This window comes from Hibiscus syriacus, unplaced genomic scaffold (genome assembly GCF_006381635.1).
Source record: "Hibiscus syriacus cultivar Baekdansim isolate YM2019G1 unplaced genomic scaffold, ASM638163v2 tig00110271_pilon, whole genome shotgun sequence".
NCBI classification, from domain to species: domain Eukaryota; kingdom Viridiplantae; phylum Streptophyta; class Magnoliopsida; order Malvales; family Malvaceae; genus Hibiscus; species Hibiscus syriacus.
Window position 1 is genome coordinate 214,722 of NW_024062657.1, and position 72,089 is coordinate 286,810.

Genomic DNA, 72,089 nt, shown 5'->3' on the forward strand with positions numbered 1-72,089 from the left:
TTTGTCTTTATTTTGAACAATCTTAACTTATTGTTTCTATATGTTGTTTGTGTGTTGTATTATTCAAATAGGCATTAGGGTTTTATTTATTTTCTTAAAAAATTTATGTTGGCAATTAGGCAGAGGTGTTTTCATGATAATCTTGTTGAAGAGAGCATTGTTATCTAGACTTTTATAAGTCAGTTATTACTTTCGTATGTATTATAATTTGATAAACGATTTTTAAGCTAGGAGGAGTTATTTATATGTTTGTATATATAATTGACAGATGGTGAAGTCGAGATATCTTAATTAATTTGGATGGAGTTTTCTCTAGGATCGTATGTATTCCAAGCGAAAGAGTCTCTACTCTTCGTTGGGATGTTTAAATTCAACATGGTTAAAGTGGGAAGAGTTATCTCCAAGCCAGTGTGCCTTCCGTGCGGAGAATTCTATTTATGAGATGATTTTTAAGCCATACTCTAAAATCTTTTTTGAGCTGGAACTGCTGGCGATGATAATGTTCCTCGGTTCATCCTCTAAGAACATGTACATGGAAGCACATTTTGAACGTTGAGTTTACGAGTTTAGTGTCTCACTAATAATTATATCATACTACATGCATTCACAAAATGTGTATGCTAGTGGCACATTTATAAAGACACATAATTTTTTATCTAACATGTTGATGTAGGCATCATGGTTCGGTTGAAGGTCTATCTACATCTCGGAGCTCACGTACCCCTCTAACCTTTATAAAATACCCTTGGTATTTGGTGAGATCAATAGCTACATCGGAACCGATTTACTCCATTGAGTTTTGGGGCATCTACTCCCAGTCGGCAACAGAATTGCCTTGGCACTGATTGGATATTTAAAATGTATGATCGTATATGCTAAAGTAACTCGGGTGTCCTGACTGTGTCCCAAACGTCAAACAAGGCTAGTTTTATGTCATCTTAGTTGTTATTGTTTCTATTTGTTATGAGTTATTATTATTCTTTGTAGTTTTATTTCATGGCATTCTGGTGTAATTGGGTCCCTCAATTTTATCCCTTAAAGTTCTTGGTTTTCTTACCCAAAACTGTTCGTGAGTACCGATACAAAGCTCCTCAGTATTGATACTAACCCCTGGGTATCGATACTGCTGACTTATTAAAGGCTAATAACAAAGGGATGGTATTAATACTTCTTCTTGAGTATCATTATTTCTGGTATGTGGTATTGATACTTTCCTAAGTATCGATACCAAATTTAGCTTCGATGTTTTGGAAAATACCTAAGTATTAATACCCTTATTGGGGAGTATCGTTACTCTACCCTTGGTATCGATACTTCCATGAGTATCGATACAAATTTGGCTACTAGAATATGCTAAGTGAACTCAGTATCGATACCACCCTGCGAGTATCGATACCTCACCTACAGTATCAATACCCATTGAATAAGTATCAATACTCATGACCAGAAATACTTAGTTTTAGGCATGAAAATGCATCCACAATACTCCCAAACATCCTACTGAGGTCCCCAAACATTATTAAAGAGTTATGTATGAATATAGTGGGTCATTAAAAGTCCATAAACATGCTAGAAAACACTTATTTCTGAATTCTACCATGAACATGCATCATAACTCATGAGACCTGCATGTAGTAGAGTTGACTTAGAAGAGAGTTACCCAGGATTCTTAAGCTGCTAGAAACATCCAATGTTCGACCAAGAGTGAGATTCTTCTTTCCCTAGCTTTGGAGCTTTCTCAAACTTCTATCACTAGACAAAAATCAATCATAAGTGTTACTAACATTTATGGAGAGTTTAGAAAGGAGTTTAAAATGTTTCTAGATGTCTGAATCTCTAAAAAATGAGTTGAATTCACTTAGGTTTCTAAAACCTCCACTAAACTCATATTTGCTAACTATGGCCAAAACTTGCCATTAAGAGCTTGAATGAAAGCTTATGAGATATATATTTATTTCTTACCTTGAAATCTCAAAAATGGATTAGTTTCGATGCAAAGTTGGAACCTTTGATGGATTGAAAGCGTGAGAGAAAAAATGATGAAGGAATGAGAAGAAAAGACAAAGAATAGTTGGGAAAAAGAGAAATATCTAAGCATAAGATCATCTCCCTTAATGGGTGATCAACCTTTGAAAATGAACATGGTGAGACTACTCCTTTAGTCATCCTAGTTTTGATTATAAATCCAAAAACCCTTTTTATCATCCATTGGGCAAAAGTCAATCCCAAACCACATAAACATGGGTCAAGGTTTCCTACAAGCTAATGGGTTTATTCTAAGGCCTACTCGGGTCAACCAGAAACTACTAACCCGAAATTTGGAGCGTTACAACTCTCCCCTCCTAGAAAGAAATTATGTCTTCAAGATTTACTTGTATAGAAGATGTGAGGGTATTGAAGCTACACTTCCTACTGGTTTGTTTCTAGGACGAACTCATCACCAGTGTCGGCTGCTAATGAGGCATGACTCTCATTTTCTCCATTGGTTTCTCTGAAATTAGAACGAAACGAAGGCTATTAGTCTTGAAAGTACTTTAGACTCTCTAGATGCATGTACACTTACAGATGTTGATTGACTCTAACCCCGCGGGTCCTAGGATCGACTAAACCTTATGTTCTGATACCGCTAAATATAACACCCTAATCCAATCCGACCCGAAGATCATTAGATCATGATGTCACATGAGACCACCGAAGTGGGTAACCCAAAACTTTTCTTTTAAAACATTGTAAACCATTATATAAAATGTCATTCATAGGAATGTAAATAAAACATAATAAATTTGTTTAACAAGTACAAGCTCCTAAAACATCAAAAAATAATACATTGGGTTTAAAACAAAATAGAGTTATGACTGAATACAAAATGGTCTACAATATTATATGTTATCTAATAATAATAAAGACATACTCTGAAATCTTTGTTGAGTTAGAACTGCTGGCGATCATAATTCTCATTAGTACTCACTAATTAACTGTATTATGCTACATGCATTCATTAAATGCGTATGTTAGTTGCACGTGTATAAAGACATAGAATTTTTATCTAACATATTGATGTAGGCATGCATCATGGTGTGACTGAGGGTTATGCATCTCGGAGCTCACACACCCCTCTAGCCTTTCTAAAATACCCTTGGGTATTGGGTGAAATTCGGAGTTGCATCAAAACTGTACACCTAATCGAATTACACTATCGAGTCTTGGGGCATATGCTCCGAGTTCGCAACTGAAGTGCCTTGGCACTGACTGGATATTCAAACTATACAATCGTATCTGCTAAAGTAATTGAGTGTCTTGATTATGTCCCGAGTGTCAAACAATGCTAGTTTTATGTCATCATAGTTGTTACTATTTCTAGTTATTTTGAGTTATTACTATTCTCACTTGCAGTTTTATTTCATGATATTCTGGTGTAATTCAATTCTATCCCTTAAAGCTCTTAGGTTTCTTACCCAAAATTGTTCGTGGGTACCGATACTAAGCTCCTCATTATCAATACTAGTCTTTGGATTTCGACACTAATCCTTGGGTATCGATATTACTGACTTATTACAGGCTAATAAAAAAGATGTGATATCGATACTCCTTGAATATCAATACTTCTAGTCTGTGGTATAGATATTTTCCTAATTATTGATACCAAAGTTGGGTTCGATGTTTTGAAAAATAACTAATTATCAATACCCCTATTGGGGAGTATTATAACTCTACTCATGGTATCGATACTCCTATGAGTATCGATACAAATTTGTCTACTAGAATCTACTAAGTGAACTTGGTATTGATATCACCCTGTGAGTATCAATACCTTACCTACAATATCAAAACCCATTGCATGAGTATCGATACTCTTAACCCAACACTCTTTTGTTTTTAACACTTGAAGAACAATATCGGTACTGTTCTTCCAGTACCGATACTCACACCCATAAATACTCTATTTTAGTCATGAAAATGCCTCCCCAATACTCCTAGACATCCTACTAAGGTCCCCAAACATTATTAAAGAGTTATGTATGAATTTAGGGGGTCATAAAGATTCCATAAACATGATGGAAAACATTGATTTTTGAATTCTACCATGAACATGTTTCATAACTCATGTGACCTACCAAAACACATTTAATGACCTACATGTGGTAAATTTGAGTTAGATCCTAAGCGCTGGAAACACCCAAGGTTGAACAAAGAGTGAGATTCACCTTTCCCCTAGCTTTGGAGATTTCTCAAACTTCTCTCACTAGACAAGAATCAATCATAAGCTTTACTAACATTGATGGAGAGTTTAGAAAGGAGTTTAAAAAGTTTCTAGAGGTCTAAATCTCTAAAAAATGAGATGAATTCACTTAGGTTTCTAAAACCTTCACTAAACTCATTTTTGCTAACCATGGCCAAAACTTGCGACTAAGAGCTTGAATGAAAGCTTAGAAGATTGAGGTTTTATTCCTTACTTTGAAATCTAAAAAATGGACTGATTTTCTAGCAAAGTTGGCACCTTTGTTGCATTGAAAGAGTGGGAGAAAAAAGGATGAAGGAAGCAGAAGAAAAGAAAAAAAAGAGTTGGGAAAAAGAGAGAAAAAGTTAGGCGTAAGATCATCTGCCTTAATGGATGATCAACCTTTGAAAATGAAAATGGTAAAACTGCTCTTTTGATGCTCATTTTGATTATTACTCCAAAACCCTTTTTTACCATCCACTGAGCCAAAGCCAAGTCCAAACCACTCAAACTTGGGTCAAGGTTTCCTACAAGCTAATGGGTTTATTCTAAGGCCCACTCAGGTCAACCTGAAACTACTACCCAAAATTCGGGGCGTTACAACTCTGCTTACAAATGATACTTTACACTTCTAAAGGAACTCAATTAATTCGAGCAGAATTGTCTCTAGGCTTAAATGCATTCCTTGTGAAGGATTCTCGATGTTTTGAAAATGTTCTCTATGCTCTACTGAGGTCAAGGACAATTATTTCTTTGACCTTGGTAGAGATGTCTTTGCTTTCTTTGTATAGTAGAAAGGTTACATTATAATTAATCTATAGAGGTATCTTTTGTTATAAGTATAATAATCTGAGTCGATAACAATACCAGAGATGGTAAAACAAACGAAATTAAACTTCTCAGATAATAAAAAGTGGTATATAAAGAAATACTTGGTATCTAAAGGATTAACCGATTGGAAACGAGTTGAGTCCTAAGCTACATATTTTTTACATGTATTATGTACAAACAGAAGTAAACCCTCTATAGATGAATTAAATATGCAGTTCTAAATATGTAAAAGATGATTATATATTTTAATTTTATAACATTAGATTTTTATATTATATTATATTTAAAAATTTTGGTTTCTCTCGTCTCCACTAACTTCTTGTCAAGATTATTTTAATTATTGACTAAAAATTATAAAAACAAAAAAATTCTTTATTTGTTTATATTTATATTTTTTTTATCAATTTTACCTCTTTAAATTTGTAAAAGTGGAAATTTAAAAGATTATATTATTCAATTAACGATGATTTTTTAATATACTTTTAAATATTACGAGTTAAATTGATTAAAAAATACTATAAACATAAGGAATTCAAAAATTGTTTAACTTGAGGATCATAATTTTAAAATGTTAAAAATACATAAAAATTAATGTTGTACAACAAGCATGGCGATTAAACTTTAACATAATACAGAAATTAAAAAAAGTGCATAAAAGCCCTTCATGAGCATGGATCATGGGAGGCTTGGGCACATGGAGGGACATTAAAATCATAGATACCTAACCCATAAGTTTAAACCTAAAAATGTATGTTTGACTCTGGTCTATAGACTATGCATGCTAAAATAGCCATACAAGCTAAGAAAGATGTTTAATAGAAGCATTTTTACATTTATGAAAAATTAAATTCATTAATTCCTTATAATTACCTTACAAAAAAGTAGCATTTCCTTTAAACCTGGAAAGCTTGCCTATATTAAAACTAGCTTTGCTTTTAACGTTGAAAAAGTAATTCCACACGGATCTATGGTGGGGTGGAAAAGTGCCCCAAAAGTAGCATGAAAACACCAGTTTCACCTTAATCAAGGAAATTTTCAAGAAATCTGACAGTTTCCTTTCTATTTTATTTTTATAAAATAACTTATATTTAATCCGTTATTTATCTAATCTATATTACGATGATGACCTTTCTAATTTAATTTATTCCGGAATTAAAATTCAAGCTAAGAACAGTATTTAGGAGGGTGAATTTATAAAATTGGGTAAAATATGTATTTAGTATCTCAATTATTACTTTTTCCATTTTGGTCACCCAACTATTTTTTTGTTTCAAAATTATATTAGCATTACGTTTTGATTTCATTTTGGTTACCCGCCATTAAAAAATTAACGATAAAACTGACGTGTCATCATAAGATAATGTCATGTCATCATTGAAAAAATTTAAAAAATATCTCATCACTAGTTTTGTTACTTTTTTAACATTAGGTGGCCAAAATAAATTAAAACACAATGTTAGGTATGATTTTAAAAACAATTAATAATTAGATGACTAAAACAAAACAAAAGTGATAGTTGAGATACTAAACATGTGTTTTACCCTATAAAATTTGAGGAGACAGAAAACATATTATCGTAAATAAAAGAATATTTAAAATTTATTAAAAATTGAAATTTTTACCCGCTACTTTTCTATCCATCCCTGAATCTAACATTTCGTCCGAATATATCACTTTTTATTTGATTCCTTTGTAAACCTTTTTTTATAAGGGTAAATTATAAATTTAATAATTGAACTTTCATGCAAATTCTATTTTATTTATCGTATTTTCAAAATTTTCAATTTACTCACTTGATTTTATAGATTAAGTTTTTTTTGGGTCACTATGCCGTTACATTACTAACAGCTCGTTGACGTGACTTATTTAATATTAAAACACAGCCACATAAGATTTTTATTTAATAAAATAAAAATTAATTAGGCAAAAAAATCCTATACAGAACTCTAACACCAAATCCCAACAGATAAACATGAAAATTGAAAATTGCAAATGGGAATGGAAATGGAAATTGGGTTTCATTCATGAAATTTGGAAATGGAAATGAAAATGAAAATGGAGTTCATTCATGAAATTTAGCTATGTTATCCCAGCAGATAAACATGAAAATTGAAAACCCAAGGATAAACAGTAAACAAATTAAAATCAAGGGAATATAAAATAATTCAAAAATCATAATCAAAGATTAGAAGATAACCTTTTAGGCATGGAGAATGGAAAGATTAGAAGGTGACGTTTCAAGCATGGAGAATGGAGATTGATAAAGAGAAAGCTGTGAAATCAAAATTATAAAAAGGAAAGTGAGGGGGTGAGGGCGAATTTGAAAGATGGCTAAAAGGATAAGAAAAATGGACCCAAAAAATTAAGAAAAATAAAGAGGGGATCCGCGAAGTTGAAGGTGGCTCCTCAGCAAATGGAAATGAGAGGATGAAGAAGAAGAATAAAGAGGGAAAACAGAAAGGATGAAGGAAAAAAAGAAATATAATTTTTATTTAGCACAACAATATCGTTTTGGTCAAAATTAATTTTTTTAGAGATCCAAAACTATTTCGTTTTGATATAAGTTTCTACGCCATAACCTCATTAATTATTTAACGACAGAGTGACAAAAAAAGTTCAATGTATAAAGTTTGGTAATTAAATTGAAAATTTTGAAAGTACGGTGAGTTAAATAAGAATCAAATGAAAGTTTAATTGTCAAATTTGTAATTTACCCTTTTCATAAATCGTTCAATAATGAAGCCCCGTATTCATATATTCCCCACCAACCTCCTCTCAAACATAAGCACCTTCCTTGAGTTAAAACTTGGTGCTTAAAGGCCTTTTTGATATCCTGTTTTTTTAGAGCCATTTCTAAGCTCTCCTCTTCTTTTTGTCTCTATTTTTCAACTATCTAAAGGGTGTTTTATTTTGGGTTATTTTTGTTTGTAAAAAATCCGCGTTGAAAGTGAGTAAAAAAAACCCTTGGCTCATCGTGATTGTCGTGTTGACACACAAGAGATTTACCAAGGTGGCTAAATTCACTATATATAACCTAGTTTTAACACCCCATATCTCCCATCTTCTTAGCCAACGTTTTTCATGTTCAAAGGAGAAAAAAAAACAGACAAAATCTTCCAGATTTCTTGCTTGCCTTGCATCTTACATCTGTGTTTTTTTTCTCCGTAATTTAAATGAATTTGCCTTCTTCTACCATAACCTTCTTACATTTCAAGCTTCTGCCAACAATTCAGTAGCAAAACTGTTTCTTGTTCCCTTCTTGTAATTTCAATTCAAAGAAGAGCCCTTGACCAAACATGTTGCAAGACATGATTCATCCACCAGAGCAACAGCTTCCCATTGTAATTCTCTCATCTCATCTCTCCTCTTTGAATTTAATTTTCTTGAATATATTGATAATTCACCATTTTCGTTTCTCTTTTGTTTCATGCGTTCATATGTATACAAAAAATGATAACAAAGATTCTTTTCGTTGATGGCTAGGTTTTCAGTCTTACTATTACAAGGTTTACGTGAGTTTCTGTCTAATACTTTCGTGATATATAATTTCACAAATTTATATGATATATATATATATATCTGTGTTCCTTTCATATCATTTTAAGTTCAATCATTTCATGCCTTACTTTATTTCCTTTTTCAGTTTCCGTTGGTTCTTATTTCATGTGAAATATTACACGTTTATCTTTGACCAAAATAATGCCACTGCGTTAGTTTTAGGCTTCCCTTCATTTCAGCCATTACCCTTTTTAAACAAATTTGAACCAATAATATTATTATTTTTTTTTTTTTGAAAATGACATTAAATTTCAGGCTAAACTACACGTTTAGTACCTCAATTATAACTTTTGTTCCGTTTTGGTCACCCAACTATTATTTTCTTTTCAAAATCATACTTAATGCTATGTTTTAGTTTTTTTTTGTCATCCATCGTTAAAAAAACAGCAGAACAACTGACTTAACATTTTTTAAATTCTTTTACTGATGACGTGACATTGCCTTATGATGACACATCAATATCACCGCTAATTTTTTAACTGCAGGTGATCAAAATATAATGATATGCATAATTTTGAAACAAAAAACAATTGAGAGATAAAAAATGAAAAACTATAATTAGGATAATAAACGTGTAATTTACCCTAAAATTTAAAATTCTTTTTTATAACCATGAACTTTGAACGAATTATATTAAATTTTCCACAACATTTTTTTCTAGATGATATGCATATATGTTAACTTTTGAACATATATATAAGAAGAAGACATTCCCAATTTAAAAAATGTCTCTTTCTTGAGGGTAGCATCATCTTCCTAATCTAATCATGATATTTTCCTCCCCTCCATTTTTGTTCCAACTTTTCTTTTTGATCACTATGGAATCAGTAACTTTCCATGCTTGTTGTTTAAGCTTTTGTAATTGTGATTCTTTCTCTCCTTTTTCTCCTATTAGATTGGGTGAAAGACCCTAAAGACAACATTTCACATGGAAAACATAAATAGGGTATTGGAATTTATATTTTTCTTTTCTTAAATTCCAGTTGTTTGTTTGAATTTGGATTTTTCTTTATTTTCTATAATCTAAATAAATATAATGTAGCATTAACTTCTGGATTCTTTTGGAAAACAAAGGGGATGCTTTGAGTTCATATACAGGTCACATGGAGCAGAAATCCTTTTCTTTGTATGAAATTATATCTCTATCAGATTTTCTTCCTTCATTGCTATTCGAATTTGGTACAGGTTCCAGGTTTTTTATATATATATATTGAGATTATATCTTAATATTCATGTCAAAAATATATCAGATTCGGATATCCATACATTAGAATACATTGTTAGATATCTATATGATCATAATTCTATAAAATTGATATCTTCCATGCATGCATGGTTTTTTCTTTTGTCTGATTTCATTGATCTGAACATGTATTTTTAATTATATTTTCAGGAGGATATACCAAGCCCGATCAGTGGTCCAAATTTTTATTTGTCAGATAATGATCTTTTTTCGGACGCCCTGCAGAACTCTGAGGTCACTGATGAAAACTCTTCCTACGGAAACAATCTCAACATACCACCAGACATTGAACAACTCAACGGCCACAACAACAGGGATACGAATTCCGCCGCCGCTGTCACCGCCACCAACGCCGCCACAAGCTCCACTGTAGCCGCCACCGCCAACAACAACAATCTGTCCATAATCTTTGATTCACCGGATGACATTTCAGCTTCCATAGACTTCTCTGAAACCCCATCTTTCACAGTCCCACAATTTCTAACACAACAAAACCAATTCGACCTTTCCTTGGTGCAATCTCAAATCCAATTACCCGATGTCTCAGCCGAGGGGCTGTCGCAGTATGCCACCGCCGACACGGTCGGACCGCTTTTAGGGCCACCATTGTCGTCTGTTTTCGACGAAGATTGCTTGTCCTCGGTGCCTTCTTATGTACCTTTAAACCCTTCGTCTCCTTCTTGCTCTTTCTTTGGCCCTCCAATGTCCACTTTCATGCCTGCTGGTAGTTCTGGGATTTTTACCGACAGAATTCTTTTGAACTCTGAACTTCAACCACAAGACTTGGAATTCCAGGGTGATGATGCTGGAATCTTTTGCCATGATTCTGTCCAACGAGTTTTCAAACCTGGAGACTTACAGGTACTTGTTTAATCTTCATCATTCAATGAAGAAACCGTCACTTTATAAATTTGTAATCGTTTTTTTATTGTTTCGAAAAGGGTCTGAGCAGTGAGAATCAACAACTGGTTGGAGTAGCAACAACTAGCTCTACTCCTTTAGCTTCAGAGAATTCGATTTTGGAAGATTCATGTTTCAACAAGGTTGGGAAACTTTCTGTGGAACAAAGGAAGGAGAAGATTCATAGGTACATGAAGAAAAGGAATGAGAGGAACTTCAGCAAGAAAATCAAGGTCCCTATACTTAATCCCTCTCATATATATTTTGATTCTTTTAAGAATTGAAGTAGTGATGCTTGTAAATCAATACGCAGTATGCATGCCGCAAGACATTAGCCGATGGCAGGCCCCGAGTAAGAGGAAGGTTTGCCAAAAATGATGAATTTGGAGACACCAATAGGCAAGCTTGCAGCAATCATGATGAAGAATATGATGATGAAGTAAGGGTCTTCTTTCTTCTTCTTTCTTTTCTTCATAAAATTCCCATTTTCATTGATGATACTTGTTGCTAGAAACAAGTTTATTGCGTCGGCGGTTGTCAATTCATCATTTTTGTTTAAGCGAAGAACTGTGACCGGTGCAAGGACAACCGTTAGCTGTAAGAATAAAAGAAAGAAAAAATATAACATAGGAGAGAATAATTCAGACACAAAAAAAACTTCTTTCTCAATCTTTCCTTGAGATATAAATACCGCAATTATAAGATGATTGATATAAATCTCGAGTCATTATGAAGACTTTTATTAACGGAAATTTAATAGATTCTTAAAAATATTTGTGAAGGTACAACACTAAGTATTGAGTATAATATTTTGGTTTGATTTTTAAGCAGGTTGTTGTGAAAGAAGAGGAAGACATGGTTGATTCACCTGATATTTTTGCACACATTAGTGGCGTCAACTCTTTCAAATGCAACTACCCAATCCAATCCTGGATTTAAATAGTTCTAAATCCACTACAATTTTGCAGGGACCCCTGTTTCAAACTGGGTTTTCTCCAAGTTTGATCTTTAAAAAAATAAAAAATAAAAAGAGGGGAAAATAATAAGGTCCTACTTCATACAAAATAAGTCAGGATTACTAATAGATGGTAAATAAAACTGTAATTATTGTAGATATATGTATGTATATGGTAATTCCACTTGTATCAAGTTCAATTGTATGTGATCAGCACATTATTACAATGATATTATGGCATTACTTAATTGCCGCTTTCACTTGTTGAAGGAATTGAATTTGATGGTAGTTTGTGAGTGTAAACAAATAGTTTTGTTTGCTTGAATGGCTTGACTCGCCTCTAGTATAAATTTATATATTGAAATAGAAGTTAAATGTACACAAATTGTCCTTAAATTATACCATTTTTCTCGCACATGTTTAAGGGCTCTTCTAGGAGTGAGAAAGACAGTAAAGTAAAAATCAATCTGAAGTCTGAACCATAATGTTTAGACTAATATAATCCAAGGTAATGAGAACCAAGATTCCTTCAATGTCTCCTTTTCCATCTCTCTCATCCACATGTCTTTGGGAATAAAATCCACAAAAAGACCAACAAAAAAGCTTAAAATAAATACAAATTAAAACAAGAAAATCCATCCGCAGGCGTTTGCCTTTTCTTTTTTGCCATAGTGGATTCTATGCTGCGTTCCAGCTCACTTCTTTTACTTTTGTGTATTTTTTAATGGTTTCTATAAAAAGATTTCCTGTCCTCTGTAGTATATTTCATTTGCCCTGTGAAATAAATGCAAATACACAAATGGTCTCTATTATAATGTATTATTTTAATAGTTTTATTATTAAAAATTATAAATAGATTTTTATTATAAAATTTTGTTTTACTTATTATTAAAAGTTATAAAATAAACATCTGATTATTTATAGGTTATAAACTTATTTTTTCTATTAAAAACTTAACAGTCATCTAAATTAGATGCATGATTTATCTTAACTATTTTTTACTCGAGGCAAAATTAAAAATTAGACTCCTAATTCATTTTTTTAAGAAATATGTACTACAAAAAAAATTTTTTGGATAAGTGAAGTTTATTCATCCAAAGAAAGCAGCACAGCTGCTACAAGAAACATTATATTAGCCCCCAATTTTGGCACATACGCCTATTTACATCATCGACTCGATTAATGTAACCCCCATACAATTTAATACGAACCACCTCTCTAATACTATTTCAATAGAATCAGCTGAACGAAACACTCCTCTAAAACTCCTGTGATTTCGTTCCTCCCAAATAGAGTAAACAAACCCGGTCCAAGCAAGCTTGAGTATATGAACTAAGAGGGATTTTCCCTTAAAGTGTATAATCATCCAACGAATCTCATCATCCCAGCACCTGATGCTTCAATTCACAATCAAGCAAAACAACACACCATATCTCAGACGCAAAGGGGCATTCAAGGAATAGATGGTTGCGAGATTTTTGACCTACCCCATACAACACACATAAACTGTTGTTAACCACAATTCCAAACCTGCCTAATCTGTCCTTAGTAGGAAGCTTATCGAGCAGAACCATCCAAGCCATAAGAGAAAACTTGGGGATATGAGCAGGAAACCAGATGAGTCTATGTCATGCAACCTTGTCACTTCTTTCGCGGACACTATCCCATATCCACCTGTCATTGACCTGAGATAAGCTAGCCAAAGGCCTAAATAAACGCCCAGCCTCCTCCCTCAGCTTAATCAACTTGCTGAGAATCCAGCTGAAATGAGGTTTACTAACCACAGACCAATAATCAACATACTTAAAACAGTAGCTCTTAATCCACACAATCCACAGTGACCCTTCCCCCGCAAGGATACACTTAATAAGCATTAGACAACATGCTTTACTCCAGTCAACAAGCTTCCTTAAGCCCAATCCTCCCTCAGATTTAGGTGAGCACACCTGGTTCCAGCTCACTCTAGCACCACTAGTAGAGGTGTCGCTGCCTCTCTAAAAGAACTTCATACAAAGCTTCTCAATATCCCTAATGACACCCTTAGGCAGTATTAATTGTCTACTCTAATAACCAAACAAGTTGAACAAGACAGATTTTACAAACTGAAGTCTACCCCCATAACTGAGTTTTCTGCTGGACCACTTATCAATTTTGTCCTTAATTTTCACCAGCAATGCCGAGCAGTCCTTGCTAGTGAGCTTACGTGTGACCAAGGGCACCCCAAGATATCTAACAGGAAGCTGACCAATCCTAAAACCAGTGGCTCTATGAATCAGCTCAAATTTATCTTCTGATATCCCACAAGTAAATAATTCAGTCTTTGTAGCATTCAATCTAAGGCCAGAAATCTCATAGAACTTGTCCAAGAAACTAACCACCCCCACCACAGAATCCAGTGATCCATGATAGAACAAAAGGAGGTCATCAGCAAAACAGAGGTGAGTGAGGGGAATTTTTTTGCATTTTGGGTGGAATCTAAACACATTAATCCTGGAAGCAACATCTAGCAGTGAGGAAAGTACATTCATCACAATCACAAAATGATAAGGGGAAAGGGGATCGCCCTGTCTAACCCCCTAGCCCCTTTAAAATACCCCACCAAACTACCATTCAAAGAAATAGAGAATCTGGGGGTAGTAATACAAGCTTTTATTCAACCACAAAACACCTCAGGCAGCCCCGAAACTTCAAGAACATTCATCAAGAAGTCCCAACAGATTGAATCAAAAGCCTTCTGCAAGTCAATCTTAATTGTGCATCTAGGAGAAATGTTCTTCCTAGAATATCCCCTAACTACTTCCTAGAATATCCCCTAACTACTTCCTGAGCCAATAAGGTATTGTCAACAATATTCCCACCCTTAACAAATGTTGATTGATTAGGGGAAATCATACCAGGAAATAACAAAGCTAATCTAGTGACCAGGATCCTAGTGATTGTCTTATAAATCACAGAACAACAAGAAATGGGACTAAATTCCTTGTCCATACATGCATTAGGGGATTTAGGCACTAAGACAATGGATGTGGCATTAAAAGCAGGTAAAAGAGAGGAAGATTGGAAGAAGTACCTTACAGCCCCAATAAAATCATTGCCAACTATATCCCAAGTGACCTTGAAGAACCATGAGGTATAACCATCAGGCCCAGGGCTCTTATTTTCCCCCTTCCTGAATAGTGCATCTTTGATTTCAGCATCAGTAATCACTCCACCTAGGATATCCTCAGCCCCAACAGGTAAAGAGTAATTTAGAACAAACTTTAACCAGTCAGGAGGACAACTCTTCACTATGGGATCAGCAGTACCTATAAGGCTTTTGAAAAAATTGTCCAACTCAGCTGCCATATCCTCAAAAGTTTCATGATATCCTAAAAAATATGTACTACAAAATTTTTATTAGAATTTATTTTATTAAATTAAACAAATAGTAATTTATTATATTATCAAAAATGTTTAAAAATGTATTTAAATATACAAATACTTGTAAACAAAACATTGTTTTCGAGTATTTTTTTGATGGTAAATCATTGATTATAGCATCAACATCAATACTTTCAACATATTTTTCTCAATACACAACATAACATTTGAAAATAAAAAAAACGATCTTATTTAGAATTTAGAAATATATAAAAAGCAAAAGAAATAATTTGAAAAATATGATCTTACCTAGAATTTTAAGAACAATCTTTAATATGATTCAAGCACCATAATCGATGATAAAAAATTATAACTTTTTGTTTGTGAGAAATTAAAAAGTGAGTGTAATAATTTTCAGATGAATCGTGAAACATAGAAGAGAAAAAAAGGAGATTAATTATATTTAAATTTTTTCTCCCATTGAGTTTTGAAGAGAAGTAATACTGTTAATAAAACTTTTCATTGATATGAAAAATCGGAAAAATGATTTAGTGTATTGATAGTGAGAATTTAGAAAGAACAAAATTAAAGAAATTCATTGGTTTTTTTATTTTAAGAAATAAAAATTGAATCAGAGTTATAAAAGAAGTATAAGTTTATTATTGTTAACATAAAAATTTAATAATGACAATAATATCTTATTAAATTTATGGGCCCATTATTTTATTATATAATTTTTATTAAAGTTTATTATAATATATATACATAATTTTTTAATTTATAAGTCCTGAGCAGACGTCCCTCTTGCCTTGGTCCAGGGCAGGCCCTGGTTGAATGTTAATCTGTTAAATGAATTATAATAAAATTTGATCTCAAAATCGTTTGAGCTATATTTTGTGGGTCGACTTTTTGTTTATATTATATCATTCAGCCAATGCTTAAATGCAACATCGATATCAGTAGATATTATTAAAATATAATTTTATCATATCTAGATTAATAAGTTAACATCTAATTTAGACGTCGATCGTTTTTAACGAAAAATAATAATTTTAGAATATATTAATAGTAAAAAGGTCATTTCACAATTTTTAATAAAAAAATTTAACAAAATAACTTCTTATAATCTAGATATTATTATATAATTTTAAAAAATTAATGATTTGATAAAATAATATCATATAATGTACCATTTATGTACTTTACCAGTGAAATAATTGATTAAAAATATGTGGGTGGCTCTTCAAAGTTGAAAGGAGAAACCATGGAATCCAAATTCCTCGACTTTTGCTACAGTTTTGGCCTTTGGGGTGCTTAGGAAAAAAATGTGCTTGGGATTCTAGAATGGTTTGCTTCTTTCCTTCTTTCTTTTTTCTCTCTTTCCCACCAGCACCAGCACCAGCACCAGCACTATTTTTTAGTTTATTCACAAAAAGCTGCTGCTTCTGTTTTTCTTTTTTGCTTGTCTATTGAATTGGATTGGGGTGCTTCATTTGTATCTTGGATCCATTTCTATGCGGTAAGACGAAAAAAAAAAGAGAGAGCTTTTCTTCTTACTTATTCCCTTCAGAAAAGTTTGCAACTTTCTTCTGCATTTTATTTCTGGTTTTTTGTGCTTTATATATTTATTCTTCTCTGATATAAATAATAGCAAGTAGTTCCCATTTTCGCTCTTATAGAGTTTTATATCTGAGTTGCTTGCATTGGTGGAAGCTGATTTATTGTCATAGAGTTCCATGTTTGACAGTGTTCAACAACTCCATGTCAGTGTTCTTTACCATGTTAGTTTCTGAATATTTTTTTTGGGATTTTTTCTGATATATTTATGCTTCTTTATTCCATCTTTTCCCTGCTTTATAATGCTGTTGTAATCAAGCTTTTAAAGTTAACTGTCATAATTGTGATTCAAAAAAGGGGAAAAAGTTTATGCCATGATTTGGATTGCTAACCACTAATTTACAGTTTATATCTCATTTAGATTCCTTGAGAATAAATGAAGAAAAAAGACAACGCAAAGTGGAAGGATATTTGTTCTCGTCTTTCTAGTTCATAACTCGGCATAGTTAGATTACATATATGAAAAATTAAAGATTCATCGTTACTTGATTAAGTTATTCGATTTTGACACATTCTGTTTTATTTCTCATTGCTGAAAATGCAGTCTCCGTTGTCATTTGTCTTATACGTTATTGTTTCTAGTTGAGGTAACAGAACGGTGGCTAACGGGTGATTGCGTTCTTTCTGTTTGTTGATGTAATTCATCTTCTGTTCAGATTTCTAATGAAGTACAGATGGGGCAGTTTGGAGGATTATCGACCGTTTTGAGACCGAAAATGGTGACGAGGTGTGTCTGTTATTGATGCGTTATACTTGATTCGATGCATCCAATGGACAACACATTAGTTAGTGATCTGAAAGATGACAGGGGAAACGGAGATTCATTGCGCATTTTGGAGGACAAGAAGGATACATCAGTAGACTATGGAATGAATTGTTCTGGACTAAAACCAAAAAGGTTGGCTAGTCTGGTGAACCCACAGCATGCTCTGATATTAAATGTTGGAAGAATACAGGCAGGGAAAAGTCTTATAAATGGTTCATTGATTTGGGCTATTTTTGGCAGAGGGAATACGATTCCAAGGCATGTGGTCACTCTACATGAGAAATATCTTCGTTGTTGCCTGGAGTTGATTCATATCAATGCAGCAAAAGTTGCTCAATGCAGTATCTCTGTGAACTTCAGCTCTGTAGACATTGGCATTGTATCTGATGGACTGAATTCAGCTAAAATTGGGGCTGAAAGTACGTGTGATTTCGGCAGCTTTGGTTTTGAATGTCTACCGGATATTGGGACTGGTAGTTTAGTCACTGGTTCTGCAGAACTGTGGATAGTAGGTTCGATAATGGGCTGCAGGAGCATGAAAAATATATTGGGAAGTCCATTGTTTCAGAAGTTGGGTGCATTCCATGTCAATCCAAGTTTGAATGATGCTAAAGGACTAATAAGTTATGACTTAATGAGCTCTCCGGGTGATTTCAGTAATAAAACCTTGTACGACCTACGAAGTGAGACGCCAATATCGGATAATCATAAGTATGGATCTGAGACTGTTTGTAAAAGGCTTGTTTCCATGTCAAGTACAGACTCAACATGCTCGGATCAGTCGTTTTCTTCTCCTTGTACAACAATTTCTGAGGGAGTGCTTCAATGCATGTGGAATGGTGGGACTCCATACTTTGTTTTCTCCCTAGATAACCAGAGGGAGGTGTATTTAGCCAATTTGTCAAAACAAGGAGCTGCTCGAAATAAGGGTTTGGACAATGTGTACTTGTTCCATTCGAGCAAGAGTAGCCATAAGGAACATCGGATTAGTGATAACGAATCAAACCTTGTTGGTAAGATGACGATGTCTACTTCTTTCTCAATCTGTTCCCAAGATTCTAAAATCATGGAGACAGAGTTTGTTTTGTTCAGTGGCATGCAAACATCAAGGGATAATCACTGGACAAATAAGGGTCTATCGAAAAAGGTAGTGGAAGCATTCAAGGGTAGTCATTCATTGAAGCAAATAACGGTGTCAAGATTTCATCGATCGAGTTCCATGATGGAAGATTCTTCTTTGGGTCCTTGCAGAGATGCAGTTGGCAAATCGGATGCTATAGACCAGACAAAACTTTTCAATGAGCAACTTCCAACAAATCTTGAGCTGACAGCCGTTGTTGTGAGGGATCATTTACCTGAGGATTCTCAGGCGGAAGCAGGAGGTTGGGGCCTAAAGTTTCTCAGGAAACCGGTGGATATGCCCAACACCAAAAGTTCGGAAACCCTGGCTCGTTCAGTTTTTTCTTGTAGTACCAGTGATTGCTCAAGAAGTATGAATGTTCTAATTCCAGCAGGTATTCATGGTGGTCCAAGAACCAGAAATGGTGGCCCCTCTAGTCTTATTGAAGATGGAGATATGGTGGACATTGTGACTGTGGTGGCTGGGACTTAGGGTGTCCGCTGACCGTACTCGAATCCAGGTCAAGTAAAGGCGGTTCACCTCCAACAGATATGCCCAACACTTGCAAGTTATTCGATTTTTCCATTCAGGTATCTCATTCTCACCTTCAATGTTTACCTAACTTATCCTCCATAGCATTTTCATGGTTAACAGACCTTTAACTTAACAACCTGAATCACAATACAGGGTCCCGAACATGGTTCTCCTACCTTGACGATATCGAAAGTTCACGACAGCCTGTATTTCATTCATTTTCAATCAACGCTCTCAGCTCTGCAGTCCTTCTCGGTTGCAGTGGCCTACATTCATACTCAGAGACCCACTCTTCGACCCAAAAGTGTACAGCAGCGTGTACGTTAAACTTTAGGTGTTATACATGAATTGGATAGATTATTTTTCTGCAGTCCTGCCTTCTAAAACAAGCAACAGAGTTGTTAGCTCGCCGTTTTTATGTTTTCTTGTGGTTTAGTTTGACTGTTTTTAGATTACGTAGATTGCTACCATTGATTGGGATTATTTTTGTTCCCTTTTGATTGCATGTATAAGAGATATCTTTGCATTTTGATTACCATATATTGAATTTTTAGTAATTTTCTTGGGGTTTTGCACACTTTTTAATCACCAAGAAGAGAAAAGATGTAGAGCTTGAGGCCCATCTGCAACAGTTTGGGTCTTTCATTCGGTTAACATTCCTCATGTTTTCCAATATTAAGTATCTATAACAACCTTTATGCATTTTGGCAATGTAATCAAATAAACTTTCATGAAAACAACCTTTGACAACTACTTTAGACAGAAAACCCTGCTAGTCCTTGGCAATATCATACTGTAAAGCAATCATTCTAACTAGGAATTGAAGAATTCCATAGAACAGAAATATAAACGGAGATTCAACAAGAGGAATGTAAAACCCTAACTGAAACCAGTTAAGGGGAAGAATAGAGAAAAAGGGAAAAGAAATTCAACACGACTTCTTTACTTTCATTAATAAGCCGCACTCCTTTACAAATGAATAAACGGATATTTATAATAACCCAAGCTCAACTAACTAACTCGGGCAGACCAAACCAACCCATAACTGAATACAAATCAGCTATACATACTAACAGGAATAAAGCTTGCAAACCATAACAAAAAGAATATGAAAACCCCATTCCCCTCGGTCATTCACCGCAGCTCCCCGATTTTCAACTTACCGGCCTGTATAAGAGCATGCTTGTTGAACATGTTCTCCAAGTTCACTGACATAAACATGTATTCAAGCAATGTCATTCCCATAATCCGGGGGATTACAATGAAATATTTATTCAAAATCTTTCTTAACAATTGATAACGTACTCATACCTTGCAAATGCAGCTGCACCTCTAGGAAAAACAACACTCTCTTTAACAATTTGAGCCATTTAATGGGTTATGGTGGGATCAAGGCCATCTATGAGATTTTATGAACTGGAACGAACATAAAAATTAGTATTCTAATAATAAGTATCGAAAATAAATTGTAAGAATAAGTAAAAATAAATAAATTTACTTTTAAATTATTTTTTATTATGTTTAATAATTTATCTAATAAATACATCAAATTTTAAATAGAAATTATAAAAAAAATATTAAACTCCTAACTACTCACATAAAATAAGCATGACCCTCTTTTAAGAGGGCTCACGTTCGATATCAACATTCTCCATATTGTCAAAAAAATAATTAAGTAGAAAGTGAAAATAAAATGAAATTATGAAACGTTAAATATGATTTTACCAAAAAAATAATTAAATTATCAAAATAAATAAATAACATGTGAATAACTAAATAATCTTTTTTAATTATATGTTAACTTCAAAAATAAAAAAATTTAAATATTATCCTTCTATCCAGACTCAACTATGAGCCTTAATAATATATATATATATATATATATATATATATATATATATATATATATATATATATATATATATATATATTAATTAGTTTTCCACACTTTCATGATTTTTATATATTTTTTAAGTAAATAATGTGATAGTCGTATTTTAAATTTTATTATTGTAATTCATTTATGACAAATTTCCAATAAATATTAACAGTATAAAACGGATTGTATATGCCATGCCCATAATAATAGAGGCAATTGGATTGAAACCCATATATAGAATACCTGGTTTTCACAAAGTGAGGATAAAACTTTATGTAAAAAAAGGTAAACTACATAAATGGTATTCAAACGTTTAGGACAGTTTCATTTTAGTCACCAAACTTTTAAAACTTATAATAAAATTAATGTACTTTTAATTCGATTTCATTATAATCATTATCCCTAAAATGACCGACATGACACGTTAAAATCATCTTCTTTCTTAAAAAATCCTCATTTTCTCAAACTAATCCGCAACAATTGAACTCTTTTACTCGCACTTACTCGCACCGGCATTATCTGACATTCTTTCGGTCGTCGTCGCCTCTAAACATAACACCCACTATAATCAAGAGTTGTATCATCTTCCAATGACTGTCGAATAATTCATGACCATTATTTCATCCAAATTCTAAACACCACAACCACAAGCTACAATCATCACCCGTGATCAGACCAATCTCGAGTTATTATTATAAATCTCATTCGATCACCATCTACAAACACAACCACCAGTAGCAATAAAACGAATAAACAATTAAAAAAATAAAGAGAAAAGAAAAAAGAAAAACCATCCATTTATACTTTGCCAAGTTTTTTTTTTAAAAAAAAAAGTTTTCGATTAATGAAACGGACACGGATTAATTAATCCCAACAATAAGAAGATTATGTTTAATTAGAAGAGTAACATAATTATAATTAGATTTGAAATTCAGATTCACCAGATAAATGATAACTGGAAACACACCCATAAGTTTCAGCTCAAGAGCCTCAATAAAAGCGCAAGGTATCTTCACCTCCCTAGTGTTACGGGTTAAAAACTTAGAACTTAGCTTTCTATTTTTCTGAGTTCCCAAATCCCATCTCTACTTTCTCTTAGTTTACCTTATTCTTGCACATCTTTGGCTGCTTTAGACACTCTCAACCAGAAAAACTGACAAATAAAAAAAACATTTCATAATTCAATGCATCGATCGATGCTTTTCATTTACAAGGGCTGCTAGTGCAGCTAATGATAATGTTTATGAACTCAAATCCATACATAAACATTGCATCAAATACAATCATTTTATTCTTATTATCTGCATACAAACTATTTTGTCTCCACATTTCAGTATCAACCAAAACGTCGTTCTATTCACTCTTTTTGTTCATTTTGGCATGGTCCTCAAACAGACTCCCATCAAAACATCTCCTAGCAGCTTCTTTAGTCAGAAAACCATTCTCGTCTTTGGCTAAAAAATACAAAACCAACCACTCCGACTTGGCCAAAAACCTGCAATTCCATAATCAAACGCCACACATTTAAAACCATTCAACATTCAAACAAACAAAAAAAGAGGGTTGTCTAAACGGACCATCCAACCAAGTCGAATGGTAGGCGACATGCCTCAGTCATCCGCCACACCTCTGTGAATGTTAACTTATCGGGCTCTGTAAGTCCGTACTTACTGAACACGTTCTCCAGGTTTACTGGCATAAACCTACATTCAATAAATACCCATTTCTATAAATTAATTTCCAAGAATTCTTCTTCTTTTATGTTCCAAATTTATAAGTGCCTACCTTCCTTCGGTATCATATGTTGCTGATGTTGCGGAAGACGGCTATCGAATAGAGCAAATTCGTAACTGATAATCTGAGAAAATAAAAATGAAGATAAAAAGAGACAAAATTTACGTGGAAAACCCCTAAATAAAATAGGGTAAAAACCACAGGCAACGGTAGAAGAATTTCACTATGAGGAAATAGGAATTACAACTTCTCTCGATCTACCAATGAGAAAACAATGATAATTCTCTCTTGATAAAAAAGAGAAAACAACTCTCAAGAAACTCTCTAAATTCTCTATAGTATTGGACTAATCTTGTAAATACCCTAAAGTCTAATGACTAAAATTAATTTTTCCATTCAAAATATTCAACACCTAATTCATGCCTACCATTCCCTTTTTCAAAGTTTTAGGTGGATTTGATTTTTTTCCAATTCCAACTTTCGGTGGGAATTTATCAATTTTCAACAATCTCCCACTTGAAGATTTGATTGGAACAATCATATCTTCACACCATTCTTTCTACCTTGTACCATCATGTTGCTTACATTTCTGACAGACCACAAGAGGATCGACACCAAGTAAATTTATCAGTGTTGATCGCATTTGTCATGAAATCTGCTATGTTATCTTTGGTATGGATCTTCTGCATATCTACCGTCCCTTCTTCCACCTTTTCACGAATGAAATGGTACTGAACTCGTATGTGCTTTGTCCTTGAATGAAATGCTGGATTCCTTGCTAAATGCAAGGTGCTTTGACTGTCACAAAACAGAGAGACATACTCTTGATTGTGCCCAAGCTCCTCCAATAGCATCTTCAACAAAATTGCTTCTTTACTGGCTTGTGTAGCTGCTACATATTCTGCCTCTGTTGTGGATGTAGCCACAACTGACTGTAATTTTGAAACCCAGCTTACAGCTCCACCAGCAACTTTGAACACATACCCTGTAGTAGATTTGCTTTTATCCAAATCCCCTGCATAGTCAGAATCTACATACCCATTGATTAGTAAATTTTATCCTCCATAACATAATGCAACATTTGAGTCCCTTTGATGTATCTCAAGACCCTTTTTATTGTATTCCAATTCTCTTTTCCTAGATTCGCCATGTAGCGACTAACCACTCCCACTGCTTGTGCAATGTCTGGTCTTGTGCATATCATAGCGAACATCAAACTTCCCACTGCTGATGCATACGGTACTCGAGACATCTCCATCTTCTCTTCTTCACTGCTAGGACTCATACTGGAGGATAATTTGAAGTTAATAGGAAGAGGGGTAGAAATTGGCTTACAATCTTGCATGCTGAATCTTGACAAGATCTTCTTCAAGTAATTCTTTTGTGAAAGCCAAATCTTCCTATTACTTCTGTCTCGGTGAATTTGCATCCCTAGAATCTTGTTTGCTGATCCCAAGTCCTTCATTTCAAATTCCCTAGCCAGTTGTGCCTTCAATTCTTCAATATGATCTTTATTGGGTCCTGCAACCAACATGTCATCCACATATAACAACAATATAACAAAATCGTTATCATCAGACCTCTTGAAATAAGCACAAGGGTCTGCATTAAGTCTGTTGTATCCAAGGCACATAATGAAGGAATCAAATCTCTTATACCAATACATCGGCGCCTGCTTTAGACCGTATAGAGATTTGTTCAACCTGCAAACCAAGTTATTCTTTTCTTCTTCTTCAAAACGTTCAGGCTGGAGCATATAAATCTCTTCTTCAAGATTTCCATGAAGAAAAGCTGTTTTAACATCTAGCTGCTATAGATGTAAGTTCAATGTAGCACACATTGCCAAAACTACTCGAACTGTTGTTAGTCGAACCACAGGAGAAAATATTTCATTGAAATCAATACTTTCCTTTTGAGCATACCCTTTGACCACCAGTCTTGCATGATATCTCTCAACTTGATCGTTACCATTTCGCTTGATTTTGAAGACCCATTTGTTACCAATTGGCTTCCTTCCTTGTGGTAGTGGCACAATGTCTCATGTATTATTTTTATGAAGGGCTTCAATTTCTTCTTGCATCGCCATCACCCACAGTGAAGCATCTGAGTTATTTATTGCCTCCTGGTATATTGATGGCTCACCGTCCTCTGCTAAAAGGCAGTATGCAATATTACCTTCTATAACATAATCTGAGCGCCAATTGGGACGTCTTCTTACACGATCTGATTGACGAGTTGTTGGTGCTTCAGAACTCTCTGGTTCTTGTTCATCATGTGCTGGTTCTGCTTCTGAAGAATCTCATTGTTCAAACTCCTTTTCCACATTTATCTGTGTAGTCTCTGACTTTTCAGTGCTATCATTGTCTTCTTTTCTTTGTAGTTTATCCTCTACAAAGAAAACATCCTTGTTGATGATCACTTTACGGGCAGTGGGATCCCACAAGCGATACCCCTTGACTCCATCAGCATACCCCAAGAATTTGTATTTCCTAGATTTTGGATCCAGCTTTGAGATTTCTTGGGAGTTGTACATCACGTACACAATACTTCTAAATATATGGAGGTTTGAATAATCAGCTGGTTTACCAGTCCACATCTCCATTGGTGTCTTCAGCTCTATTGCAGTTGATGGAGCTTGATTCACCAAATAACAAGCGGTATTGAATGCTTCTGCCCAGAATTATTTTTCTAGGCCTGCGTCCCTCAACATTTCTCTTGTTCTTTCTAACAAGGTTCTGTTCATCCGCTCAGCCACTCCATTTTGTTGAGGAATGTTTGCCACTGTGAACTGTCGTTTGATGCCTTCTTTCCTGCAAAAGTCATCAAATTCTTCGCTTGTGTATTCTCCTCCATTATCTATTCTGAAACACTTGATCTTGTTTCCAGAATCAAGTTCCACCCGCGCTTTGAAGATTTTGAAAGTTGAAAACACATCTGACTTCTTCTTAAGGATACACCCAACATCTCCTAGAGTCATCAATAAATGAGACAAAGTATTTTGCTCCACCTAGGGATGTAACTGGTGCTTGCCATACGTCAGAATGAACCAATTCTAGAACATTTTTGCCTCTAGAATTTGACGTGTTGAATTTCAACCGGTGTTGCTTACTTGTTATACAATGCTCACACAAAGGAATTGATATCTTTGTTAAGCCGGGAAGTAGCTTTTGTTCCACAAGGACTTTCATTCCTTGTTCTGACATGTGTCCAAGTTCTGATGCCATAGCATTGCAGAATCTGAACTACATGAGGCACAAAGGCTTCGCTTCTAGCAAAGTCTCCCTTCAGCATGTACAAGTTTGTTGCTATCTTTTCACCTTTCAGCACCACAAGCGCTCCACGGAACACCTTCATGATTCCTTTCCGTGTTTCATCTTGCTTGCATTATTATCCAACAATCCGTAGATAATAAATTTTTCTTAGGCCTTTCACGTGCCGCACATCTCGAACACTTTAATTGTTCCATCATACATCTTCAATTTGATGGTTCCCACGCCAATGATCTCTAAGGCATGATCATTGCAATATACACAGATCCTCCTAAGACAGGTTCATACTGATGGAACCCCTCTTCTTGAGGTCATATGATATGTTGCTCCTGAATCAATGAGCCATATATCTGCAAATCTTTTCTTCTTCTTCCACGGTGGTTGACGCTTCACAGCATAGTGCATCTCCATCATCTGAAGTGTTTGCGGTATTGCCTTGTGGATTGGAGTTTTTATTAGACTCCAACAATCCTTCTTCAAGTGACCCTTCTTCCACAGTGGTAGCACTTTAAATTCTTCTTGCTCCTCGACTTCGATCTACCATGTTTATGACTGCTGCTTTGGCCACATTCTGTTGATCTCCCTCTCATCGTTGTCAACGCTTCTGCTTGTGCAGATTTACTTGTCTGTATTTCTTGTTCTTGCCATTTTCTTCTTGTAGAACAGCAGCTGCAACATCATCGAAGACTAGACTGGTGACATTACTGTTTGTCAAGTTGATGATAAGTTGATCGTATGAATCCGGTAGACTTTGAAGTAGAAGTTCAGCACGTTATTGTTCTCCTATTTTACAGCTTAAGGATGTAAGCTGAGAAAATAAGGTGTTCAGTGTATTTAAGTGCTCCGTCACTGAAGTAGATTCTGACATACGAGAGTGTACAATTTCCTCTTAAGGAAAATTTTATTGTGCAGCGATGTGGCCTTGTACAATTTGGTAAGATCCCATATCTCCTTAGCTTTCTTTTTCTCCTCGATGCTTGACATACTTCATCTGCTAATGCTAGATGAAAGTTTGCCTATAGCATTTCCCCGTCATCCGTTCCATTTGATGTCATCTGCGAAATCCACCGCCCTTTCATTGATAGCCCTAGACACCCCTCTTTCCTTAGGATGGCCTTCATCTTCAATTTCCACAATGAGAAATTTCTCCCATTGAATTTTTCATATCAAATTTCGTTGACATAGCTTCTTTTACGGATACTCCCACATATTCACTATTGTGAATTCTCTGGACCTTCAAAGAATAGGTAATAACTCTTATTTTCTTATGTTGGAGTCCACCTTTTGGTGGCAACCACAAAGACAATATCAGATATTACACACACTAATCTAGCTCAATACCAATTGTTGCGGAAGACGGTATCGGATAAGCAAAATCGCAACTGATAATTTGATAAAATAAAAATGAAGATAAAAAGAGACACAAAATTTACGTGGAAAACCCCTAAATAAATAGGGTAAATACCACAGCAACAGTAGAAAATTTCACTATGAGGAAATAGGAATTACAACTTCTCTCGATCTACCAAGGAGAAACAATGATAATTCTCTCTTGATAAAAGGAGAAAACAACTCTCAAGAAACTCTCTAAATTCTCTATAGTATTGGAAGAAAGCTAGAATGCTTTGGGATGATTTTGAACTAAAGAGCTAGGGTATTTATAGTTAAATTTTAAGGACTAATCTTATAAATACCCTAAAGTCTAATGACTAAAATTAATTTTTCCATTCAAAATATTCAACACCTAATTCATGCCTACCATTCCCTTTTTCCAAGTTTTAGGTGGAATTGATTTTTTGCCAATTCCAACTTTCGGTGGAAATTTATCAATTTTCAACAGCTGAGTCACTTCCATGCTTTGCTTTGTGTATTCTTTCTATATATGGGAAATAACAGATCTGGAATCCAATACTTTTCAAATTTTCCAATGCACCAATATCAGCCATTTGGTGGAATATATTTCATACATGGATGGATCCACTTATTTAAAATTGTTTTACATTTTTAATCCTTTTACAAAATTAATATCAATCTAAGTATATTTTGACTCATTTTGACACTTCTATTTAGGGGTGAGCAAAACTAAATTTTCCAATGGTTAATTTTTAAGTTCGATTTAAGTCCCTCAATTATGCATAATATATGCAGTCATATATGAAAAAATATATATGTATATCGTATATGGTTATAGAAAATAGTTTATTTGGAAACAAATAGTACTATGCGTTATAAATATTTACAATTAAATTTAAACAAAAATTCAAACAACTCGACTCGACTCGACTCAAATTTTAAAAACTTGACTCGACTTAAACAAAATTTCAAATGAAGTTTAAGTTATAAAATAAGACTCATAAACTCAATAAACTCAAAAAAATTCATATACAAGAGTATCGATTTATAATATTTTAAGTTGTAACACTACTTTAACTTGACAATAGTGCATATATAGAAGGAATCAATTAAGAAATCGTGTAAAAGTTTTATATAATATACTTTTCTATTTTTTTTTCATATTTTAATGATTTGATCATTAGATTTCAAATTTTATTTAATAGATCGTTCATGTTAAATTTAAAATAAATTAAATATGTCCGATAAATATTTTATATATTAAATGTGTATTGATTCTAAAACAGATAAAACATTCAATTATTACAGTTAAAATATTATCATATTAAGTGTGTGTGTGTGTGATAGTAAAACTTACCGGTTGAGTGGAGTAACTCATAGATAAGTGGATTATCAGTGCTAACAAAAAAGAGGGTAACCGATGGAAACCAACATCTCGAATACCTAAAATTTATGTTTAAAATTTTTGAAACTTTAGGCCTAAATATTAAAGAATTGGAGATGGAAATGAAGGGGAAATTATTTACCAAGGCAAGTGTCCCAGGGATGTATAACACCATCCTTGTTTTTATCAAAGAAGGCAACATGTGTTGAAGAACACTCATTCCATTATTCTCATGCCCTACCGTTCCTTCTGGATTATCCACGTCAGGAGCTACCAATGCTCTTGCCAAATCTATTTCCTTACAAGAAAATTAATTACAATTATAATTATATTTTTTTGTCGTGTTATGTTTATTGCGTATGTAGACATAACAGGGTTATTGCAGCCATTACGAGTATTTTACTCATGATTTTTTTTTTGTAGTTGATTGATTTTTATTTAAACTAGAATAGAAGATAATAGTGGGAATAGCAGCCCATTGTTGCTGCAATTGGTTGCTATATGTTAAATTACACACACGCACCGTTATTGGTGTGATTTCGCTTCACGCCGCTATTTTTCGCAATAATATTTCGGACGTTAATGCTACCCTTATATAATAGTTTCTATTTAAATCTATGGTCCAAATAATCGTGCAGAAAATAAATAAATAAAAATTAAAAAAAATACATGGCTTTGGTAAGCATATTTCTAAGTCATCTCGAATTTTTCTTTCGCCAGTGACTGGTGCTGTGGTGCTGCAGTTGCCATGGATTCATCATCCTTCACCATCCTTTTTTTTTTTTTTCAAGTTGTGAGCTTTAGAGAAAAAAGGTACTTGCAAAGAGAATTTGCAATTATATATATAAAATTGGTTGTGATGCAAATAATAATTAAATTTTCAATTCTCAGATAACTTTACTTCGATAATATTTTTGGGTAATCTCATATTTGATAGCTGTATTTCTTACAAAATGTCTAATATGGTATCTATACTTTTAGAATATTTCATGTGATACCTGCATTTTTACAAAAATTTAATGTGATACTTGTACTTTTAAAAGGTTTATGTGGTGCTTGTACTTTAATTAAATATTCAATGCAATACTGAATAACATAAATAATTTTTATTTAAAATATTGAAAAGATCACTTTCTAATGATTTAGGAGTTCATTCCATGGATTACTCTCATAAAATACATTGTCTCGATTTATATATAGTATATTACAAACTATATTATTAAGAAAATTTTTTATTTAATATATAGTATAATTTAAAACTTGAAATTAAATTACTATAACAATAATAAAAAATCAACAATCAGTTGGTTTAGTGGGATGAGACACTAGATTCCTTAAGCAAAGTCATGTGTTCGATGTAACACCCATAGCTCGTATATGTCTCAAAATACGAGCTAAAGATGTCACATCAATTTTACAAATATTCACTGATCATAAATGGTTACGAGCTAAAGATGTCACATCAATTTTACAAATATTCACTGATCATAAATGGTTAAAATTTTGTTCCATTATAAAACATTTCGTTATTAACTTTACAATTATTCCATTGATCGTGTAAAATCATAAAATAATAATAATTATCATATAAATCAAGCTTAATTTTAGGCAAAAGTTTAGTAGTTCAATAATAAACATTTCTTATTCGTATACATGACATCTAGAAAATTTAAAATAATATGATGTCATTACTGATACATGTAGTTGTTCTTTGTTGATTGATGCCAACTCGACTCCTTACTTCACTTGCCCTTATTTACCTACACGTGAAAATCATCACACGCTAAGTATTCACTTAGTGAAACATTATAAACAAACTAAGGTGACATAAAATATTAAACAACTTAACAACATCATAACATTATTTTTCTTTATATAAAGCTTGACTTAAAATATCATAACAATTCAAAACATTAAACTTAAATTCAAATAAAATCATTAAATATCCAAACCGATTTATTCAAGTCATCTTTCCTTATCATAGACCTGAAAGTCATCATCTTATGATTTTGTCAAAACAATGATAATCAATAATAAACATAACAATCATATCATACTCTATTTCATTCAAATACTTTTAGAACTTTTTTTTTCTTCATTTTTCACTTTCATATTCATTCACATATTCATTTTATTCATTTTCATATTCCATGTTCATAATAAATACTTTAACATTTTAGAATTTATTTTCTGAATCAAAACTTATTTGTATATTCATAACTTATTTTCAGACTCATAGCTTACTGTCAGATTCATAGCTTATTTTCAAAGTCATAGCTTATTTTCAAATTCATAGCCTAATGCATATTTATGAGAATGCAAGGTAAGTGAGTAGAACATAAGGTGCACACAGGGAACATCACGGTGCCAATCTTAAATAACATCTTTATGTTTTGGCCAATAATTTGTATCTATACACTTTGATGGATCTAAATTCAAGATCCTCATTTTATTTCTTTACTCCTACGTAAGCATTGCTTGTAAAATCGTTATCAACAACTTTTCTATTTATTTTTGAATGAAAAAAAAGTAGAGCCTTAACTAATTAGTAGATTTGCAATACATAGACTTCATGCAGTCACGTTGGAGAAGATGTTTCGACTCCGGCGGAGGTTCGTTTAGAGTCGTCAGAGTATTATCAAGCTCGTTATGGAGCTTAGCAAGGGTGTCAGTGGAGCGGTTTCCCTCTCTTGGGGTCCATCTAATTTTCGTCATCCAAGCAATAATTTCCTATTTTGGTTCCATTGTCTTCTTGTAATGACATAACTTATTAATATCTCTTCATTGTTTTCGTTTACCTCAAAATCTTCTAAAGTTGTATTATTAGTTATGTCTTAGGTCTCTTCAGGAGCACCCACCTATGTTATATAACCATCTTATACTACTTCTCTTTTATGATAATTTTGACTACTAGAATCAATTCAATTATCATACTTCAGACATGATTTACGTTCATTCGCTTTAACATATTATCTTCATGAGATTTCAATTCAAATTTTAAAGCATTTTCAACTGGTACATAAGATTTGATTACTATCATTAGGTTAATAAATATTTGTAGCAGTTGACTTGTGATGAATTATCTTATAAACATTCGGTTCACATCATTATGTACAAGGATCTAGATAAAATGATAATTCATTTAACTTTTTCATCTAATTGATTATTTTCTCGAACAACAATAAGTTTTCCATTAAATTTTTCTTCATCGAATGATTTGTGACAGTCAATAGAAGGAGGTCAAAGACTTATTGAAATGAGTGTATCAAGCGCATGGCTATCAAATGAAGGTGAAGACTTCATAGATTTTATTTCTGCAATACGATTTCAAGCATGAGAAGCTCAGAACGGCTTTAGAAAGTTTAAGAGTTATATCTCCCCTGATTTTTAAGTAGAGAGGAGAGAGAGAAGAAAAGGAATAAAGAAGAGAAATTTTTTTCTTCAATTTTTTCCCTTAAACGTCGGTCAAAAGCTTTAGAAAGTTAAATGTGTGGAAAATATTGTCAAGTAATTAGTTTAATACCGTCACATTAGTATTTCGTTATTGTAGTAACGACTATCAGCGATGAAAGATTGATTTGTTATAAATCGATAATATTAATGACCAATGTATTATGTTTAAAATTTTAGTGAGAAAAAAATTTACTAAAAAATTAATGATAAATTTATGAAATTCACCCTAAATTTAGATTTTTCTTAACACGATGACTTAATTAATATTTTATAAGGACTTTTTAGATCAATAAACATAAGCCAATTTTTTCGAGAAGGTAAAACAGATTTTTCCATCCCGAAATTGAAGGAAAAATCTTGAAAATCCCTCTACTTATTGGTAAAATATGAATATTGTGCGTGACAAATATTAAATACCAAATTAAGATTATCAATCCAACTTATAATATTTAATAAAAATCCAACTTATAATATGACAACAATAATTTTTATTAAAATAAATCATGGTCCTATTCTTTCTTAATAATTTTGATTGAGATAAATTTATTAAGTGATTTTAGAAGTAAAAAAGAAATATTATTTTCATTAAAAAGTTTGAGTTCAAGCAGTACTATTTATAAAATGTGTGAATGTTATCGATAATTAGATAAATATAAACATATTATCTTTTAATCACTTTAAATTATTTAAAAAATTGATCTTGATTGATACAAAGAAAAAATTGTGGTTCCAACCCAATTTTGATCTCGACAAAAGTACACCATACAAAAGGAAAATAAAAGTATGGATTTTTGAATAGATATACTTGTCAAAATTAGCCCATAACGTCTATCAAAATAATTATTTTTACCCATATTCTTTTTTTAGAATATTTTGGATACCGATGTTTCATTTTTAGGAATAAAGACTCATAACGGTTGACTAAATAGTCATTTTGTCTCTTATTTTTTAGTGCATTTTGACTCTTAATGTTTCATTTTAGGATAAAAACCCATATTTTAGAGCGTTATTCGCTTGTTAAATAACCGTTTCTATCCATAGAAAGACTTTTTTTTCCTCAAAATAAAACATTAAGATTCAAAATATTTTTTTAAAAAATAAGGGTCAAAATGACTTTAAATTTTTTTAAACATCATGCCATATGAATAATCATAAAGCTAAAAAATGGGCTTTCAGAAAGTAGAACAAAAGCCTTGGAGCACAGAATAACCCAGCTACTACAATACTAAAAGTCCATTAACAATAGAAAGCCCCAAACTACAAAAGATTATATGATATCCAAATTGAACCCATCTGCTCTACTTTTCTACTTATCCTGAAGGGGAAAGAACAACAAACATATAAAAACTTATGGCAACCGAGGCGGCGGAGGAAGTTCCCGTCCCTGCAGCGGTGGCGGAAGCAGCCGCAACAACAGGAGCTGAGAAGCAGCCGCACAAGCTTGAAAGAAAGTGGGCCTTTTGGTTTGATAACCAATCTAAGCCTAAACAAGGAGCCGCTTGGGGTATCACTTTACGCAAAGTTTACACCTTTGACACTGTTGAAGAATTTTGGTGGTACTTTTATCAAAAACCCATCTCCTTTTTATGTAATTTTTAAAAGATCTATTGATTTAGATTGGGTTTTCTTTTCTCTATTGAAAAGATAAAATATTCTCCATTTGGGTTTTCATTTTTGGGTAGATACTAATTGATTTGTTTGAGATTTGGTTTGTTTAATAGGATAAATGCGTTTCCTAAGGTTGAATTTTATTGGAGTTTGCTGTTTTTCATTATATGTAATATAATCTGACTATTTTAATTGTTATTTATTATTGTTTATTTGAAATTAAGGCTTATACTTTTTGTTATGTTTTTCAGTTTATATGATCAAATATTCAAGCCCAGCAAGTTGCCTGGAAATGCTGATTTCCACTTGTTTAAGGCTGGGATTGAGCCTAAATGGGAAGATCCGGAGTGTGCTAATGGAGGAAAGTGGACTGTCCTTAGCAGTCCTAGCAACAGAAGGACTAATTTTGAGAATATGTGGCTTGAAACTGTAGGTGTATTGTCTCTAGATATGTATTATGTGCAGTATGGTTGGTATCTTCTCTTATTTGACCCACTAGTTGCATTCTATGGACAGTTAATGGCATTGATCGGTGAGCAGTTTGATGACTCGGATGAGATTTGCGGCGTGGTTGCTAGTGTACGCCAAAGACAGGACAAACTTGCATTGTGGACCAAGACAGCAACGAACGAGGCTGCCCAGGTCTTTATCATAGGAATTGTTGATACTTTGAATCTAATCTATTTATTTGTTGAACACATCGTATTCTGAGGAAGCATACCTACATATCATTTTCATTCTATCAGTTGACGTTTTCTTGAATTTTATATGCTCAAGAATGAACTTTTCTAGTTTCTACTTGGAAATTTCTACCATAATCACTCTGCAAGAAATTGCTGCCACCTACGTGCATGAAAATATGCACAATCAGATGGGTAATGATGGGTTTTCTCTGTTTCCAATGAGTCAATAAAATGCTTAAATCCATCTGATTACTTTTGCTGCATTGCATAAAATTTATATCTGTGTTCAATGTGCTAAAGCTTTTGCTGCAACCACGAGTCCAGTTTCATCCATTTATCTAGAATTTGACAAGTTCAGCTTGCTGTCAATGACCCATTTTTGTAGTAGGCTAGTCACATTTTTTGGTCATCCTTTGCTGGTGATGTCTCCAAATCCCTTTTTTTTTTTTGCATGTGAGCTTATTTCTTTCATGTTTATAAAACATCCTCTCACAAGTCCATATTGCAATGGCATGTTGCCCTGCATAATTTTGAGAAGCACACTTGATCTACGGCCACTTGTTATTTATCGCATACCTTTCATTTTTGATTTTGTCCTTTTGAAATTCAGCTAATCGAATATGCTTTGGTGATGTTAATTGGAATTGTGTGATATAGATGGGCATCGGAAGGAAGTGGAAGGAGATCATTGACATCAATGATAAAATTACTTATAGCTTCCATGTAAGCTTCATTCAACCGGTACTTGTGATGTCGGGAGCATATTCTCTCACCGTGACTAACTGTTTTGCACTTTGCAGGATGACTCTCGTCGGGAAAGATCGGTTAAACGATACAATGTTTGAACTCTCTGCATGTTTCTTTGCTCCGTATTACAGAATGCTGAACTGGGGCAGAAAGTAATGTAATTTGTTACCTGTTTTGCGTACGAGTTTTTTTCTTATTTATTGCCGTCAACAATCAGGTTCTATAATAGACATTTATATTCAACATTAAGAGTTTTTACTATATTCTATAGATACTTCATTTGTTGAATCTCATATTATATGCATGTCTGCTGATTGTTTCTGAAATCTTCTGTAAAGAATTGTAATGATGATTCCTCCTTGGCAACCTTGAGAATGGACCTTTTCAAATAATTATGTACTTGGTAAATTTTCTTCTTTGATTCCTAATTATAATTTCTATAATTGATTAGGGAAGTTTTTCATCCTTACATGGAATGAAAAAGGTCACAAAAAATATTCTTAACATATAATATTTTGATTTTATTTTTTTAATATTTTAGTCTATAATATTTTATTTTAAGATAAAAAGCTCATTTATTAGTGGAAATAATTAGTCAAGAAACAGTAAATATTCTAAAGGAATTTGTTTATTGAAATGAAATGTTTTAGCAAAATATTAAAAAAAAAGTTAAAGTGAATATTTTATTAAACATTAATAAATTTTTATCCTAAAACAAAATATTGGATTGAAATATTTTAAAATATAAAAATTTAAAATAATTATTTAATTAAACAATAAATATTCTAAAGTAATCTTTTGTCTTGAAATGAAATGTTTTAGTAAAATTGAAATGAAACGTTTTACCAAAATTAAAATGTTTGAGTTTGTTTGATAGAAAAATTATTTGCAAAGTCACATTTTAAAAAGGATGATTTATATTATTATAGTGGTGTTTTATTTTATATTTTTTTTATTGATTTGGAGTGATTATAAGATAATAGTTGTTTGAAAGATTCTTAATCATTTGACAATGAATGTTCAAACACTCCTGTGTAATGTAACGCCTCATTAGCTTGTAGGAAACCATGACTCAAGTTTAAATGGATTTGAACTTGGGTTGAGCCCAACAAGTGTTAAAAAAGGGTGTTGTTTAATTTGTGACTAAAACTTAGAGGACCAAGATAGCAATTCACCCTTTTTCCTTATAAAAGGTTGGGTTCTTTTATATGATTTTGTATAGTGAAAGAAGTTGGGGAGAGCTCTAAATACAAAGGGAAGGAAAAGCTAATGCTTGGTTGAGTTGAAAGAGTTTCCAGCAACTTAGCAGTCTAGGTAAACTCACTTCTAACTCGACTTTATCACATGTAGATCACTAGGTGTGTTTTGATAGGTTGCATGAGTTATGAAGCATGTTCATGGTATATTCAACATTTAGAGTTGTATAGTATGTTTATGGACCTATTATGACCCCTACTATTATACATAAAGCTCTAATAATGTTTGGGAACCTCAATAGGACTTTTGGGAGAATTAGAGAGGCTTTTTCGTGCCCAAAACATGGACTTTTGGAACAATACCGATATTGTTCATCAGTTAGCTAAAATAAGGGGGTTTTGGGAAGAAAGTATCAATACTCATCATAGAGTATCGATATTGTTGGTCGAGTTTTGATACGTACAGGGTAGTATCGATACTGAGTAGACTTAGAAGATTACAATAAGCAATTTTGGTATCTGTATTGATGGGAGTATCAATACTAGGGGTAGAGTATCGATGCTCCTAGTAGGGGTAGAGTATCGATACTAAGGCATTTTTCAAAACATCGAAGTAAAATTTAGTATTGGTACTCAAGATAGTATCGATACCACAGTCCATAAGTATCAGTACTCAAGCTAGACTATTGGTACTACCCTTTCCATTTCAGTTCTCAATAGTCATTTAGTATTGATACCCAGAGTTTAGTATCAATACTCAGGGGCCAATATCGATACTGAATGACTTAGTATTGATACCCACAAATAGTTTTGGGTAAGAAACCCAAGAGTTTTAAGGGATAGATTTAAGGGACCTAATAATACTAGAACGCCATGAAATAAAACTACAAGTGAGAACAATAATAAACTCAAAACAACTAGAAACAATAACAACTAGGATGACATAAAAGTAACAACTAGGATGACATAAAAGTAACATTGTCTGATGCTCGGGAAACAGTTAGGACACCCAAGTTACTGTAGTAGATAACGATCGTATAGTTTAGATATATCCTAGTTCGTGGCAATGCACTTTAGTTTCCAACTGGGCATAGATGCCCCAAGACTCGACGGAGTAAGTTGGTCGAGTGTATGTTTTCGATGCAGTTAAGGATCTCACCCTAGATACCTAAGGGTATTTTTAGAAGGCTAGAGGGGCGTGTGCCCCAAGATGCAGAACCCTCAGACACACCATAATGCCTACTTCAACATTGCATGACTGCATTCTTAAGTCTTCCTACATATGCCACTAGCATGCTTATTTAATGAATGCATGTAGTATAGTACAATTATTAGTGTGACACTGAACTTGTACGTTCATCGTTCGGAATGTGTTTCCATGCACATGTTGTTAAGAGATCATCTGTAGAGCGTTATCGTCACCAGATATTCTAGTTCAGTCGAGTATTCAGAGTACGTCTTAATTTATATCGGAGGGCATGTACTATTGTAGAGCCCTAACTCTATTTTGAATTAAATTCAATGTACTTATTTTGGATGATTTGGGAGCTCCCCGTATTTGTAAAATTAGATTTATTATATTTTTTATTTTACATCCCAAAGCACCATATATAGAGGAGGAAAACCAGAAGAATATCCGAAGTGAATGAATAAAAAATGACTCCTCCTTTAATTGCAGTCTCGTCTGACACATATACTCGAGAACCAACAAAATGTTATATGCAAACGAACAAAGAAACCAAACATCGGAAAAGCAAGTAACCATAAAATCTAGAAGAATCATAGATCAAGTATACCAATGGAAGAAACCTGCCTTGAGAATCCAAAAACACCGGTAACTATGATACTCTTTACTAAAAAAAGTCAAAAAAAATATTATTTTAAATATATTAAAATATAACTAAAAATTAAAAAAATCAAACGATAATAAAATGAAAATGACAGAGAAGTGGTCGGAAGAAACCATCACCGCTACCATTGATAAACGTGTGATAACCGCCCTGTAGCTTTTGGTAGATAAATTGCTTTTCTTTTTAATTTTTGACGAACAAATAAATAAAGAATTAAAAGAATGGCGGGCTAGTTACTGTGAGGTCTAGTATATAAAGGGGAGACAGATAGAACTCTTCAATACATCGCAATTGTTTTTCTGAATTTACGAAACGGAGAAACTCTCCAGTCTTCATCGTCGTTTTTTCTGAATTTAGGAAAATGGAGAACAAAGTAGCAGCAAGAAGATTTGAAGGCAAAGTTGCGATTGTAACTGCTTCGACTCAAGGCATCGGTTTTGGCATCGCATAGCGCCTTGCTCTGGAAGGTGCCTCGGTCGTCATCTCCTCTCGCAAGCAGGTCTTTTAATAATTTCAATCTTCTCTGTGTTGGATAGTAAATGATGCTGATGCAATCATAATTACAGTTGATGGAGCTTATTAATTGGACTGTAGTCCTTTGTTAAATCTGCTGTTCTTTTATCTGTTCTTGGATTTGATGATTGAAGTTTTGAGCTTAGTTTCTCTTGAAATTGAGAGTCCGTGGAATCAGAAATCGTCAAGATTTTTATATGAATTATTGTGATCTGATCTGTAATCAACAGGATTTCCTTCATCTTTTATTAATTAGAAATTAGTGTGCTTTTCTCTCGACTTATTTTTTCTGTTTGATTTGTTTTTGATATGATGATGGGTGTTAGTTATGTTTTTGAGCTTCATCCTTGAAGAAAAACGTCGACGAGGCCGTTGAAAAGCTTAAAGCTAAAGGAATACATGTCTTCGGAGTCGTATGCCAGGTTTCCGATGCGCAGCAAAGGAAGAATCTAATCAATGCCACCGTCGAGGTTAGTTTAATGAAAATCTTGAATTCTAATATTGTCGTTGAAAAAAAAATCAATAATAAACTCGAGAACTCGATCATTTCCCTTTAATTATAAAATAATTATTAATTTTTTTGAATGATTATAGAAGCGGCCATTTTATATTATTTTAATAAATTTAATGATCATTTTGTAACTTTGGAGGGTTGATGTTTAAAAGGATAATTTTATCATAGTTTAGTGGCTTTACTGTACTCTATCCAAAAACTTAATAATTTGACGTATTCCTATTAACTCTTATTTAAATGGGAAATTAGTTATTTGCTCCTCTTAAAAACCAATAATTCAATTTTAAACAACAAAGCTGAATCCTTTGAGTAATTGGTATGCGTAACAATTAACATTGTATATGTTGTTGGTTTCAGAAATATGGAAAAATAGATGTGATTGTATCAAATGCCGCTGTAAATGCGGTAAATGTACCGCTGCTGGAAACCAAATATGGGAAACAAACGTCAAAGCATCCATACTTCTGCTCAAGGTAATTAAGAGCAAACAAAGAAGATTAATGTTAACAAAATAGCCTTACTTACCATAGCTTACTCTCATTATTACATAGTGGTTTGATGTGTATAGCCATATGTTTCCGATGTATAATTGCAGGATGCAGCTCCCCATTTGAAGAAAGGTTCATCGATTATTTTTATTTCATCATACGGTGGTTATCAACCTCAGCCTTCTATGGCCATGTACGGGGTTACTAAGACAGCCCTTCTTGGTCTCACCAAGGTAAGTTTTTATACACTTCTTCTTCTAAACAATCAATCTTTCAAAATGTCTTTTAGGTATAACTATTTTTCAAGTTTCTTATAATCATAAAACCAGAAATTAAGCTTTAATTTATCATTTTTCGGTTTAAATAATTTTTATTTTTAAAATTTTAAAATTAAATAAATTAAACTTATTACTGTCATTTTGTTCTTATTTATATTTATCTTTCTGAAATTTTATTCCGACTATAATGATAATGCTAATCTAGCTGTGTTGGTTGATCCTTTGTCAGGCTCTGGCGGCTGAGTTGGCCCCAAATGTCCGAGTCAATGCCATCGCACCTGGTTTCGTACCAACCCGTTTTGCAGCTTTCGTCACAGCAAACGAAACCACGGTGAGTTGATTTTTCTTATAGAAATAAGATTACACAAAATCATTTGAATGAAAGTGAAAAATGTCGTACCTTGTCACTGAAACTCGAGTGCGGGGATTTGTTACAGAAAAAATCCTTTGAGGATATAACGCTATTGAAAAGACTAGGCACACCAGAAGAAATAGGAGCTGCGGCTGCTTTCTTATCTTCGGATGACGCTTCTTACGTTACAGGGGAAATCTTAATCGTGGCCGGAGGAACCGCTTCCAGGCTCTAGTTTCTTACACAACACAAACCTGTCGAATAACTCTGTGTCCGTAGCCGGGTTTCAATGGAATATGTTATTTAGTAATTTCCTAATGCCATTTTTAATTGTGCTAAATTGAAATACATGTCGTCTGACGTGGAACAACTTCAGACAAATAAAATAGGCATTAGCTGTATTTGGGTTATTTCTCTTTTTTATATATTATAAATTTGGTTTGTGATGCTTTTCAATGGCTTTCGGGTTTTAATTATGCTTTTTTTTTTAGTGTTTTTAGTGATTAAAAAGTTTATCACTTTCGAACCAAGCAATCACGAGATACCCTTGAGAATCTCTGCTTTGAATTCATCTTTCTGCTGCTAAACCACCTTTACATGCCGTGAGAAATCTGCACCATTTTCTCTGCATTTCAAAAATACCATGAATTCGCTACCAATAACCAGGATCACTTGATAAATTCTCTTTGATTTTATCGTTTTTTTTGCCTGAGAAATTCATGAAACTCATTCTTCAGCAAATCCCATGTTTTTGAATCGGTTCATGAAGTTCCTGAAATCAATCCACACATTCAGAAGGAAGATACCTTTTGATTGTTTGTTTTGACACTAAACAGACACTTACCCTTTCAACTCCATATCACAAAACGAAAAGATTTCAATGGGAACCTCATGTTTCCATTCGTTTCGCCTTCGAAAATCAAGGAGCAAACACCTGCTGCAATTCCTATCGTCGTCTTCGTCGAAGAAACAGATGAATCCTGACATGGTGAACATGGAGAAGAGGAGATTCGATAGTTTGGAGTCGTGGTCGATGATTTTGGACTCGGAGAATGTCGAGACGTGGGAAGTTTCAAAGGAGGATCAAGAAGAGTGGACTGCTGATCTTTCTCAAGTGTTTATAGGCAACAAATTCGCATCCGGTGCTCATAGTAGGATCTATCGTGGAATTTATAAGTAGAGAGCTGTTGCTGTAAAAATGGTGAGGATCCCAAACCAAAACAAGGAGACGAGATCGAAACTCGAACAGCAGTTCAAGTCTGAAGTAGCTTTGCTCTCACGGTTGCTTCACCCCAATATAGTTCAGTTCATTGCTGCTTGTAAGAAGCCGCCTGTGTACTGCATCATCACAGAATACATGTCACAAGGGACTCTGAGGATGTACCTGAACAAGAAAGAGCCTTACTCGCTCTCGACGGAGACGGTATTGAGGTTAGCCCTCGACATATCTCGGGGAATGGAGTATCTTCATTCACAAGGTGTGATCCATAGAGACCTCAAATCGAACAATCTTCTGCTAAACGATGAAATGCGGGTTAAAGTGGCAGATTTCGGTACGTCGTGTCTCGAAACACAGTGCCTCGAGACTAAAGGAAACATGGGAACGTACCGCTGGATGGCACCTGAGATGATTAGGGAGAAACCGTATACTCGGAAAGTCGATGTGTATAGCTTTGGGATCGTGTTATGGGAGCTCACTACATGCTTGCTTCCCTTCCAAGGAATGACCCCTGTGCAAGCTGCTTTTGCCGTGGCTGAAAAGGTATTACACATAAAAGCTTGTTCCTCTATGCTTAACCTTATGATGCAGCTCCTCTGACGTCGGTACTCTTTTCGGCAGAACGAACGGCCTCCGTTGCCCGAGAGTTGTCAGCCGCCACTTGCACACCTCATAAAGCGCTGCTGGGCAGAGAACCCCGCAAAGCGGCCGGATTTCTCCGACATTGTTTCCACCTTGGAGAAGTACGACGAATGTGTAAAGGAGGGCTTTCCGTTAACTTCACACTCCAGACTGGTCAGCCGAAATGCCACTCTCGAACGGTTAAAGGGATGTGTGTCTATGAGCTCATCTTCTATACCTGTACTGGGTTGAATCTTTCCTGTATGATCAAGATTGATTCATAATAATTTGTACATATTTGATGTTCTTTTAATCATCCGAGGCTGCTGGTGGAGGAGTAAAGTGAGTTTACACAGTGATTTAGGGTTTGAACTAATTATTCTATCGTTCTATGGTTTACTGAACTGAATGAATGTTCTTTGTTTTCTTTAAAGAAAACCCTAATAATAGGTAAACATGCAGATTTGAACATTTGATTTTTACTAATTTGTTCTATATAAATTGTTTAACTATTGATTTTCAGGTCAGCCATTCAACGGCAATGGTTATCAATGTTACGCATTTGATAGACTTCTCCACAAATTAAAGTAAAAGGATTGACTTTGCAATTTTTACAAAAAAAGGGATGAAATTCAAATTATTCCTTTTTATTTTCAGAAAATGGAAATATATGAAGTGTCTTTATTTATGGTGAACTACATCATTGGTGATCATATTAGTACCTCTCTCCTATTTTAGTTACCATCCTTTTTTTTACATAATCGATCACTGACATTACATTTTTTATATTTTGATCATTTACCGTTTAATATTTATAAGAGAAAGTGATGTGGTGTGGTATGGTAACTGTTTTAGTCTCCCGAATTTATACATTCTATCGATCTTATAGGAGAAAAACAATGAAAATATTTAATGGGAAAAGTGACCAAAATAAGGGGAAAACATAATGTTAGTGACCAATTACATAGAAAAAATAGTATCCCGATCAAAATAAGACAGTTAATAGTATGGTGATCAATGATGTGGTTTATCCCTAATTTTTAGGTTTATCGAGGTTAGAATTCAGAAACGCGGGAGTTCCCAACGATTTCCTTCCACTTGTAATATTGTGAAGGGAAGACAAAGGGGGAAAAAGAGATGAAACATTAGGGTTTGGTTCTTTGAACGAAATAACCAGGAAATCGTTGGACAATATAAGAGAGACACAAAGACGTAAAAGATGTCACATGCATGCAAGTCTTTCATAAAGTAAAATTAAGATAAGAACCCTTCTTTTCACGTGCATGCCACTGATGGGACGTATACATGCACGTACGTCTTACCTGTGGATTAATGATGTTTTTCTGTTGCGGAGACAACTATTGAACGCGGCTGGCCTACACCGGGAAGCCTGAATTTGGGCCACACATTCAAAGCTATAATGGCAAGACAAAAGCTATGATGATTACTTAGATCATCGTCAAATATACTCACTTGACTTTGTTCAAACCGGGTGTATTTGTTCTTTCTTCCCTCTCGCTTTTCAGTCTCCACTGCCCTCCCTCACCCCATTTTTTTTTTGCGGAAGACGGCTATCGGATAGAGTAAAATCACAATTAATAATTTGAGAAAATAAAAATGAAGATAAAAGAGACACAAAATTTACGTAGGAAACTCCTAAATAATATAGGGTAAAAACCATGGGCAACGGTAGAAAAATTTCACTATGAGAAAATAGGAATTACAACTTCTCTCGATCTACCAAGGAGAAAACAATGATAATTCTCTCTTGATAAAAAGGAGAAAACAACTCTCAAGAAACTCTCTAAATTCTCTCTAGCATTGGAAGAAAGCTAGAATGCTTTGGGATGGTTTTGAAGCTAAATGAGCTAGGGCATTTATAGTTGAAGCTAAATGAGTTAGGGTATTTATAGTTGAAGCTTAAGGACTAATTTGTAAATACCCTAAATTACAATGACTAAAATTTGTATTTTTCCCTTTCATTTTTTCAACAAATTCCAGCTTGAATTCGGTGCAATAAATGCACCACTTTCACCGAAAGTTTCCCAACAATTTCCATCGAAATTAGCCTACAAATGTTGACTTTTCAATAATCTCCCACTTGAAGATTTGATTAGAACAATCATATCTTCACACCATTCTTTCTACCTTGTACCTTCATGTTGCTTACGTCTCTGACAGGCCACAAGAGGATCGACACCAGGTAAATTTATCAGCATTGATTGCCTTCGTCATGAAATATGCTATGTTGTCTTTGGTATGGATCTTCTGCATATCTACCGTTCATTCTTCCACCTTTTCACGAATGAAATGGTACTGAACTCGTATGTGCTTTTTCCTTGAATGAAATGTTGGATTCCTTGCTAGATGCAAGGCACTTTGACTGTCACAAAACAGAGAGACATACTCTTGATTGTGCCCAAACTCCTCCAATAACATCTTCAACCAAATTGCTTCTTTACTGGCTTGTGTAGCTGCTACATATTCTGCTTCTGTTGTGGATGTAGCCACAATTAACTGCAATTTTGAAACCCAGCTTACAGCTCCACCAACAACTTTGAACACATATCCTGTTGTAGATTTGCTTTTATCCAAATCCCCTGCATAGTCAGAATCTACATACCCATTTATTAGTAAGTTTGATCATCCGTAATATAATGCAACATTTGAGGTCCCTTTAATGTAACTCAAGATCCTCTTTACTGTATTTCAATGCTCTTTGCCTGGATTCGCCATGTACCGACTAACCACTCTCACTGCTTGTGCAATGTCTGGTCTTGTGCATATCATAGCGAACATTAAACTTCCCACTGTCGATACATACGGCATTCGAGACATATACATCCTCTCTTCTTCACTGCTAGGACTCATACTGGAGGATAATTTGAAGTTCATAGGAAGAGGGGTAGAAATTGGCTTACAATTTTGCTTGCTGAATCGTGACAAGATCTTCTTCAAGTAATTCTTTTGTGAAAGCCAAATCTTCCTATTACTTCTGTCTCGATGAATTTGCATCCCTAGAATCTTGTTTGCTGATCCCAAGTCCTTCATTTCAAATTCCCTAGCCAGTTGTGCCTTCAATTCTTCAATATGATCTTTGTTGGGTCCTGCAACCAACATGTCATCCACATACAACAGCAATTTGACAAAATCATTATCACCAGACCTCTTGAAATAAGCACAAGGGTCTGCATTAAGTCTATTGTATCCAAGGCACATAATGAAGGAATCAAATCTCTTATACCAACACCTCGGCTGTACAGAGATTTCCATACAGAGATTTGCTCAACCTGCAAACCAAGTTCTTCTTTTCTTTTTCTTCAAAACCTTCAGGCTGGAGCATGTAAATCTCTTCTTCAAGATTTCCATGAAGAAAAATTGTTTTAACATCTAGCTGCTCTAGATGTAAGTTCAATGTAGCACACATTACCAAAACTAATCGAACTGTTGTTAGTCGAACCACAGGAGAAAATATTTCATTGAAATCAATACATTCTTTTTGAGCATATCCTTTATCCACGAGTCTTGCACGATACCTCTCCACTTGATCGTCACCATTTCGCTTGATTTTGAAGACCCATTTGTTACCAATTGGTTTCTTTCCTTGTGGTAGTGGCACAAGGTCCCATGTATTATTTTTATGAAGGGCTTCAATTTCTTCTTGCATCGCCATCATCCATAGTGAAGCATCTGAGTTGTTTATTACCTCCTGGTATGTTGATGGTTCACTGTCCTCTGTTAAAAGGCAGTATGCAACATTTCATTCTATAACATAATCTAAGTACTAATTGGGACATCTTCTCACACGATTTGATTGACGAGTTGTTGGAGCTTCAGAACTCTCTGGTTCTTGTTCATCATGTGCTGGTTCTGCTTCAGAAGAATCTCATTGGTCAACCTTTTTTTTCACATGTATATGTATAGTCTCTGACTTTTCAACGCTATCATCGTCTTCTTTTCTTTGTAGTTTATCTTCTACAAAGATAACATCCCTGCTAATGATCACTTTGCAGGCAGTGAGATCCCACAAGCGATACCCACCCCTTTACACCATCAGCATATCCCAAGAATTACATTTCCTGGATTTTGGATCCAACTTTGAAATTTCTTGGAAGTTGTACATCATATACACAATACTTCCAAATACATGGAGATTTGAATAATCAGCTGGTTTACCAGTCCACATCTCTATTGGTGTCTTCAACTCTATTGCAGTTGATGGAGCTCGATTCACCAAATAACAGGCGGTATTGATTGCTTCTGCCCAGAATGATTTTTCTAGGCTTGCATCCCTCAACATTACTCTTGTTCTTTATAACAAGGTTTTGTTCATCCGCTCTGCCCCTCCATTTTGTTGAGGAGTGTTTGCCAATGTGAGCTGTCTTTTGATGCCTTCTTTCCTGCAAAAGTCATCAAATTCTTCACTTGTGTATTCTCCTCCATTATCTGTTCTGAAACACTTGATCTTATTTTCATAATCAAGTTCCACCCACGCTTTGAAGTTTTTGAAAGTTGAAAACACATCTGACTTCTTCTTAATAGGATACACCCAACATCTCCTGGAGTAGTCATCAATAAATGAGACAAAGTATTTTTCTCCACCTAGGGATGTAACTGGTGCTTGCCATACGTCAGAATGAACCAATTCTAGAATATTTTTTTCCTTTAGAATTTGATGTGTTGAATTTCAACCGGTGTTGCTTACTTGTTATGCAATCCTCACACAAAGTAAGTGATACCTTTGTTAAGCCTGGAAGTAGCTTTTGGTCCACAAGGACTTTCATTCCTTATTCTGACATGTGTCCAAGTTTCTGATGCCATAGCATTGCAGAATCTGAACTACATGAGGCAACAGAGGCTTCTGCTTCTAGCAAAGTTTCTCCCTTCAGCATGTACAAGTTTACTGCTATCTTTTCGCCTTTCAACACCACAAGCGCTCCACGGAACACCTTCATGATTCCTTTTTGTGTTTCAATCTTGCTTGCATTATTATCCAACAATCTGTAGGATAATAAATTTTTCTTCAGGCCTTTCACGTGCCGCACATCTCGAACAACTTTAATTGTTCCATCATACATCTTCAATTTGATGGTTCCCACGCCAACGATATCTAAGGCATGATCATTGCAACTATACACAGATCCTCCTGAGACAGGTTCATAATGATGGAATCATCTCTTCTTGAGGTCATATGATATGTTGCTCCCGAATCAATGAGCCATATATCTGCAAATCTTTTTCTGCCTTCCACGGTGGTTGACACTTCACAACATAGAGCATCTCCATCATCTGAAGTGTTTGCGGTATTGCCTTGTGGATTGGAGTTTTTATTTAGACTCCAACAATCCTTCTTCAAGTGACCCTTCTTTCCACAGTTATAACACTTTAAATTCTTCTTGCTCCTCGAATTCGATTTACCATGTTTGTGACTGATGATTTGGCCACGTTCTGTTGATCTCCCTCTCATCGTTGTCATCGTTGTCAATGCTTCTGCTTGTTGTAGATTTACTTGTTTGTCTTCCTTGTTCTTGCGTCGATTTTCTTCTTGTAAAACAACAGCTGCAACGTCATCGAAGACTAGACTAGTGACATTACTGTTTGTCAAGTTGATGATGAGTTGATCATACGAATCCGGTAGACTTTGAAGTAGAAGTTCAGAACGTTCTTGTTCTCCTATTTTACAGCTTAAGGATGTAAGCTGAGAAAATAAATTGTTTAGTGTATTTAAGTGATCCGTCACTGAAGTAGATTCTGGCATACGAAGAGTGTACAATTTTCTCTTAAGGAAAATTTTATTGTGCAGTGATGTGGCCTCGTACAGTTTGGTGAGATGATCCCATATCTCCTTAGCTGTCTTCTTCTCCTCGATGCCTGACAATACTTCATCTGCTAATGCTAGATGAAAGTTTGTCATAGCATTCCCGTCCATTTCAATCCATTTGTTGTCATCTGTGAAATCTACCGACCTTTCACTGATAGTTGCTAGACAACCGTCTTTCCTCAGGATAGCTTTCATCTTCAATTTCCACAATGAGAAATTTCTCTTATTGAATTTTCAATATCAAATTTCGTTGTCATAACTTCTATTACAGATAGCTCCCACTATTTCACTATCGTTAATAGTTCTCTTGAACCTTCAAAGAATGGGTAATATCTTCTTACTTTCTTATGTTGGAGGATCCACCTTTTGGTGGCAACCACAAAGAAAATAAGCATATATTACACACTCAAATCTGGCTTTGATACCAATTGTTGCGGAAGACGGCTATCGGATAGAGCAAAATCGCAACTAATAATTTGAGAAAATAAAAATAAAGATAAAAAAGACACAAAATTTACGTGGAAAACCCCTAAATAATATAGGGTAAAAACCACGAGCAACAATAGAAAAATTTCACTATGAGAAAATATGAATTACAACTTCTCTCGATCTACCAAGGAGAAAAAAATGATAATTCTCTCTTGATAAAAAAGATAAAACAACTCTCAAGAAACTATCTAAATTCTCTCTAGTATTGGAAGAAAGCTAGAATGCTTTGGGATGGTTTTGAAGCTAAATGAGCTAGGGTATTTATAGTTGAAGCTTAAGGACTAATTTGTAAATACCCTAAATTACAATGACTAAAATTTGTATTTTTCCCTTTCATTTTTTCAACAAATTCAAGCTTGAATTCGGTGCAATAAATGCACCACTTTCACCGAAAGTTTCCCAACAATTTCCATCGAAATTAGCCTACAAATGTTGACTTTTTAACAATTTTCCCCTCTTCCCCGTTACTATGATATTATAGTGTCCTGATGAACTTAAAATCCATTATGATGGAATCGTTATATTGCATTACACCTTTAATCTTGAGGAAAAGCCAGTTCCGGATATTGTAAACAAATGATGATCAAATCTGCCAAGTCCTTTTTTTCTTGGGCAATTTTTTTTTATAAATATAGGAGGTCTCACTAAAAAACCCTCTTTCATAATTACCAATCCCCGGAGTGTTTGGTAAAAAGCAGAAGGGGAAAAGGGTACCTCATTTTATTATAAAATTGGCTTAAATGGCCCAAAAATACAACAAATAGTCTACAATAACCTTGCAAAAATATAAAACCTTACAAACCCTGAAACAACTACATATATAAAAGCCCCAACCATACCCAAACTATCCTATTCCCTTTTTAGCTAAGTCATCGGCTTCCCAATTGGGCACCTACTAATCACCTTGATGGTAATATCATCTCTACGAATTATAGAACCTATCTCCTTTGCTAAACTAACGTAAGGAGCAGGGCATCCTGAAGGATCCTTTATCCACATAACAGCGTTGCTACAATCGTAGTCCAAAATTAGTTGACCAAATCTACAACCACTGGACGAAGTTCCAATGATAATACCCTCTTTAACAGCTTTTAGTTCTGCAAAAACTGAAGGGACCAGACTAACTGGAATTGAGGAGCCCAAAGTTTGACCACACGAATCTCTTACCAGTCCGCCAATACCACCCTTTTCCCAGTCCAAATTAACAGCACCATCAACATTTACCTTGTAATAGCCTGGAGGAGGATGAGACCAAGAAACAGAAGGAGCAACAGGCTGCCTCCACAATGGACTTGAATTTACTAGTAAGGGATCGCAAATCAAAGGATCCAGACTCAATCTAGAAATAGGGAACTTAGCTACAAACCAGGAGGCCAAACAATATCTTGCTACGAAGTATAAAGAAATAGAATCATCTGATCCATTGTCGAAAACCAATGAGTTCTTATATTTCCAAATTGACCAGATAACTACCCCGGGATAAACAGCCACATATTAGATTTAGGAATTAAACTATCCCATTATGTCAGGAGGGAAATAAGATCCTCTGGAATGACCACTGATAAACCCTAAAAACTAATCAAATGATTCCAGAGACCCCAAGATATAACACAAGAAAGAACAGGTAGGCGGGAGACTGTTTCGAGGCACGATTTACACAAAGGACATAGCACATTTTCCACCGCTATGACCCCTCTTTTGATCATATTCGATTTAACTGCCACCTTCTGAAGAGCTACTTGCCACAACAGTGTCTCCACCCTTGGAGGAACCGGTCCCTTCCAAACGTAGCTTAGTCCACAATGCCAATCTCCCTCATTACTAAGTAGCATCTCTCACCATTCCCCATCCGAATCATACCATCTTTAGCATCCAAAACAGGACTCACACTGGATAATAGAGTCATTAAGTTTACCCACTGATTTAGTTCCCAATCCGCTAGGTTCCTTCTCATCCGGATATTCCAAACCCAACACGCTGAATTAACGTTTCCATATTCTTCTTTCTTCCCATCCTTACTCAGTGAGAGAAAATTCTGGGAAATTGAGACTTCAAAGGGGTATTGTCTAGCCAACGGTCTCCACTTAATATGGCTTTGATAACACATTCCAAACCTGTCTTCTTTCGTATAATTATCAACAATCGCTCTCCATAACCACGAGGCCTGTTTGAAAATGCAATTAGTCAAAAATAATGACTGAGGATCCAAATTATATCTACTGCATATTACATTTTTCCACGATGAATCTGACCCACTGCCGAATTTCCACACCCATTTTCCAAGTAACGCTTGGTTTAGTGTTCTTGGGCAAATATCAGTCATTTTGCCTTCTTGTTTTACTTATGATTAATATTCTGAGCAATAGAATTGTTCAAGCATTATCTGCTGTGCAAATTTGTAATTTGATAACAATGTTTCTTTCTTCCCTCACTTTCCAAGGGTTTTAATTCAAAGCCCTACAAGCATAGGCTACCTACCAATGTCATCAAGAATTTGTCCTATTGAAACTCTAGGAAGAACGCTTAAAACAAGAAGGCTGATGTCTACTTATCATCGCATCTATTTCCTGAAACCACCTGCAAGGCTATACTCAATCATGTCCAAACTGCTACCCGATTTCGCTCTTTCCAATTCTGCATTGCGATTTGTTTCCGAATCAGACTTGCCATCGTTTGCCGTTCAACCCAAACTCAAATCCAACTTGCTTTCATTCAGATCTTGCCGCACTATTTTATTTTCCTCCTGAGACAGAAAATTGGGGTTAAAATTAAACCTTCTCTATGAATCAGTGCGATAGAGATGTCATTTATCATTCATGTTTTACGTTTTAGTTTCTTAAAGAACTCATTTATCATTCATGTTTTACGTTTTAGTTTCTTAAAGAACTCAAACGACAAGGACCTGCAGGTCCTGTCCCAATCCCCCCAGCCTCCCTTTCAAATGACTGAATGAGTGTAGAATGAGAGTTTGCTGCTCACCTGACTTTCATCCATCGGTGTGTAGTTAATGTCCGGTTTTTCGTCAAAACCATCATTCCTGGAAGTTGGCTCTGCAGCACTAGCGTCATCCTCACTCGGTTTAGCTTCATCATCAACGTTTTCAGCAGCTTCCATGTTCTGTTCCTCTAGCACAGCAATCTACATGTTCAAACAGTCAAAATAAGTATACAATCTAACAATCTGAAATGATCTTATAACTTATTTCCACCTAGAATTGTTATACGAAGCAATTTGACAAACCTGTGAATGTTAGCATATCCGGATTATCCAATCAAAAACTTAAAAAGAAATCACAATAGGCAGACAAAAGCACCCATTCTCGGCGGTTGATATGAACAAGAGCAGAGAGACATACTAGATTAGATCAGATAGGTCTAAGCATTACAACAACCGTGTTCAACTTAAAGCAACTGCATATGGTGCCATTTGAGTTTAATTAGTCAGAGTAAAAGAAATGAGATGCTAGTCTCGGTCCTCTTCCCTTTCCACCTCCACTCCAACAGTTCCACTATCATCAAATTATTGGTTTCAAAGCTTTCCAGACTTCGGACTCGATCTAAGAGCATAAGGATGGCAAGCAGCTCAACTTTGTACCCTTATGGATAATTTTCAAAATTAGCTATCGAATTAAAGCTTAGCTGATAAGGAAGCTATGGTTCTAGGAAGAAATTATGACGAGTGAAACAGAAATGGAAACTCCAATGCATCAAGGCCATGCCAAACTATAGTGAACCGATGTTGCTCAAACTCTTCATATGTTGCTCGGACTCTTCATTCTTCTTGAAATGCACATGTTTTACACATGGATTCGAGTATATATCTTCCCGGTATATGGAAAAACTTGGAAAAATCTAACCGTACTCGTGTAAAATACATATCCAAATTGGGTACTCACACCTAAATTCTAGCATAGTAGCGAAGAACAAACATTGATATGCTAAATTTTCAGTCATTTATCAATAAAATTCCCTTATAAACCATTTACATCTTTCCACACACATTAAAGCACTTAACAGCAAGCCAACTCATAGTTCCCTTGAAGAAACACGGAGCATTATCAAACCAAAACCCAGCTAACAGATCAGCCAATTATACAGAAGACACAGCATAATAAAATCCTAAATTCCAGCAACAACAAAAAAAAACACCAAGAAACTGACTTCAGTTAAAACAAGGTAAAATGAGAAGGAAAATTCGACATTGATGAACACCCAAGGAAGAGAATACAAGGATGTCTTTAAATTTCCGCCTCGGAGGCTCCTCGGGAGACGCCACGTCATCGTCCTTGGAAGAATCGTTGGGGCTACTGTTGTTGTTTTGGCTTTGTGATAAAGGGGTCCATATAAAAAGCACGAGATGAGAGCCGTTATTACCGTTAGAAATACCGTTGGTGCTGTGGTGATTATTATTGTTATTTTGAGAGGGATTATTGTTGTTGCTGCTGCCAGTGTTAGATGGGAAAACGTGGACCCATTTCTTCTTCCATTTCCTGACCGGCCCAGTGAGCACCGTGGCTGGTCCGTACCGGGTGGAGGACCGCCCGAATCGAGCCCCCACTCCTTCCATTGACTCGTTCGCGTCAGATCGGTATCGTATTCGCTGTGAGCCTGTGACTCGGCTCTATGTTAAAGAGAACTTTTCTTTATTTCCCTCTCACTTAGATCTCTCCCCTTTTTTACTGGTGATATTATGTTGATAGAGTTGGGGTCGGATTCATGCTCCGAGTTGCAACTTTAAAGGGCGAATCAGAACCCATAAACGAGTGTATTGGCTCATTGATTTCGTAATATTACTGATTGGATAATTTGAAAATACTTTTGGTGTGCTTTCTATACAAACCCCAAACAAATAAATTTACAACCCAACCCTACAGCAGCTTAAGAAAACCAAACAAAAAACCAGAAAACCAAAACATTGCAAACAGGGCAAAGACTAAAACCCCATTCATCAACTAAAGAAATATCAAAACTAGAAACTCTTCGATATCCAAAAAGCCTTAGCCTAGTATCAATTTTAATCAAAGAAAAAATATCAGGACATTGACGTATACTGACTACCATTCTTGCCAAATATGTTGAAAATCAAAGCCACCGGCTTCTTTGAATAAATGATGGTTGTTTTGAATAAATGGGGCTGCTTTGATTTCAAAGTTTAACATCCTGAATTTGGGCAAGGGTTAATCATCAAATTGAGTCATTGAATTTTAAGATATTTATAAGATTAGTCTTTAAGCTTCAACTGTAAATATCATATCCCATTTAGTTTCAAAATCATCCCAAATCATTTCTTTCTCCCAATACTAGAGAGTTTTCTTGTGAGTAGTGAGTGTTTTATAAACACCTGTAAATTTTCTCTCTTAGTAAAAGATCTGCAGTAGTCCGGAGACGTAAGCACAATTGGCTGAACTCCGTTATCAATTTCGAGTATTACTTTTCCGCTTTTATTTCGCATTCTCACTAATCTGGTTATAGAAAAATTACTCGTACTCGGTTTATTTCCTAACAACTGGTAATCAGAGCTTTTGGTTGTCAATTTTGTCAATTTTTGCGAGGTTACTATTCATTACTATTCACGTGAATAGTAAAAAATTATCGGCGATACGAATTTGTCGACGGAGGTGTTCTAATACACGGTGATTCGCAAGAATTGTCAGAAACGATCCAAACGAAGCCATATTCGAGTGGGAGCGATGACTGCAGACGAAGGGAATGTGAAAATTAAAAAGTTCGATAGTGCGAACTTTGGCTTTTGGAATATGCAGATTGAAGATTTTCTGTACTAGAAAAATCTATATCAACCCCTCTTAGGAAAGCAACCAAAGTGCATGAAGAATGAAAACTGGGCTCTTCTAGACAATCCCTCAGAGTTATCCGACTGACGTTATCCCGTAATATTGCTTTCAATATAGCAAAGGAAAATACCACGGCGGGTCTTATGGTGGCTCTCTCCAGTATGTATGAGAAGTCATCGGCCTCAAACAAAGTTCATTTGATGAGGCGATTATTCAATTTGCGGATGGTGGAAGGGCCATCGGTGGCACAAATCCTAAATGAACTCAACACAATCACAACCCAGTTGAGTTCAGTGGAAATTGAATTCGATGATGAAGTTCGAGCTTTAATTCTCTTATAATCTCTACTAGACAGTTGGAATGCTACTGTTACAGCAGTCAGCAGCTCGTCAGGAAACAACAAATTAAAATTCGACGATGTTCGGGATCTGATATTGAGTGAAAAAATTCTACGAAGAGAATCGGGTGAAGCATCAACCTCCTCAGCCTTACACACGGAGTCTAGAGGGAGAACTTCATAAAGAAATTTAAATCGTGGCAGATCCAAATCCAGAAGGGGAAAATCAAGAACGGGAAAGAAAGATTATACCTGTTATGATTGCGGCAAGAAGGGTCACTTTAAAAGAGAATGTCGAGCACCAAAGAAAGACACTGGCGCACAGGAATCTGCCAACATGACAAAGGAGACAGGTGATGCCATGATTTTAAGCGTCAACAGTCCGATTAAATCATGGATCTTGGATGCAGGGGAATCTTTACACTCCACCCCATGCCAAGAAATCATGGAGAACTATGCCAATGGTGATTTTGGGAAGGTTCATCTAGCTGATGATGAAACCTTGAAGATCATCGGAAAAGGAGACATCCGATTAAAGTTGCCAAACCAGACCACTTGGACGCTGAAAGGAGTGAGACATATTCCTGGCCTTAAAAGAAATTTGATTTCTGTAGGACAGCTTGATGGAAAGGATATAGCACAACCTTTTCAGGCTGTGAATGGAAGATTACCAAAGGAGCACTCGTCATTGCTTGTGGTAAGAAGACTGGTACTCTCTATGTAACCTCAAATTTAGAGAACATCATTGCAGTAGCAGATACTGATGAAAAATTAAACATATGGCACCAAAGGCTTGGCCATATGAGCGAGAAAGGGATGAAGACACTTTTGTCAAAAGGGAATCTGTCGGATCTAAAGAACGTAGATGTTGGACTATGTGAAGATTGCATCTTTGAAAAACAAAATAAAGTCAGTTTTGCAAAGATTGGGAAGATACCCAAGGCTGAAAAATTAGAGTTTGTTCATACTGATGTATGTGGACTATCTCCAGTTCCATCTCTTACAGACTCACTATATTATGTCACCTTCATCGATGATTCAACAAGGAATGTGTGGGTTTATTTTCTGAAGAAGAAATCAGAAGTCTTTGATACCTTCAGAAAATGGAAGATCATGGTGAAAAATGAGACTGGTTTGAAAGTCAAGCGGTTGAGGTTTGACAATGGATGAGAGTACAAAAACAGTAGATTTAGAGATTTCTGCGCAAACAATGGGATCAAGATGGAGACAATAGTTCCCATGACATCGCAACATAATGGCGTAGCAGAGCGCATGAACAGAACTCTGAATGAACGTGCCAGAAGCATGAGGATACATGCCAGATTGCCCAAATTGCTATGGGCTGAAGCTATCAACGCTGCAGCTTACCTGATCAACCGTGGGCCCTCAGTTTATTTGGATGGTGGAATACCAGAGAAAGCTTGGAGAATAAAAGAAATAAACCTTTCACACTTAAGAGTGTTTGGTTGTATTTCTTATGTACATATAAATTCTGCTGAAATAAGTAAACTTGACGCCAAGTCCAACAAATGTGTCATTGTTGGTTATGGTGGCGATGAGTTCGGCTACCGGTTTTGGGACTACGAAAATCGGAAGATCATCAGAAGCAGAGATGTCATTTTCAATGAGAATGTGATGTACAAAGACATGTCAACCATAGAATCAAGTAGCTCCAATACCGAAGCTGAAACAAATGAATTTGCTGAGTTCGAGGAGATTTCTGGAAATGATGTTCAGATCAATCCTGAAGCAGTTAAAGAAGAACCAAGCACACCAGAACTGAGACGCTCCTCCAGAATTTCTAAACCAACCCAGTGTTATTCGCCTTCTTTGCACTACTTGTTGCTGACTGACAATGGTAAATCAGAGTGCTACGATGAAGCAATGCAGGTGGAGGATTTAGTCAAGTGTGAGTCTTCCATGAAAGATGAGATGGACTCGCTTATGTCAAATCAGACGTGGTAATTAGTTGAATTACCACCAGGAAAGAAAGCGCTCCACAACAAGTGGATTTTCATGATCAAAGAAGAGCACGATGGGAGCAAACGTTACAAAGCAAGATTGATTGTCAAAGGTTTTCAGCAAAAAAAAAGTATTGACTACAATGAAATTTTCTCTCCAGTTGTAAAACTATCTACAATCAGACTGGTGTTGAAAATTGTAGCTGCAGAGAATTTACATCTTGAGCAGTTAGATGTAAAGACAACTTTCCTTCATGGTGATTTAGAGGAAGAAATCTATATAAGGCAGCCAGAAGGCTTCATAGAGGCAGGTAAGAAAAACCTAGTATGCAGGTTGAAGAAGAGTTTGTATGGTTTAAAACAAGCTCATAGACAGTGGTACAAAAAGTTTGATAGTTTCATGAGTAACAGTGGTTTAACCAGATGTCAAGAAGATCATTGTTGCTACATCAAAAAGTTCAACAACAGCTTTATTATTTTATTGTTGTATGTTGATGATATGCTCGTTGTAGGCTTAGACATGCAAGAGATTATAAACTTGAAGCAAAAATTGTCGAAGCAGTTTGCAATGAAAGATCTGGGCGCTGCAAAACATATTCTTGGGATGAGGATTAAGAGTGACACAAAGTCGAGGATTTTGATGTTATCACATGCTGAGTACATCAACAAAGTACTCTCCAGGTTTAACATGCAAGATGTTAAACCAGTAAGTACACCTTTAGGTGTTCATTTTAGACTCTACAAAGAACAGTCACCAAAGACGGAGGAAGAACGTGCACACATGGTGAAAGTGTTGTATGCCTCAGCAATTGGAAGTCTGATGTATGCCATGGTTTGTACCATACCAGATATTGCTCATGCAGTGGGAGCTGTTAGCAGGTACATGAATAATTCGGGCAAGGTACACTGGGAAGCAGTCAAATGGATCATCAGATATCTACGGGGTACTACAAACAAAGCACTTTGTTTCAAAGGTGGAGATACGATACTGACAGGCTATGTAGATACTAACTTAGCCGTAAATGTTGACATCAGAAGGAGCACTACAGGGTATGTCTATACTCTAGGAGGAACTGCAGTGAGTTGGGTTTCTCAACTACAAAAGATAGTTGTTCTCTCCATAACTGAAGCAGAATATGTCGTTGTTACGGAAGCCAGCAAAGAGATGGTTTGGCTCCAAAGTTTCTTGGAAGAATTAGACAAGAAACAAGAAAACAATGTCTTGCATTGCGATAGTCAAAGTGTTATCCATCTAGCGAAGAATCCATCTTTTTATTCCAGGACGAAGCACATACAATTGAGATATCATTTTATTCGGTCTCTTCTGGAAGATGGGATTTTGAAACTTGAAAAGATCAATGGAGCTCAAAATCCAGCATACATGTTGACAAAGACGGTGACTACGAACAAACTAAAGTTGTGTTTAGCTTTAGTTGGTATGTTATAATAAGAAGACCATAAATAGTGCTGCATTGATCGAGGTGTGAAGACAGATTAAAATCAGTCTTCAAGTGGGAGATTGTTGAAAATCAAAGCCACATGTTGCTTTGAATAAATGGGGACTGCTTTGATTTCAAAGTTAGGCAGCCTATTTTGTTGAATTTGGGCAATGGTTAATCACCAAATTGAGTCATTGAACTTTAGGGTATTTATAAGATTAGTCCTCAAGCTTCAACTATAAATACCATATCCCATTTAGCTTCAAAATCATCTCAAATCATTTTTCTCCCAATACTAGAGAGTTTTCTTATGAGTAGTGAGTGTTTTGTAAACACCTGTAAATTTTCTCTCTTAGTAAAAGATCTGCAGCAGTCCGGAGACGTAAGCACAATTGGTTGAACTCCGTTATCAATTTCGGGTATTATTTTTCCGCTTTTATTTCGTATTCTCACTAATCTGGTTATAGGGAAATTACTCATACTCGGTTTATTTCCAAACAAAATATAGTAACTAAACACACACCAATCGATGTGGATAATAGCATCCCTCAAATACCTTTATTTCCCAAATCTTTACAGCCAATCAAGCAAAACTATCTAATCCTTATGGGAAACAGAATAACCATAAGCCCGTAAAATCAACTGTCGAACTTGACTGGCATAGCAACACTCAGCAAATAGATGATCATGCGTTTCTAAAACATCTCCACATAACAAGCATAGATGATTAACTTGACAGCCCCATCTTATCATCCTACTCCTAGTTGGTAATCTATCTTCAACTACTAACCAAGCAATAAAAGAATGACGGAGAATAACCACCCCCTAATGATTCTATACCCAGGCACTTTGCCCTATTTGTGCCTAAATAACTCCCAGGCCTATCTTGCCTCCCTCCTGCAAATTACCAACAAGGGCCAGATCATCTTTAAGCCGAATCAATTTCTTCCAAACCCAACTATGACTAGCCTTAACTTGGAATTGCCATATAATACAACTCTTTTAACAAATATTTATCCACCCAAGACATCCAAAGAAAACTGGACTGGAATAAAATCAACCATAAACACTTCATTACACAAGCCTTATTCTAGATGAAGATATCCTTAACCCCAAGTCCCCCTTCACATTTAGGGTGACAAATTATCTCCCAACTAACTCTAGCCCCATGAGTAGAAATATCATTGTATTTCCAAAGAAAAGTAGCACAAACCTTATAACTTGTTTTAAGACCTTCTTAGGCAAAAAAAAAAAATCCTACACCAAAAGTTTTGAACACTAAAAATCACTGTCTAAATGAGTTGTAACCTACCAGCAAAAAAAATACATTTCGCAGACCAACTCCTAATTCTTCTCACTATTTTTCCCACTAAACCCTCACAGTATACATAAGAAAGGTTCTTAGTAACAAGGGGAACACCCACATAGCTCATCGGCAATGAACCAATACTAAATTCGGATACCTCAATAAGACTTCGAATATCAGAGATCTCTATACTAGAACAGAACAATTCACTCTAAGTTGCATTCATCTGCAGCTCTGACATCCTACGAAACACTTCCAACACATTTTGGTCTGCCATAGCAGAAGAAAGATTCCCTTTTGTAAAAATCAAAAGGTTATCAGCAAAACAAACTTCAGTTAACTCAATCTTTCTATATTTAGGGTGGAAATCAATATCTCCATGCCAACCCCCGTTTAAGTACACATAGAACTTAGACCTAGTTATACAAGCACAAACCTACCCCCTAAATTGTTTTAGAAATCCCATCATCCTTAGAATCTGAGAGATAAAACCCCAGTTAATATAGTCAAAAACTTTCCTTAAATCAGTCTTTAATGCTAGGAGACAAACATTTCCTTCCATAACTGTTCACAATTTCATGAGCTAACATAACATCTTCCACTAATCTCTACCAGTTAAAAAATCAATTTGATTAGGCAGAGTTAAAGAAGGCAATCACCGCTTCAACCTATTAGCCAGAATTTTTGTAATGAATTGAAAGCATCATGAAGAGAGATAATAAAAAAAAGTATTGTACCACTTTCAAAAAGTCCTCCCCTACAATCCTCCAAGAAACTTAAAATTTTTTTACAGAATAATCATCTAAACTCGGAGCCTTCTTTCCGTTCATAGCAAACACAACATCTCTAATTTCCTTTAGAGTAATAGGATCAACCAACGAATTATGCATATCAACGGTCAACTCCACTCCCAAAATCTCCCTCAGTAAACCATCAGGGACCAATTCCACCAACTCATCAGTAGAACATAAGGAATTTGAGAAAAACTGGACTAAATTAGTTGCAATAGCTTCCAAAGTATCCACCTTATTACCATGGTTGTCTTTAAGTACATGAATAGAATTAGTTTCTGCCTAATACTAACTTGTCGCGAGAAAAAAATAGACTTTTGATCACCCTCCTGAACATATTGGATCTGAGACTTCTGCTTAAAAAAGATTTCTTTTATTCTATCAACGCCCCTAACTCCTCTGCAACTTTCTTTTCCTTCCCAATAACTTCCACAGTAGGATTAGCCATCAATAAATTTTGAACATTAGCAAGCTCAAGTTGCTTTTCAAAAACTCTCTTGGAAATATCAATGAAACATTTTTTACTAAGCCTTCGAAGAGGCTCTTTCAACCTCTTAAGTTTGGTAAACAGAATATGTAAGGGATTACCCGAAATAGGCACCTTCCATGACTCCTTATCAATAATAAAGAATTCTGGATGGTCCACCAAAAAACCAAAGAATTTGAAAGGTTTAAGAGGCTTAAACATAACAACTTCCAAAACAAGATGACAAGGGAATTGATCCGAACAGTCTGGTGATAAAAACTCCACAGTTGCCTTAGGAAAGTAACAAAACCAAGCTTGATTCACCAACAATCTATCAAGCTTTCTAGATAAAGAAGCCTCCTCTCTTCCGTTACACCAAATAAACAAAGAACCTTAAAAAGATCAACCACATCAATGCTCTCCTGACAATCCAAAAATATTGCATTGCTCCAGTAATCCCTTGACTTCCATCAGAACTCTTATTTGGACGATTAAAATATTAAAGTCACCAGCAACAACCAATGACAATTACCAATCTTCTTTAATATAGACTAAACCCTTCTCAAGCCCCTTCTTCCCTCCCTGTTACTACTTCCATAAACAAAGGAGAAGAAAAAATAACATCAATTTTCTTCAACAAACATGTAAAACCTACTCCTACTAGTCAAAGACATCAATAGCCAACCCCCTATATACAACACCCAATCCTTTCATTCGAAGCATCAATATAATTATGTAAGAAATTCCAACCCTAAAAATTATGCTAGACAATACTGCCAGCATTTCCTTCTTGAACTCTAGTTTCCAAAACACAGAGAATATCAATATCTAACTTTTTAAAACGAATAACTCTTTTCTATTTTGAGGGATCATTAAAACCCCCTAACATTCCAAACAAACCCATCATTGTAAAGAAGGGGACACCCTACCCTTGGACCACTGCTTTTCTTATTTACCTTTAGCCTAGCTTTTGGCTTCAACTACTCCATTAACTCAGCAACTCCCCCTGCAACAATTCTTTTTCGAGGAGATTCATCCACCACCACAGAATTTCATCATCAATAGATAACAAATCAAACTATTTGACTTTCCACCACAGAACCTCTTAAAACAAACACCATCACACTTACCCCCATTCCAGAACCACACCAAACAACCGACGAACTAGCTATATCACAAGCTGAAACAACAACATGTTGACCTGTCCCAAGCTCACAACCATTGACCCATAAGGAAGTTGCACCATCAAAGCACTAATAGCCTGCCCTACCTCATCAACCAATTGACCCACAACATTAACCTTAAAAACAAAACCAACATAGCAAGTCACTAACCATCTCCACGGGAAACACAAATTTTGCTTAGCACTTCTCCTCCAAATGACCAAAATAACCAGTGACCACATCTTGAGGGAGACCAAACCAATTTCACACCAACATCAACAACATTCCCCTCAACCAACGCCACCATTATAGAAATTGGAGGAGAAAAACTAGCACTAACCTCTACATAATTTTTGCATACTCAACCTGTTGCTTCATCGTTGTCGTAACCGGTTTTCGTCCAGGCACGAAATATTATACTTGGCGGTGAAATTGATGTGAATAATAGTTTTGAAAATAATTTGGGAGTCGCCATCGGCCTTTTGGATCAGGTAGGTCGAATACCTAAAATTATTTTTTAAAAGAATTTTAAGAAACATCAATTAAAAAATAATCTGATCTGCGTTTATAACAAAAATTCATTCTTTTAATAATAAAAGGGATTCGTGGTCGGTTACGTTTAGGAAGATTAGCACCCCTACAACGCCCAAAAATTGGTACTTTTAATTATAAATTGTCTCTATTATTAAAATTAAAAATTCAAAAATATTTAATTTATAATCCTATTATTTCAAAATTATATAAAAAATATTTATTTATTTAAAAAATATCAGAAAAGAACTTCTAGGTGCCTTAAGACAGCTCTTTTCTTAAATATTAATTTAAATAATATTGTTTAATTTTTAATTTTAAAATATCAGAATAGGACATCCAGTTGTATTAAGACTGTCCTTTTCTTTGATATTGAAGAATAAATATTAAAATAATTTATTTAAATAAATTTATTTATTATATATTTTTAACAACATTTAAATATATAAACAAATAAAAATTAAAAAATACAATTAACTATATATTTAAAAGCAATAAAAAATACTTAAATAAATAACTAAATATAGTGAAATTAAATTGAAAACCTAATTCATAATTAATCAGAATTATAAGGATTAAACATGCTATTTTCTTATTTAATAATTTAGTGACTAAAATAAAATTATCTAAATTCGATTATAATAAAATAAATTAAAAATATAAACTAGGATTAAAATTATCTATTAAATTAAGGGATCAAATCTGTTATTTATCCTAATATTATTTTAATATAGGACTAAAATGAATAAAATTGAAATTCGAAGACTGAATTTAAAAATATTATAAATTCGATTTAGTGACTAAAATGTAAAGTTTACAAGTTAGGAGGACGGCGGACGGTTTAACTATTATATAATTACGCGCATAGTCCTTCCCGAAACGACGTCGTTCGGGAAGGCCTATATAAGGTCTAAAACCGGCTGGCCCGAGGGCCAGCTTCATTTCTTCATTTTCCTCTCTCTCTCTTCTCTGAGAGAGAGAATTTTTCTTCGCTTCTCTCTAAAACAGAGAGAAGCCAGCCGGCCGGCCACCGTCAACCGTGTTCTTCTGCCGCCGGCCACCGTCAAGTCCGCCGCCGGCCACCACATCTGGTGGCCGAATATTTTTTTTTTACATTGAAACGTAGATCGGACCGTCTAATGACGGTTCCGATGATTTTTTTCTTTAAAACGGCTCCCGATCGGAGCAAATCTAAAAAAATATACCTTCGGTTTTTCGAAGGTTTTGGTGAGATCCGGTGGTCGGCTTCCTCGGTAAGCTTCTCTCCTCCTTTTTCTTCTATTTTTGGTTGCTGGTTGTGGGATGTTGACTGAGATCGTTGGTAGTAGTTTGAAAATATATTGTTTCTCTATTTTTTTTCTTTCTCCGGCTCTGTGTTCTTCCTTTTTTTTCTGTCTTGGTTTTTTTTGTTGCAGGTTCGGGTGTGGCTTTTATAGCCACCACCGGTGTGGCCATCGGACGGTCCGAAGAGGGGGTTTCGGTGAGTCACCGGACTACCAGTGGTGACTCACCCTAGCCATGGCGTGGGAGGCAGCTGGGTCTTCTGGAGTCTTCGTTTGGGACGTTGGCAGCGGCGGAGGCGGCGAGAGCAGCAGCGGCGGCCGCGTGGCCCTAGGGTATCACCCTAAGGTTTATATCTGGAACCATCTGGACCGTTGGATCTTGCCAGATCCAACGGCAGCAAGCTGAGGCGGCGGGATTAGGGTTAGGAAACCCTAACTGAAACCCTAATGTTTTTGGGTTTCAGTTTGGTTTGGGCCAGAAAATTGGTTTGTAATTAATTATTTTTAATAATATTTAATATGTATTTAATAATTTAATAATAATAATAATAATGATAATAATAATAATAATAATTATTATAATATAATAATTATAATAATATAATAATCAATTAATATGGGTAAAAATTAGTATCTTCAGCTGCCCCTCTTTGCTCATTGTGTTAACAAGAATAGGGCAAAGATGAAAAGATAATAAAATTTTTTATCCATTTGGCTTCACTTGATCATAATGGAGATATTGAATAAATTCTTTCTCTTTCTTCAGATGAGTTCTTCTCATTATGACTTTCTGCTGGGGATGATGCTGACCTCTTCTTTCTGTGATAGAGTCATTCAAAAGGTTGAATAAGCTTTGATGAGTTCTTCTCATTATGAACTTTCTCTAGAAAGGCTGATGCTAATCTATCTCCTTCTGTGATAGAATTATTGAACAAGTTCTTCTTCAGATGACGAGTTCTTCTCATTATGAACTCTACCTGGCAATGTTGATCCATCAAATAATGAAATCAAGCAAAAGATTGAACAGTTCTTCTCATTATGAACTCTTCTTCCTTCTTCAGATGAGTTTCTTCATTATGAACTTTCTCTGGAAAAGATAATCCATCAATTTGATGATTCAGGTAAAGGTTGAACAAATTCTTCTCATTATGAACTTCTTCTTCCTTCTTCAGATGAGTTCTTCTCATTATGAACCTTCTCTGGAAAAGCTAATCCATCAATTTGATGAATTCAGGTAAAGGTTGAACAAATTCTTTCATTATGAACTTCTTCTTCCTTCTTCAGATAGTTCTCTCATTATGAACTTTCTCTGGAAATGATGATCCATCAAATGATGGATTCAGGTAAAAGGTTGAACAAATTCTTCTCATTATGAACTTATTCTTCCTTCTTCAGATGAGTTCTTCATTAGAACTTCTCTGGAAATATCAATCCATCAATGATAGATTTGAATCTTTGCTAAAATCTTGAAATTCCTGTTAAAAATCAACAAGAATAAAATGAATGAAATGCATCTATTTTTGAAAATGCCTAAATATGATGCTGAATGTTAAATTGTTGATTTCAGATTGGTGAATTGAGTATTTCTTCAATTGTAAAAACCAAATAAATCTTTCTTCTTCAAATCAAAGAATATATCATCTTTGACAAATGTAGGTGTAGATATAATGTCACAAACCTCTTGAAAACTCAATAGTATAAGCTCTTGAAAAGCTTGCATTCAGCAACATGTTGATTCTGATAACAATTCATCTGATTGAAGGACCTTTCAAGATGATTTCACAGATATCGATAGTTCTTCTAATACCGAGAAATCTTGAATTCTGATTCTGATGAGGAGAATAAACTGTTATACTTGACAAAAATGGGATTCTCAAAGGCTGAAGCTTCAATAGCCATGTAGAAATGTGGTCCAGATTCATAATTGCAAAATTGATAGATTTTATATGTGCTGCTCAAATGACTAAAGATGCTGATGCACTTCTTCCGTAAAGATGGGAAGCCATTATGTAATGAGCCTAATTACAAGCAAAGGCGAAACTTGTGCTATGATTTTTGGGAAAGGAATAAGCAAAAGAAGCTTGAAAAGAAACTTCTTATGAAGACGATAATGCAGTTCATCTTTAATTCCAATGATTGGTTCTGTAGTTCCTACCAAACCAGATCAGATAACTCAAAGAACACTTCCAGAAGATGCTATTGAGTCCCTATTTCTACTACGAGCAAATTCATTTCCAATTCAATGATTGGTCTGTCAAACCAGATCAGATAACTCAAAGAACTTCCAGAAGATGCTATTAGCAAATTCATCTTCCAAATTCATGATTGGTTCTGTCCAAACCAGATCAGATAACTCAAAGAACTTCCAGAAGGCTATGAGCACATTCATCTTCCCATTCAATGATTGGTTCTGCCAAACCAGATCAGATAACTCAAAGAACACTTCCAGAAGATGTTATGAGCACATTCATCTCCCATTCAATGATTGGTTCTGCCAAACCAGATCAGATAACTCAAAGAACACTTCCCGAAGATGCTATTGCAAATTCATCTTCCAGTTAATGTTTGGACTAAGATATCACAATGCTTATTCGATGTAGAGCCAGAATTTGTAGATTCGAAGCATTTCCATGCTACTATATGAAAGGGCATATTCATAATTCTGTCAATTAAGAACAGATTTTCTCTTATTCTGCTTCTTCCATGTGCTGATGCTTTTCCATTGACAAAGAAATGATGGATTTCATGGGATCCAAGAACAAAGTTGAACTGTTTATAAACATGTACAGGAAGTGCCAAATTGACAGAAAGGATCTGTAAGGCTCTTGAAGCTTTGACAATGACCACCTTCAAGTGTCCAGAAGTATGTTCTTGATGAGTGCTGAAAATGGAATCTAGTATGGGTTGGAAGGAATAAAGTTGTTCCACTTGAACCTGATGAGGTGGAAATACTTCTAGTTTTCCTTAAAAACCATACACAAGGATCTGTATAGAGACATGTTTCCCGTGATATCAATGTCTTGTTCTTTTTGCTGGAATCAGTGCTGCAAAGATCACCTTCTACTGTCTTAGTATATCTTTGAAAACAGATGTGCAAGAACTGAATAGTGATCGATTGGAGTAATTGATGAGTAGATTTGGCGGATTCGACCTTGTTATCGGTAGCATCCCGTGTAACAATCTTAATGTTCATGGCTTTAAAATGATGATGATTTGCTTACTTTGTATTCCATGTATTTAAAAGTATTAACATAAAGTGATATTCAGAAATCTTTAAATTATTTCAAATTATGTTAATTCATATAAAAGAATAAATTGAATTTTCAAAATAAATTGAATCTCAAATAAATTGAACTTGAAATAGATAGAATTGTATTCAAAGTTATGGCAAGCATAAGAATGATAAAAATTCAAATGTCTTAACAAATTATAAGCATAAGTATTTCTAAATTAATCAAGTTGACACAATTTAGAGAAATGATGTAAGCTTTTGTCTGGAAGATCTCAAACGTTGTCGAAATGCTTGTAGATGTGAAATTTCTTCCAAACTGTCAAAATCTTAAGAGAGTTCAATTGCCAGATGCCTAATATCAACCTGTATTTGAGCCGCCTTTTCAGGTTTTCAACTCAAATCCTTCCTTTGGTTACAAGATGCCCTTTGCGGGTTTTCACCTTGACCCCCTTTTTCTTTTTTCTCTTTTTTTTTCTTTTTTTTTCAAGCATAATATTTCTTGACAGAATCCGAGTTTATTGGATTTTTCAGAATTTTTCCATCAATTCCTGCCAAGATCAATGCTCCTCCGGAAAAAGCCTTTTTTACAATGTATGGCCCTTCCCAATTAGGCCTTCATTTCCCACGGAAATCTTTATGTATAGGCAAGATCTTTTTTAGTACTAGATCACCCTCTTGGAATTCTCTTGGATGTACTTTTTTGTCATGAGACTTCATCATCCGTTTCTGATACATCTGTCCATGGCAAATAGCTTTCAATCTTTTCTCCTCAATAAGATTCAATTGATCAAATCTAGCTTGGATCCATTCAGATTCATCCAATTTTATTTCTCTCATATTCGAAGCGATGGAATCTCAACTTCAATTGGTAAGACTGCTTCCATCCCATAGACTAAAGAAAACGGTGTTGCCCCAGTGGATGTTCGAACAGTAGTTCGGTATGCATATAGAGCAAAAGGTAACTTCTCGTGCCAATCTTTGTAAGTTTCAGTAGTCTTTGTAATGATTCTCTTGATGTTCTTATTTGCTGCTTCAACTGCCCCATTCATCTTTGGACGATATGCCACTGAGTTTGCATGTTTGATCTTAAACTGTGCACAAAGTTCGGTCATCATTTTGTTGTTCAGGTTCAGAGCATTATCTGTAATAATCCTTTCTGGTAGACCAAACCGGCAAACTATCTCTTTCTTTATGAATTTGCAGACTGTGGACCTCTTAATATTGGCATATGAAGCAGCTTCAACCCATTTGGTAAAATAATCAATTGCCACAAGGATGAAGCAATGTCCATTCGATGCTTTTGGTGTGATTGCCCCAATGAAATCTATTCCCCACATAGAAAATGGCCATGGTGATGTCATCACATGTAAAGGAGATGGGGGTACATGAATCTTGTCTGCATATATCTGGCATTTATGACATTTCCTTGCATAATCAATGCAATCTGTGTACATAGTAGCCCAATAGTATCCATATCTCATTATTTTTCTGGCCATGGAAAGACCATTTGCATGTGTTCCACATATTCCACTGTGTACTTCTTCAATGACGTTTCGAGCTTCGCTGGTATTTAAACATCTCAATAGCATTTGATCATTGCTTCTTCTATACATAATCTCTCTATCAAGAAAATATCCAGCAGCCATTCTTCTCAAGGTTCTTTTATCAATTTCCGATGCATTTGGTGGATAACTTTGATTTTTGATATATTGTAGAATATCATGATACCATGGTTTACCATCTACCTCTTCTTCCACACTATAACAATGTGCAGGAATTTCATATACTTGCATTTTGATTGGCATCATATCAACTTTCTTAGTTGCCTGAAACATAGCAGCTAATGTAGCCAAAGCATCTGCCATTTGATTTTCTTCTCGAGGGAGATAATTGAAGGTAACTCTCAAATTCTTTCACTAATTCGAGGTAAAATTTCGATATTCCAACAATTTGGGATCTTTTGTTTCCCATTCTCCTCGCAATTGATACACCACTAAAGATGAATCTCCATATATCTTGAGACATTTGATTTTTCTTTCTATAGCTGCTTTCAATCCCATGACACAAGCTTCATATTCCGCCATATTATTGGTACAAAAGAACTCCAGTCTACTTGTAAAGGGATAATAAACATTTTCAGGAGAAATTAACACTGCCCCGATTCCTCATCCCAAAGCATTAGATGCTCCGTCAAAGTAAAGCTTCCAAGTTGATAATTCATCATTTGTTCTGACTTCTTCATTCATGGATATGCACAACAAATCTTCATCGGGAAAATTGAAGTTCAAAGGCTGATAATCATTTGATACACGACTGGCCAGAAAATCAGCTATGACACTTCCTTTTATTGCTTTTTGGTTGACATATACAATATCAAACTCAGATAATAACATCTGCCATCTAGCCATTCTACCTGTCAAAGCTGGTGATTCCATTAAGAATTTCAAAGGATCAAGTTTTGATATCAACCAAGTAGTATGGTATAACATATATTGTCTGAGTCTTCGAGTAGTCCACACCAAGGCACAACATAATTTTTGTATTGGTGGATATCGAATTTCACAATCAGTAAATTTCTTGCTCAGATAATAAATAGCTTTTTCTTTTCTTCCAGATTCATCATGCTGTTCTAGTACACATCCCATCGAATTTTCGAAGACCGTCAAGTAGAGAATTAATGGTCTATCAGGCATTGGTGATACTAAAATTGGGGCATTGGATAAATATTTCTTAATAATATCCAAAGCTTCTTGACATTCTTCATTCCAGACTTCAGGATTGTTCTTTCGAAGTAATTTGAACACTGGATCACATTTGTCAGTTAATTGAGAAATGAACCGAGATATATAATTTAATCTTCCCAAAAAGCCTCGAACTTCTTTTTTTGTATTGGGTGGTGGAAGATCTTGAATTACTTTGACTTTATCTGGATCAATCTCGATTCTTTTTTTGCTGACTACAAATCCCAAAAGTTTCCCGGAAGTTACTCCAAAAGTGCATTTAGCGGGGTTGAGCTTTAATTGATACTTCCTCAATCTTTGAAAAAGCTTCCTCAAATTTTGAATATGTTCTTCTTCAGTTCGAGATTTGGCAATCATGTCATCTACATATACTTCAATCTCTTTGTGCATCATGTCATGAAACAAAGTTACCATGGCTCTTTGATATGTTGCCCCTGCATTTTTCAATCCAAATGGCATCACTTTATAACAGAATGTGCCCCACATGGTTACAAATGTTGTTTTTTCCATGTCTTCAGGATTCATTTTTATCTGATTATATCCTGAAAATCCATCCATAAATGAAAACCATGCGTGCTCTGCAGTATTGTCCACCAATGTGTCTATGTGAGGTAATGGAAAGCTATCTTTCGGACTAGCTTTGTTGAGATCTCTGTAATCCACACACATTCAAACTTTTCCATTTTTCTTTGGTACGGGAACAATGTTGGCTACCCATTCTGGGTATTTAGATGCCTGTAGGAAACCTGCATTGATCTGTTTCATCACTTCCTCTTTGATCTGCAACAACATTTCTGGCCTCATTCGTCTGAGCTTTTGTTGGACTGGTTTATATTCTGGATTGATTGGAAGCTTGTGTATCACTATATCTGTGCTTAAACCAGGCATATCTTGATAAGACCAGGCAAAGATATCTTTGAACTCTTGAAGGAGATTTATCAATTCTTGTTTTATCTGGATTGTCAGAGTAGTACCGATTTTCACCTCTTTTATTTCTTCATCTGTTCCCAAATTCACAGTCTCAATCTCTTCTTTGTGGGGTAGAATTTGTTTGTCTTCTTTTTCTACCAATCTTAATAGTTCAGTAGGAACATCACTTCCAGTTCATCCTCACACCCATGATTTCTTCCAGACATATAGGCTGCTCTAAATTTATCACTGGATAAATTTAGAATAAACATGCTATTAACACGGTGACACCTGCAAATTTAAGTCGGACATATTTCCGAAAGAATATAGTAAATTTATGAAATGTAAAAATGTAATAAAATGTAAAGAATGATTGCCATCTGAAAATTTTAAAGAAAATTTCTTATATTTAACATAATTTCTTTTACAAGATAACAAAAAGTTTTCATATTTTTGAGCTAAACATAAAGATTAGTTCTGAATATTACTCTGCGTTAATATTAAAAACTATAGGAAGATCTTCAGTGGTCCAATTGTTGAGTGTTTCTCCAGGAAAACATGGGCGAATCCTATCCAAATATTTGCCAATCTTGTTGTCATTCATGATCATGTTGATAAATAATCCATTCATAGCTTCTTCCCTATGTCTTGATCTTTCGTCAACTTTCTTCTTTAAAGGCTTCAACAAGTTGCTGTTCTACATTAATTGTTCCCCCTGATCTGAATGTGGTCTTCAATTGTGGGAAAAACATGTGTTCCCAAAGGATTTCTTTCCCTTTCAACCTTGCCTTTATGTCTTCACATCTTATTTTCATCTCTTTGTTCTTTTGCTGAAAATTGGGCTTAAATCCAAGCCCAAAACGATCTTTCTTCATCTTTATTTTGACAGGAACTGAAATCCCTTGAAGATTCTTTCCTAGACCTTTCCCAGCTTTAGCTCCAATGCCTAAAGTTTGTCGTACCGTCATCTTGGTGCAATCAGACAATCTGGGATATGGAATTTTGCTTCCTTCTGTATAAAGGTTGCATTTACAAATTCAAGAGCTCAGAAAGAGCATTCAAGAGCATCATCATTGGTGTCGATATATGGAACATCACTTATTACCGACGCAATGATTTCTTCTTCAGCTCCTATGCATATTAGTTGTCCATCAACAACAAATTTCAATTTCTGATGTAATGAAGAAGGAACGGCTCCTGCTGAATGAATCCATGGCCCTCCCTAATAGACAATTATATGTAGGGTGGATGTCCATCACCACAAAGTCAATATGTACATGACTGGTCCAATTACAACGGTATTTCCATTTTCCCAAGCACCTCTTTTTGAGTACCATAAATGCTCGTACTACATTCTGATACTCTTCATGTGTGATTGATCCAGAGGCATTCTTTGAAGTGTGACTAGAGGCATTAAGTTGAGAGCAGACCCTTGTCAATCAATACTCCTGGCAACACATGACCATGACAATGTGTCGTGATGTTCAAAGCTTTTACTGACCCCATTCCGCCTTCCGGTATTTCATCATCCGTGAACGTTATGTAATTGTCAGCAGCTATATGTCCCACAATTCTGTCAAGTTTA

General features: G+C 35.0%; 5 protein-coding genes and 3 pseudogenes across 6 annotated transcripts; 5 read left to right on the plus strand and 3 right to left on the minus strand.

Moving 5' to 3' along the window:
- The first annotated feature begins 8,104 nt into the window (after positions 1–8,104).
- Positions 8,105–11,760, plus strand: LOC120115759. Its single transcript, XM_039136368.1, has 5 exons — positions 8,105–8,391; positions 10,002–10,712; positions 10,793–10,984; positions 11,065–11,190; positions 11,583–11,760. Exons 1-5 carry the CDS (start codon positions 8,347–8,349, stop codon positions 11,688–11,690), a joined length of 1,182 nt encoding a protein of 393 aa, XP_038992299.1. The 5' UTR covers positions 8,105–8,346; the 3' UTR covers positions 11,691–11,760.
- A 1,574-nt stretch (positions 11,761–13,334) lies between these two features.
- LOC120115741 lies at positions 13,335–14,234 on the minus strand. Its single transcript, XM_039136357.1, has 2 exons — positions 13,806–14,234; positions 13,335–13,700 (listed from the first exon to the last, which is right to left on the minus strand). The coding sequence occupies exons 1-2, from the start codon at positions 14,232–14,234 to the stop codon at positions 13,335–13,337; spliced, it is 795 nt and encodes a 264-aa protein (XP_038992288.1).
- Positions 14,235–17,453: 3,219 nt separating this feature from the next.
- On the plus strand, positions 17,454–19,006 carry LOC120115742. The gene is made up of 2 exons (XM_039136358.1): positions 17,454–18,844; positions 18,964–19,006. The coding sequence occupies exons 1-2, from the start codon at positions 17,454–17,456 to the stop codon at positions 19,004–19,006; spliced, it is 1,434 nt and encodes a 477-aa protein (XP_038992289.1).
- A 3,329-nt stretch (positions 19,007–22,335) lies between these two features.
- Positions 22,336–29,493, minus strand: LOC120115743 (annotated as a pseudogene).
- Positions 29,494–33,476: 3,983 nt separating this feature from the next.
- LOC120115765 (eukaryotic translation initiation factor-like) lies at positions 33,477–35,383 on the plus strand. Of its 2 annotated transcripts, XM_039136373.1 has the most exons (5): positions 33,477–33,731; positions 34,035–34,212; positions 34,300–34,425; positions 35,124–35,189; positions 35,267–35,383. In XM_039136373.1, the coding sequence occupies exons 1-5, from the start codon at positions 33,526–33,528 to the stop codon at positions 35,309–35,311; spliced, it is 621 nt and encodes a 206-aa protein (XP_038992304.1). In that variant the 5' UTR covers positions 33,477–33,525; the 3' UTR covers positions 35,312–35,383. The 2 variants fall into 2 exon arrangements, with proteins under 2 accessions (XP_038992304.1, XP_038992301.1); XM_039136370.1 differs by lacking the exons at positions 35,124–35,189; positions 35,267–35,383 and adding an exon at positions 34,533–34,711 and having other exon boundaries at positions 34,300–34,462.
- A 3,097-nt stretch (positions 35,384–38,480) lies between these two features.
- On the plus strand, positions 38,481–40,670 carry LOC120115766 (annotated as a pseudogene).
- A 466-nt stretch (positions 40,671–41,136) lies between these two features.
- On the plus strand, positions 41,137–42,511 carry LOC120115764 (annotated as a pseudogene).
- An 8,626-nt stretch (positions 42,512–51,137) lies between these two features.
- LOC120115790 (uncharacterized protein DDB_G0285917-like) lies at positions 51,138–53,180 on the minus strand. Its single transcript, XM_039136396.1, has 3 exons — positions 52,782–53,180; positions 51,534–51,692; positions 51,138–51,297 (listed from the first exon to the last, which is right to left on the minus strand). The coding sequence occupies exons 1-3, from the start codon at positions 53,118–53,120 to the stop codon at positions 51,235–51,237; spliced, it is 561 nt and encodes a 186-aa protein (XP_038992327.1). The 5' UTR covers positions 53,121–53,180; the 3' UTR covers positions 51,138–51,234.
- Between the last annotated feature and the right edge of the window lie 18,909 nt (positions 53,181–72,089).

What these genes read in the sequence shown, in the direction of transcription:
- LOC120115759 (XM_039136368.1), top strand. Translation starts at nt 8,347, where the DNA reads ATGTTGCAAGACATGATTCATCCACCAGAGCAACAGCTTCCCATT. An exon ending in ACTTCAGCAAGAAAATCAAG is followed by an intron (nt 10,985 to 11,064) that starts GTCCCTATACTT and finishes ATCAATACGCAG; the next exon opens with TATGCATGCCGCAAGACATT. An exon ending in ATGAAGAATATGATGATGAA is followed by an intron (nt 11,191 to 11,582) that starts GTAAGGGTCTTC and finishes ATTTTTAAGCAG; the next exon opens with GTTGTTGTGAAAGAAGAGGA.
- LOC120115741 (XM_039136357.1), bottom strand. Translation starts at nt 14,234, where the DNA reads ATGAATGTACTTTCCTCACTGCTAGATGTTGCTTCCAGGATTAATGTG. An exon ending in ATGGGGGTAGACTTCAGTTT is followed by an intron (nt 13,701 to 13,805) that starts GTAAAATCTGTC and finishes AAGTTCTTTTAG; the next exon opens with AGAGGCAGCGACACCTCTAC.
- LOC120115742 (XM_039136358.1), top strand. Translation starts at nt 17,454, where the DNA reads ATGGACAACACATTAGTTAGTGATCTGAAAGATGACAGGGGAAACGGA. An exon ending in GCAGGAGGTTGGGGCCTAAA is followed by an intron (nt 18,845 to 18,963) that starts GTTTCTCAGGAA and finishes TAATTCCAGCAG; the next exon opens with GTATTCATGGTGGTCCAAGA.
- LOC120115765 (XM_039136370.1), top strand. Translation starts at nt 33,526, where the DNA reads ATGGCAACCGAGGCGGCGGAGGAAGTTCCCGTCCCTGCAGCGGTGGCG. An exon ending in AGAATATGTGGCTTGAAACT is followed by an intron (nt 34,213 to 34,299) that starts GTAGGTGTATTG and finishes TTCTATGGACAG; the next exon opens with TTAATGGCATTGATCGGTGA. An exon ending in TGTTGATACTTTGAATCTAA is followed by an intron (nt 34,463 to 34,532) that starts TCTATTTATTTG and finishes TTCTATCAGTTG; the next exon opens with ACGTTTTCTTGAATTTTATA.
- LOC120115790 (XM_039136396.1), bottom strand. Translation starts at nt 53,120, where the DNA reads ATGGAAGGAGTGGGGGCTCGATTCGGGCGGTCCTCCACCCGGTACGGA. An exon ending in GGAAATTTAAAGACATCCTT is followed by an intron (nt 51,693 to 52,781) that starts GTATTCTCTTCC and finishes TTGAACATGTAG; the next exon opens with ATTGCTGTGCTAGAGGAACA. An exon ending in CACCGATGGATGAAAGTCAG is followed by an intron (nt 51,298 to 51,533) that starts GTGAGCAGCAAA and finishes TTTCTGTCTCAG; the next exon opens with GAGGAAAATAAAATAGTGCG.